This window comes from Drosophila subobscura, chromosome U, assembly GCF_008121235.1.
Source record: "Drosophila subobscura isolate 14011-0131.10 chromosome U, UCBerk_Dsub_1.0, whole genome shotgun sequence".
NCBI classification, from domain to species: domain Eukaryota; kingdom Metazoa; phylum Arthropoda; class Insecta; order Diptera; family Drosophilidae; genus Drosophila; species Drosophila subobscura.
Genome location: NC_048534.1, coordinates 12,159,179 through 12,231,267, shown reverse-complemented (window position 1 = coordinate 12,231,267; position 72,089 = coordinate 12,159,179). Strand labels below are relative to the sequence as shown.

At 44.2% G+C, this 72,089-nt stretch overlaps 1 protein-coding gene across 2 annotated transcripts; it reads left to right on the top strand.

The window, feature by feature from the left end:
- The first annotated feature begins 38,686 nt into the window (after window positions 1-38,686).
- LOC117900497 lies at window positions 38,687-67,309 on the top strand. Of its 2 annotated transcripts, none has more exons than XM_034810887.1 (2): window positions 38,687-38,723; window positions 62,463-67,309. In XM_034810887.1, exon 2 carries the CDS (start codon window positions 62,895-62,897, stop codon window positions 65,559-65,561), a length of 2,667 nt encoding a protein of 888 aa, XP_034666778.1. In that variant the 5' UTR covers window positions 38,687-38,723; window positions 62,463-62,894; the 3' UTR covers window positions 65,562-67,309. The 2 variants fall into 2 exon arrangements, with proteins under 2 accessions (XP_034666778.1, XP_034666777.1); XM_034810886.1 differs by lacking the exon at window positions 38,687-38,723 and adding an exon at window positions 44,821-44,845.
- The last annotated feature ends 4,780 nt before the right edge of the window (window positions 67,310-72,089 follow it).

The following is a 72,089-nucleotide window of genomic DNA, read 5'->3' as shown; positions in this document are numbered from 1 at the left end:
CTGTGGGTTACCAAAATATCGAGAGCATCGCCATACCCAAATGGATAGGTAAAGGGAACACGCACAAACAAAACATTTTTCCACTGAAACTTTTACCAGTTGTCCGTCTGTGTCTAGTGAAATTTCCTGTGTTGTTTTTTCATATTTTTTCCTGCCTTATTTTCATTTGACAGCCGCCAGAGCGGGGCATTGATAGCGGCGGATGGAGGGCAGAACGGTTGAGTAAGAGATATAATTCGGGCGATGGGCTAATCATTTATGCAAAAAGCTCATACATTTTCGATTGGCCAGCGTTTAATCAGATTCGGAAGCAGATTTCGCAGAATTTTTGTTATCCCATCTTGGGTCTGGGTGCGCCGTCGGGGTTGACTAAACCAACCATCAAATTGATTAAGAACATGTTGATTAAATAAAGACAGCTGCTTGCCTGCCTCACCCTTGAAAATAATGCATAAATTATGCCCCGAAGAAATGTACAATCCTTGCGCAATCCCTCCGCTTAGTCTCTCTCTCTCGGACATAACTTATCACATTTCCCCATTTAAATTTAGACAACACACAGACAGACACACACACACACACACAGATTCAGAAGCAAGGCCATATTACTCACTCGTATTTGTATTTGGAGGAAGACACATGCATGCGCAGGGCAGCTTATTTAATTAAATATAAATCGCTGCGCTGGCACACATAAATTTTAAACTAAACAAACAGCAGTTTGGGCAACTAAATGAGACAGAAGCGGAAATACTCTTCGCAAATTGCATATTGTATAAGATATTTGCTGGGCTAACAGCAGATCTAATAGCAGAAGCAGCTGCAAAATATAAACAAAATTCCACCCCATTTTATTTGATATCTTCTGCTTAATTAATGGCACTTTTATGTTGAAATCTTCTGCTAAAACTTCCATACCCTTGCTCCAACTTAGAGTGCACTGTCAGTCTGCTTGTTGTCTTGCTTCCATTTTGTGCTAAATAAATAAGAGAGGCGTTGCCTCTGACATCTCTCACACACACACACTACAATACAGCAATTAATCATTACGTTAAAGCAACTGCTGCAACTCCAGTTCCACTTCAGTTCCATCTAAATTTCAGATCCATCTCCACTCGCCCTGATTCGCCTGGCGTATAAAATGCGATTTAAAGGCGCACACAGAGAAGCGTAGCCTGTCGCCGGCACCTGAGGACCTCTTGAGAAGATCTAACCTTAGTCCCGGTTGGATAATCCTTTGCCTGTTTTATGTATCTTGTTTCGGCTTAGTTCATATTTATTCATTATTTATTGTGTAGTCCATAATCAATCAATATGCTGCTTGATTTGATTATTGCTCTGCCATGATTGTTGATGCCCTCGCCCTCGTCTCGTTCCCGTTCTCGTTCTCGGGCTGTAAGCTGTCGTCGCCCTTTTTGAATGAAGAGTAGTCCTTGGTGCCTCTGATCCTACCCCTGCCACTGCTCCATCTCCTTCTGCCACTGGTAATTCGCGTTAGTCGCTCCAGCAATTTATATCAATACAAATCCAATCGCTGGCATACCCAGTGCGTCCTTCATTTCTGCCTCCCATCCCGCTGCCTGAGCTGCTGATTTGATGTTTTTTTCCTTTTCCTTTTTTCGTTTTGTCTTTGATTGAGCTTGTTATGTGCTATCTACACACCATTCTCACTCCTAGTCCCAGTCCCAGTCCCAACCCCAATGCCAATCGGCCCCCTCATTGTATTTGTCTATCGTAACTGCAGCATTTGCCATCAGTCATGGTCGCACCACGCCCTCCATTTCGGCTGCCCCAGCCAGAGTCCCAGCCCCAGCCCCATTCCCATAATCATCATCATCGCCATCTTCATTGAAGTCACTTCAATGATTTTTCTGTATAAATTTCTGTGTGTATCGAGAAGAGCTTTACGCTTCTGATTTGTTTCGACCTCTCAGCCGATGCCACTCCGCCCTAAGAACCAGCTCCATAACCACTGGCTGTACCTCATTCATACCACATGTCTGGCAGCGTTATAAAAAATTTAAATGTCACGTGCCTTTCATCAAGCATCACGACAAGGACTCCTCACGCTAGGTGCCGATGGTGCGAGAGAGAGAGGGGGAGCGCCCTGACCTCAACATTTAGGGGGCTGTCAATATTTGCTATTGATTTTGCCATAATAACATTCCCTGAGCGTCGATAAATTTTCAAATAACGCATTTTACCTTCCGGGTAGCACAGCAAGGCCCTCTGGGACCTGCCCCGCTCCAACCAGCCCGCATGCCCCCACTGTGTACCCATAAATCGGAGTTGCTTGCCTCGAGGCAAGGCAGTGATGCAGGGGCACAGGGCGGCGAGACCCTGTTATCAAGAAGAACAGTCAACAATTGTAAGTGCACATTAGTGATATAATTATTGCACTTATTCTGATGGCTGCTTGCAAAGTTTCTGCGCAAAAGGTTGAACGGAGATGGCCGGATGGGAGACGTAGGGTGAGAAGTGGCAAGAACTTTGTGCATTTGAAAGGGTTGCAAGCTAATGGACCTAAATGGGTTTTGATTTTAAGCAAGGATTAAAGACTATTAAAGAATGAATTAAAGCGCAAAAATATAAATAAGATTCCAATCCAAATCGACAAATAAAACAGATTGAAGGCAGTTTTTGTTTAGCATGTTGACGCGGTCTGCGAAAGACCTTTAAAAGTTGTACGATTAACAAAGTTGCTGCTTGTTTTGATGGTTTGGTCAAAGAACTAGAGGAAAAACAGTTGAAAGTGTCGTGAAATTGATTGGCATCGCCTGTGGCAGGGAATTGCCAATAGAACTGCATGTTCCCCAAGTGGGTTTTGTGTGCACGAGCCGTATGTGATGCGATGCGATGCGATGTGCTGGGCTGTGCTGCGATGTGCTGGGCTGTGATGCGATGGGTTGTGACGCTGTCATGGCAACTTTTAATCGGCTCTGTGTCGCACAGTTGCTCATCGGTGGGGGTGGTGTTGGGGGGCAATCCTTGCCTGCCGTTTACGTTCCTGATGCTTGTCATCAGCACATTTGCATACGGCCATCAGTCACGGGCCCCGAGATGCAGCACATGAGGACACCGGGGTCTCCGGTCTCAGGAAGGAAGGAAGACTCGTCTGCCCTAGCACGTGTATGTCGCGGGATCCCAGGCTACGGCTGGGGCTCTGCTTCCGTGCACATTCGTCTTGTAAACATGGAGTTAAGCGCCATTAATTTACCACCCACTTTAGGCTGCCACCTTCCACCTTTTACCTCGCTCAACTCCACCTCCGCTCATCACGCATTTGCATTGCGTTAAAATCACTTTGGTCGTTGTATTAGTGCCTGCTTTTCGTGGGTTTTTCACCACCCACTCCCAAAACTCTGCCATTTTCCGTCGGCACGTTCGGTGCAAATTTTTTTTAGCGACGAAAAAGTTTTTCCTTTTGATTTCTGCTTTTTACGAGCAGCCCTGGCAGGCGAATCCTTAAGTGAATTTCAGCATGTGCAGCTTACGCATTTGCCACATCGCCAACCATCCACCCACACACGCAGCCAGAGCCCTCAGCCCACAGCCCAGGGACCAGGGCCTCTCTGGCTCTCTGCCTCTGAAAACGTGTGATTTACGCAATGCCATGGAACTTTTAATTTAATTCACTTTGATGCGATTATTTCTCGCTTTTAAAATAATTACAATACGTGGCGTATGCGTAATAACTTTGTGCTCCACCTATTAGCGAGCTCTAAAAAAAGGAGCAGCAAGGGAAAAAACTCTCCACGAAGAAAACAAGCAGCAAAGAATTCAATAAACGAGTAACCGGACCACAGCACACCCTCTGGACACGCGAATCTGTTCATAATTTAATTTGAATTCGAAATGAAATCCCACATCCGTGGGTGATCGATTGATTTGTGTAGCCTTTTCCTTGATCGAAGGAACGTCTCTGACACTGGACTCTTTCATTAAATCATGAGTTTACCCAGCATACCCAGGGTAGTGTGCGATTACCGTGTAGAATGAAACCCAAAGGTGGATAACGAGGATAAACTGAGTGGAGCTGTGTGCTGTGCACCTGTCTCAAGGGGCTGACCAATGTTGATCCCTATTAGTGGCACAAACAATTTGAAGCTCCGCCCCTCAGTCGCAGTCGCAATCCCAAGGATATGTGCAGATGTTATCTGCCTCCAAGGATGGGGATGAGGGTGTGGGACTGCAACCAGTTGCGAGACTTTTTACAGAGTGTGCGTCTGCGTGTGCGTGTGCGTCTCTGTGTATATGCTCCTGCCATTGTCCACTCGGCTTAACCGCAAATCCTTTTTAACATATAAAAAGTTACGTTTCCTTCTAGATGTTGCCCCGTCCGTCTGTCTGTCCGTCTGTCTGGGTTGGGTAGGGTCTCCTCGTCTCACACTCTCAGGGTCGGGTGTGTGTATTCCCATAGTTGTTGTCAACACCATTTTATCCATGGCATTGCGTGGCCAGGCCATGTCCTGGTTTGGATCTCGTTCCTGCTGCTGGCCCTGGCCTGGTCCTGCGTTATCCTGCGTTCAATTGAATTTGCGATATGTGAATATTTAAGCACTGCGCTGGGACCCTCAACCGGAGTGGGTCTCCCACTCTGTCTACGTCTCCGCCTTCGCTTTCAACTCCAACTCCAAGTCCAAGTCCTTTTTGCTGCTCATGTTGTTTGTTTGCTTGTATCTACATAACTATCATTGCTTTTGTGCTTCCCCTTTCCCCACACCACACACTGCAGTCTGGGAAAGTGTGTGATTGAATTTTTATTGCATGATAAAGGCGAATGCCAGGTGGAACCGAAGCCACAGCCATAGCCACAGAGCCAAAGTCCAAGCTAAAGGAAGCTTCTAGACAGCCCAGCTGGACATACATTGTTAACATTGTAAAATATTTGTATTCAAGATTTCTGCTAACCACTGGCAAAGTTTATTGATTCCGTATCCATATATAACCCGCACTTACCAAACGCTTTCTCTCTCCCCTGTCACTCTCTCTCTCTCACTCTCCATCTCCCTCCTACTGTCTCTGGTTTGTGTCTCTTAGCTGTCGGACACTTCGACTGACAACATTTGCAAAATGACACACGGAAAATGGACAGGAAACGAAGTCTACGAATGAAAATGGAGCGTCGCAAGGGCGAAGGTAGGGAAAGAGGAGGTGGAAAGATGTCAAGGCGACTGTGGTTTCAAATGCTCTGGAATTGAGTGCACGATAAATCGTTGGGGTATATCGGTTGGGAACGGTTGTATGCAAAAAAATACCTGAGAATTTAATGGGAAGTCAAATAGGTGCGTATGTCTTTAAAGCACTCAGAGGCTGTCTTACATATGAAATTGTAATTCTATCATAGATTTTCTAATTACCTTCTGATCAGTTCTGGAACGTATATTTTAGTAATCTGGCTGGAAACTGTTCTGTAACTTTTCATTCTACAAACCCTGACTCCTTGTAGTGTTTTTGGAAAACTTTCTTACAGAATTATCCTTTGATCTCCATCCAATTATTCTCTCTGGGCGAATGATACAATTCACATAATAAAATTTACTCTCTATAAATTTATTTTGCTTATTTTTCCATCACCGCAGAGCATTGCCCATTCGACTATTCCGCATTATCCCACACTTTCTATCCCTTCCCACTTGTTATTTATTATACCTAAAACTTGGCTGGCTTTCATTTGTTGTTGCCGCTGCTGCTTTTTTTGTGGCTCCTCCTGCTTCGTCTTTTGATAACAACCAAAGTCAATTTCGGCGAAAACTTTTTAGAAAATTGAACAGAATTTACAGGCTCATCGACAACCCACTGACGGGGCATTGACGAATGGAATGATTGAAGTGAAAGTGGTGTAGTGGTACAGGGAGGGGAACAGGAATAGGGGGAGGAGCATGGGAGGGGAGTGTGTCTACCCGCATGACCGAAAAAGGGACATTCGCCGAGACGCGCTTCTTGGTTTATGTTCACGTTTATGTTTATCCTCGTATGCGTGTGGAACGTCTTCATGTGTGTGTCTGTGCTACGGTTTTACTGTCTGTGATTTGATGTTTACAATAGCAAAGGATGCGACTGATATGCCCAGACGATGGCCAGGACATTTAAGCCAGAACCAGAGACAGAGCTTCAGAGAAAGAGCTAGAGCCAGAGCCAGAGCCAGTGCTAGAGCCAGAGGTTCAGGGCCATGGCCGCCTCAGAAGCGGCAGCAACACACACAGCAGCACAGCAAGTGATTTCAATAAATTTGATGGTTTTCCATTTGCAACCCAAACTCAATCGTCTATTCGCAGTAAAAAATTTCGAATTACGCATGCCAGAGGCGGGTGTGTACTCAAAGCAGTTAGTGGGCTGGAGAGGGGCACTGGGGATCGGCGATATATCCGGGATGAGTAAAAATAAGAGCGGGAGGCGCTCAAATGACTAATACAACGAAAGTTATTGACATGGCAGCGGCTTTGCCCTCGACGAGGGTAACACATCTTCGCCCCCTTCCCACTCGCTCTCTCTCTGTAGCTCTGTCTCTATCTCAGTTACCCTTCAAAGGCACATACATACATATATACACACATATATTTAGATATATATGGATATATAGTAGGAAAAGAGAGAAGCAGCAGAAGCATCGTGTGAAAGCAAGACGAGGAAAAGTTTCGGGCGGTGTGGGGGGGCTGCGTATAACTTCAAAATGACTGCTTTATGTAAATCCCACGGATAACGTTTTGCAAATTGAATTTTTAGCATTCTATTTTATTTATTTTCGCTTTTTGGAGAGAGTGAAAAGGGGGCCCGTCCCGGCCCGGCTCGGCACGACTGTCACCAGTAGGACAAGCCCGCTGTATAGTCCTTTGCCGGTCGCCGCAATTCGCATCCACATCCGCATCCGGTTCTATCGACCCGCCTTTTAACAGGGGCCTCCCAAAAACCCATAGATACTTTGCGTTCTTTACTGTAGTTGCATGACAGTTAAGCTGGCAGGATAAGCAGCAGCAGTAGCAGCCCCAGCAGTGGCAGACCGAACGAACCTCAGCCCAACACACAAATCCAAAACGAAGCCAAAACCCAAACCGAGAATTCCACCATTTGGAGAACCCAAATCGAGACCAACTGTCAGACATATTAGCATGTAGGCATAGACATGTTAGCTTTGCATCGACAGAGAGAGAGAGAGACTCGAACCGAGCACCGTATCGACTTCCCACCCCAAATCGAATGCATAGAATGGATTTCCCGACGCTGATATGTGGAGATGAGGGGCTCGTTCTGTGGGGGAATGAAGCGATTGCCTGTCTGCCCCTCATGCGTGTCAAAATGGATCAGCCTTGGACAGTCTGATACCCATCCACATTCTCAGCATCGAGACAGAACTTTGCTTTGTGACGGCGGGCGACGTCTGCTGTGATTATTGGGCCAACAAATACTTCATTTAAATATTGGATATTTATTCTTTCATCTTAATACGAGTAATGGGAGGTTTCTCTTTTCAAGTCCTACCAATGCTTTCTGCTCATTGATTTTACACATTACACAGACATCCTCACAGGCGAGCAAAATTGAAAAGCGAGTGCTTGCATGCCACTCGTAATTTGAGCAAATTATAGGCTGATTAAGTTAATTAACATTTAATTGAGCACAATTATGACATTCCTCCAATTCCAATTTTCATTCCAAAGTGTCTGACGACCTTCAACTATGTGGAATTATGCACAAAAACGCAGTTGAAAGTTTTCTTTGTAAGTCGCGGAATGAGCTATAAATGCTGATGATAGGTAGAAGACTTTGAAACATTTTGTTTACTTTATTAACAAATGGTCGGTCTCTGTCTCTCTCTCTGTGTTAATTTCTGTGTATCCTTATCTATCTCATTATCGTTTTGAAGTAGGCTTCGTGTTTTATACAACCTTGGGCGAGGTATTTACATTTCTCAGGTCAAGAGTCGGACACGAACACAAATTATTTCAAACCCTGTAAATACTTTGAAATGTTTTATGCGTTTGTCCGTCAGCTCATTCGGTTGGGGTTGAAGTAGAAAGAATAATATAAAGTAGAAAATATTATAGCACATAAATCGCCGACAAAAATCAAGTTTACCATAATTCTTATAGGGTATTTCTGGCTTCGACTACCTAATTCTCTTGTTAGTTTTTACTTTGATGTTGGTTATTGGTTTTTCTTTGTTTTTCTGCTATTTTTTATTGTTGAAATCAACCTATCAATTAGGTTTCTGTACGTTTTTCCAGATTATTTCGATTGTCATCATTTGCAATCGTTGTAATTTGTTGTTGTTCTTGATTGTTGTTGTTGATTTCGCTGTTGCTCGCATTTCGTGTCAAATCAATTTGTTGTTGATTCTTGTCGGACCATTGTCGATGTCGTTGTGTTGTCATTTGGCATTCGGCCTAATGAGTTTTGTGATTTTTCATTTATTCATTAAATTTTTTAATTAGTCCCTGCATTTGTTGCTGTTTTGTTCGCTGCTCTGTATCTGCTCGTAACTGAATGTTGGATGTTGTTCTGTGTGTGAATGCCGGAACAAATGTTGTAATTGAAAAATAAATGAGGCAATCAACTTGCTGACCTGCCCTGTCGCCGCGCGAACGCGAACGCGAATATTTTTCAGCTATTGACCCATGCTGGCGAGCAGAGTGTGTTAACACTCTACTCTGATTTTTGCCCACTCCCAACGCCTATCGACTTTTGCCCAGGCTGCACACCCTCCTGCTGGACAAACACATCAAAAATTACAATGTTATGGGCGACACTCGACGGCTCTGTGGATGCCCAGAACCTCCCCTGGGGGCCTTGGGCAAAAGGTAATTATGGCCCTGGTGGGACCCTGAACGCTGTGCACACTGGTGGACTGCTCCATTCCGGCTCCATTTTTGTGCTCAGCCATTTTTGATTGTAATTGTTGTCGATTGTCATTACAGTTGCTCGCGTTCGGCATTGGCATTTACTCTTTCGGTGGTGCATTGTGATTAGTTGTAGGCTTTTGCAATGCAGAGAAGATCTCAATCGAAGCTGAATATTCACACAACAAATTCGCATTCAAATTTGGAACCAACTCCCTGAAACTACGAACTTTATGGGTAAAGAAACGAAGTTCCGTCTAGGGTATCCGCTACTTCGGTCTCCAGAGATTACCTTGGCTCCCGGTTCGATTCTGGATTTTGGTTGCCTGATTTTAGCTCTATCCCCGACTGCTCGAAACTCTACCACTCCACCCTCCGGGCGCTCTTGCTGGCCCTCTGGCATTGTTGCGGCAGTTTTGTTGCGCGGTTTGTAGCGCGGTTTGTTTGTTGGCAGCGTCGCATTGCCGCCGCCTGTCAACACAATGGTTGTTGTTGTTGTTGTTGTTGCTGCTGCTGTTGGTCCTATTGGTGTATTCTGTTGCTGCCACATGCCACAACCGCAGCCAGGAGCTGAGCGCACAAGAGCTATATCAGAAATTTCGCGTTGCCTTTTTTTGCTGCTGTTGCTGTTGTTGTTGTTGCTGTAAAATTAACGCGAATTGAGTTGTAAGCCCGGGACAAGTTTCCATTGACCAGGTACAGATTTATACGGCCAATAGAATTTCGATCGACAAGGCTTTTGTTGTTGCGGCGTTTGTGTGGTGCTGGCCACCATACCCTAAAACCCGACCAGAGACCGCAATTGGCATTCGCTTCAATATGTTCCGCTTAATGTTCTGTATAATTTTCAATGGTTTAAATTCCTCGCTTTGATTTTCGATGGCCAATTGATGGATGGATAACAATGTGTATATGTAGGCATTCTGGTCTGCAATAATTGGACTGCTCTTCGCCTTACATGGGGAACCAATTGACTGAACTGAAGCCAGAAATATAATTTGATGAGCAAATATAAATCCTTTTACTCCTCCAACAATATGCGCGACTTTCTGATTAAATTCTTTCAATCGAATTTCAGTTAACCTGCAAGTGAAATGGATTTTCCATTGAAGTTAATTCCCGACAGATTTCTTTTGCTGCTTTTGCATGTTGCAAAGCCTTTGCCTCGCCTCTGCCTCAGGTTTTCCAGAGGATTTGAAGCCAGTTATATTTTTTTGTTCGTTTACATAAAGGAAAGCGAAGCCTTTGGCCCAATGGCAGCAGCTAACCAAGAGGCAACACACTCGCTGTGGCTGCCAAGTTTTTGGGCGTTTTTCGAAAAAGATTTTGAGAATTTTGGGCACGTTCGCGACGTTCAAAAGAGATTAAAAGCGTATAATTGTCGCCTTAGCAACGATGCGAAAGGAGGCAGGGAGAGTGTAAGAGAGGCAGCGTGTCTTGGGGAGGGTTGGTTGGGGGGAAGTTGTGCAAAGTTTTAGCTTTGGCTGCTGCTCTGGTTCGCTCTGGTTCGCTCTTGTTCTGGCTCTGGGGCTGTCGGGCATGATTTAGGCAAAGTGCTTGGAGGCCTTCACTTCACTTGTGCCTGCGGCGCCTGAGCGAGCAAATTTAATTTCCGTGACAGAAATAAGTTTTGCGCTCAAATGCACAAGGCTGACGCTGAGACGCTGAGACGCTGAAGCAGGGGCATGGGCCAGGCCAGGCCCCCAATCTACACTCTGTTTTGCCACCCATGACAGGGCGTGCGTGGCCAGTTTTTCTTGGATTTTTCTCGCTTTTCCCTGCCACTCTTTCTGCTTTTGCCTCTTGCCTCTTGCTGATGAAGAAGTTGCAGAGGAAGCCTCGGGGATTGCTGGCTTGACTTTTATTAAAAGCTCATTAAGCCTGTGCGAAAGTTTTGTGCCCCGCTTTAGTTGATCAATCTGTGCCGCCCGCTGATGGAGATAAGTTGGCCAGGCGTCATCCACAAATAAATCCAGCCAGGTCCTGCTCCTGGTCCAGACGCTCGAACCGTTGCCTTTGCTCATCATTATGCTCTGCGGCATTGAGGTGACGTTTGCTGATGGTGACATCATCATTATGGCGTTAGTAAAAGTAGTTGCCAGAGGTGTGGGTGACATCTCTCTTTGCCCCTCTCCGCTTCCCTCTCTGTGTGTGTCTTTCTCAAGGTGAAGTCCCGACATCCTGACGTGACGTGACGACGAAAACGTAGCAGCCAAAGCCAAAGCCAAAGGCAGCCAATTTTTCAAACGCAGCTGAAGCAAATCTACAGCCAGCCAAAAGGAGAAGTAAGAAAAATTGTGCGGTCCAAGCAAAATAAAAAATAAAAAAACATTAACTGGCAGCGTCATTCCAGAAGCCGAAGCTTTAGATATGCTTGGAAACTCGCGATGTGTGGAAAAGATAACGAATTTGTGATATATTCTTGTGGCTTTGGTTGCTCCGATCTAAGTCCAGATATCACAAATCTCTTAAGTTAAAGCTGCACCTTGACTCTGATAGGATTGGGAATACTGTAAGTATCCAGAAAGTAAGAGCCACATCATCTGCAAGGGTATTTGCGACATCGCAACAGAGAAAAGAGCAAAGAAAAATGCTCTCTGGCTGCGTGCTGCTGGATTTTAGAGGGGGGAAGCGAGCGGGTGCCAAGGTCCTTTGGCCTGGCCCCAGACCGGCCCTTTGTTAGTTACCTTTTTGCGTCTTTTGCTCAAATCAAAATGGCAGCTCAACGCGTTTCCTTTTGCTGGCCCCGCTCTCAAGTGATTTACTTTGAAGGCGACTCGAACGACTCGGACGCCTTGGACGACTCGGACGACAAGGACGACTCCTTTAGTCGCCTTACTTGGCATTCATGACCAGAACCGGGGACCCCTGTGCCTGTGCCTCGCCAGAGCAGCAACCTCTCTGTGTCTCCTTTCACAAATTGGATATTTCAGCGGGTCCAGTGTGGAGGTACTTCGGTAGCTTCGCTTCGCTTTGCTTCGCTCGTGCGCAAAAATTTGCAGTCCTTCTGCACAGAACCTTTACCCCACCTTCCGCTGCGGCTCCTGCTCCCACCGTTCACATGTGGCATGTGGCAAGTGGCAAGCAGCAAGTGGCGTGTGGCCACAAATTAACTTCAAAAAAATAAAAGAAGGAGCGCACGAAAAGAAATCATAATATAGACATGGTCAGCACAAAAAATGAGCCAACAGCAACAGAATAAAGTCCTCAGCTTCATCTTTATCAACGCCTTGTCGGGGTCACCGCCGAAGTGGGTGAGAAATGCCTCAAATATTTCTTACCATATTTTATTTGCTGAGCGAGGTAATTCTCCCTCTTGGAGGAGTAGAAGGAATGAAAGTTCCAGTCGGATCGGGATTTGTATTTGTATTATTGGTAGATCAATTTGATTTCCATTCTAATTGACTAAATAAAGTAAAAGGTAAATTCAAGTCGTTTCCAGAATTTCTTCATGTGATTTGCTTCATTTTTGAATTCCATTTAAAATTTTCTAAAGGCAAAACATCAATCTTGCCACTGAATGACTGACAGAAGCTCTTATATAAGGGCCTGCCTTTGGCTGGAAACTTTCCTTTGGGGCATAGGGAGTGGAGTGGCGCTATGTGGCATGGCATGACAGTGGCTTGGCCTGGCATTTCCAGCCAACTGCGTGAGAGAAAGAGAGGAAGTGTCAGGCAGTTGGTGAAACAAGATTGTGACTCATTAAATTACATTGCAAATGTCATTGTAAAGTGAGTCAAATGCGAAGTAGAAGTGGCTGTGAGAGGTAGAGCCATCAGTGGCAGGCTCGACTGGCAGGCCAGGGGATGCCTCTCTCTCTCTCTCACCCTCTCTCTCACCCTCTCTCTCTGCTGCTGCTGCTGATGTTGCCATTGCCGTTGTTGTGCGTATAAGCAACATTCATTTATTTATATATTACTCTGCCTTGCTGTTGGTCCACTCCTCTTGCAGCACTTCTCTGCTCCTGTTCCTGTTCCTGGCCTGCCACTCCTCTTCTGGCAGCAATTTAAAATGATAATTTACACAAATGCGTTTAAATAAATAAAACGCACCAAAGGCAAAGTGGGAACGAAGCTCAACTCCTGCCCATGTTCTCCTCTTTCCCCCTCCTGATCCTGCCCTTTCTTAGGTGTTCGTCGCCTACAATTGTCCTTAAATCACGCGTAATGAAGTTGTCCTTGTTGTGTTTGCCTTTAAATCATTGTTGTTGTTGTAGATCTTCCGCAGTTGTTGTTGCTGTTTTTGCTTCCACTACCGTGCAATATATTGCTCGTATTTTTGTTGGTTTCTTGCTGGTCCACTCTTATTGTTTTTGCATTTTATCGCAGCGCATTTATTTTTGCATTTCAAAGTTGCTTTTGAGGCAATTGGACCAAGCCATTAAAAGCAGCCGCAGGGCAGGCGCACTCCCGATGGCAGCAGGCGGCAAAGACAGATAGGGGAAGCAGAGGAGTTGGAGAGGCACAGGAGTGGAGGGGAGTGGAGTGGAGTGGCCTGACAGAGTGAAGGACGGACAAGGTGTCAAGTCTTTTAGCCTGGACTTGCGTTTCATTACATAAACAGACATAAACTGGCGGAATAAATTGAAGAATAGAAATTGCATTTTGCTTAATTGCCACACAATAAGTACGGGGAAATGCAGTTGAAGAACTCAACTACTTCCAACCATTTCTCGATAACAATCTAATGATGTGCTCCACTGGACAGACGCAAAGGAAAAGAATTACGTAAGGAATTGTAATTGATGTTGTTTAAGTGAAACTTTAGCAACAGTTTCAATCCGATGTGAAGGCTAAATCGAAATTGAAATTCACTTTTGCAACGACAAAATCAACTGTCTTTCTGTGTTTCAACTTTCGGTCAAAGAGAATTCCTCGACATTTGACATTCGGGTTGAACTTGCTCCCCCCGCCGCTCCCGACACTCCCACCACTCCCGCCTCTCACGCAAGTGGAAAGTTTTCCGTGCTCTTTCTTTGTCGGGGACGACTGCAGTGCAGCACTTTCAGCCCATTCCGAGTTAAACGCTTGCCATTTGTCATTTGTCCACCTGGGTGACCTCCGACTCGGGCAACCCCTAACCCTGGCCAACACAGCCCCAAGGAACCCTCCTCATCAGGCAAACAAATGTCCAAAGTTATCTCTGTCTCGTTCTGTCGCTGGTGGTGTTGGTGTTGGTGTGCCCCTAGAGTGTGCCCCAGCCACGAAGTGGCTTTGTTAACGCCCCACAGTTTTGGCCCCAAATGCGTGTGCAGTGTGCCACGCCTCCAGTGAAGGAACCTGCCCTCTGCCAGCAACCGAACTTCCCACATTCGAGGCTGGGAAAATGGGAAAAATACATGTTTACAGCGCGCAAAGCCAGCGGTAAACGTAAACAGACATTAACTTTGGTCGCATACAATATTTTTCACTCAAGGTTGTGCCCAGGGGGTGTGCCCCTGGCCACTGGGTCATGACTTGACCCATAAAAGAGAGATCCACATAGAACCAAAAGGAAGAGCTGCGTATATGCATACACTCGTAAGCAAGTAGAAGGAACACGAAGAATTTCTCCTGCACAGAAATTGGAAATCCTTTCGGTTCTTGCACTTTTATTTCCTTTATTTTTATACCCGGTACTCGAAGAGTAAATAGGGTATATTGTATTTGTGCACATAACGGTTGTATGTAACGCACAGAAGGAAACGTCTCCGACCCCATAAAGTATATATATTCTTGATCAGCATCAATAGCCGAGTCGATTGAGCCATGTCTGTCTGTCCGTCTGTCCGTCCGTCTTGTTGAGCGCCTGGATCTCAGAGACCATAAAAGCTAGAGCCACCAAATTTTGCATCCAGACTTCTGTATGCTCACACTGTTACAAGTGTATTTCAAAAATGAGCCACGCCCTCTTACGCCCCCGCAAAAGGGCGAAAACCTCCCAAATCTACAATTTTAAAGATAAAAGAAAACTAAAAACGCCATTCCGTAGGGAATGACCATATCTATCTGATCACCAAATTGGGATCCGATTGGATCATTATTATGGCCACAATGAAGAAATTAAGTTGCAGTGGCTAAACCCACCCTGTCCAGCAGCTTTTGTTGCTTTTACACATTCTCTCATTCACACTCTGCTTCGCGCAGTGGCAGAGGCCTCTTCCCCTGACACGTCTCTGACTCATCCTCTGCCACGACTCTGCCGCTGCCTCTGCCCTGACTCTGCAGTGTGTGTCTCTAGGGGAGGGTGGCGAGCTAAAGGAGCGTGTTGGCGTGAGTAGTGTTGTTGATGTAGATGACAGATGAAGAGAAAATGTAAAATTGGACAAATAACCGCTAAGTTGCAGATGTAGTACTGAGTACCGGGTATAAGAGTTGTGACGCGGCTTAAGACGCGTCTCACAACGTTCCTCCTCGTTTCTTTTATTTCTTACACATGTTTTCTCGGTAACTAAACAATAATATGCAACTGCAAGTGCCACTGCTGTTGCAACAATTTTCCATTTATTTTCACCGTCAACATGTCGCTGAAGAGCAGGGAAAGTTGGCAAGCAACCGAAGAGAAAGATACCCTTTCTGGAACTGCATACACTTTATGTACAAAATATCCAGTTAGCATTTCAACAATGAACAGAGAAGTCTAAGCAGTGACACTTACGATTCCTCATTAAGAAATCTTCAGCTTTGCATGCCAATAGTTTTACATTGGAAAATACTTCTGTTCTCTCCCTAATTATTTGGATATTGGAGGAACCTCTTAGTAAGGGTGACAAAGAAAAGAAAAGTAAGCCGAATCCCTTTTTGGTAGCTGACAAAATATGAAACATGCTGGCTGGCTTTGGTTTCGCAGCGCAATTCTTGCTGGGTGTTTCTTGCTGCGGGTTATTGCAACACAAAATGTCAACCGAGGGCCATAAATTGCGTCAGTCTGGCAAATTTTCACAGCAATATTTTCCACCAGAGTTGTCGCTGTCTTCGTTGTTGTCTCACTCCATCGTCACTGTTGACATATTTGAACAACTATCCAAAGGTGAACACTGGCAAAACTTTGATTTCCTCCCCATCCGGAAAAAAGTGAGGGAAGCAAACAACACGTGTATATAGTTTAAGTGCCCGGGATTGTCAGTTTACACCCCGGTCTCGGTCCCGTTCCCGTTCCCATTCCCGTTCCCAGTACCCATCATCCATATCCCTTTCCAGCGATCCCAGCTCGATTGCTTTTTGCGCTACGCCTGTCGCATATTTTAAATCCCCAGTTGAGTGGCAATCAAACCAGAACCATATCCAGAACCAGCGGGAGTACGACTACAAGTAGTACTACAACTGGAGTTAACCACCCACCATCAGCAGGAGAAAACCCACCACCACCAGCGCCACCACCACCACCATTTACCACCCAATGCCAATGCCACCCTTATGACCTCGACTAAAGTTCCTTCCCCCTCCCCTCGTTCGGTTATTCAGAATCATCCGCCTTTTCCTCAACTGTTTCGGTTTCTGTTGCCTTTGCTGCTGCTGCTGCTTTTGCTCATGCTTCTGGCTTAATTAAACAAGCGCAGCGTCACCTCAACAACGGGGAAAGTGAGACTGGGGAGCGAGCGGGCCACAGCCGGATGAGTTCGCCAACTTTTAAAAATGATAATAATTTGCTTTTACCCTCAGCGAGAGTTTTTCGTGACCATGGATTGAATGCACTGCGAGAAAATTAGTTCATTTATCTCATCTCAAACGAAAAGTATTATTATTAATTGAATTATTATTTCATGTTTTCCAGGAGGAACCACGCAGCACCGTCCCTGTCCTCTTCCTACAATTCGTTGCCCCCTCTGAAGTTCTCTAAGTGTACTCCATTCAGCTGAAGCTGATTTCCCTCCCAGGATCGTGATGCCGGTGACACTTGCTCTGCGGCTGTTTTGCGTTTTGCTTCGCACCTCGAATGGCCCCGACCTGGGGCTTATTGTGTGGCTCCTTGGGCCCAACAATGTCTCCATCTTGTTATGGCCATAATTATATTTGACTGTCGTTAGGACGGGGACGAGGGCATTGTGTGTAGTGTTCCCTGTCTGCATCTACGATGTCTACGATGATGGCAATGGCCACCAGACGTGGCTAATCCAGGTGGTCAGTGTCCTCTGGTTTTATTTAATTTCCATTTTCTGTCGAGAAGGGCAACCCGCCTCTTCTGGGAGTGTTGGGGAGACCTTTTCAAACGCACTTTGGCCTAAAATTGCGTTCACTCTTTGGGGCTCTCCACTCTCCTCTCTTCTCTCCAATCTCCTCTCGAGTATCGTTCGCTTTGCTCAAGTGTCAAATCACTGCCTGATTGTTTGTGTTGTTGCTGCTGTTGCAGGACTCGTTGCACGGCCAATTGCACGCCCAAGTGGCATGGCATGGCAGCGTCAAAGACCAAGGGGGAACCGACAGCCGGGAAGGTCTATGGAAATCGGGCAAATGCATGAGCCTTTTGTTGGCTGTGGAATGAAGCGTCTGTGGGATATTTAGCACGTTCAGTACAGGTACTGGAAAGTCTTTATCCCCATCATCACCATCACCTGGGCAACAACTTGGGGCGCTTGAAGCTCGCTTAACGCTGCGTGAGATGCACGGCTGATTGGGCTCGACAATCGCCTTTTCGCTTTAACACTTGCCAACGGGCGTTGCTGATATTTAAAAGGAACCTGCTGGAATGAGGCTGGAATGTAATATACAAAAGCCAGAGCAGCAGACAAAATTCCATTTCTATGCCCGAAAATATCTGTGAGCCAATAGCCAAATGACAAGCAAGAGACTCTAATGAAAATATTCCCAAAACATGCTCTAAACATAGCCCACTGTCCAAGGTCAAATTCTTTGGAATATAAAAGCTCCAAATATTTTCTAATTTCATATAAATAGAAGCATACAATAATTTTAATATCAAGACACTATTTAAAGCTGCAAAGGCTCGGGAAAATCGTGCACCTTCTTGTCGGGGAAACTGGAAATAGCGCTAGGAAAATTATTTTCACTTTAGCTAGAACAATTACTTGGCGTTTAAATTATTTCTAGTCAAGCATGGTAGCCACTTTCCCGGTTCTTCTCCGACGTGCATCTTAATCTATGTTTAGTTGAGCTTTCATTACCATCTAAGTGAAATTCCAAATGGATTCCTGAGACGCTTTCGGCTCTCGCCGTTCTCAGCGTCATCGTCCTCGTCGTCACCTCCTCGTTCGCGCTGAGGTACACGAATGTATAAATTAAAATCCGAGTGCAGGCAGCGTGAAAATTTCGTTTAAAATAGCAAAATTAAATACAGATGCACTCACATGCTAGCCAAACAATTTGCTGTGGCCAGAGAGGAGACGAACGGAGATTTCTTCTCTCTCCTTCCATTTTTATCTTCGTTTTTTTTTTGGGTATTTTTGCCTCTGCAAACAAATTTAATTTATTCGTGCAACTTTTTCATGCCGAATTTACGAGCAACTGGAGCAGGAGCAGTAGGAGCTGTTGGAGCAGTAGCGGATTCCAGCTCGACGACGGAGCCGTGCAGGCCGCTCGGTTTGCCGCGGATGATTGTGTCCTTGCACATCCTGCAATCCCAGAAACTGAACCAACTCATCCTCTTACTGTCGCCCCACCCTTTCGGGGCCACTACCCATCTCAACCGTGTAAGCGTCATAGCCACGTCAATTTATTTATTTCTGGATTTCAGTTTTTAGTTTGCCGTACGTTTTTCCACAGAATATTTCGAGAGTGGGTCGTCGAGAGAGGAGTGCTTCTGTGGACCAGAGGGTAAAGGATGCGGGAGAACAAAAAAAGGGCTTCAGTGGATGCTTTTATCGCGAGAACGAAGCGTTTTATGCTCTCCATACACAGTGTACAGATCAGAGTTATGGTGGGTCTAAGTTTTGATTGTTTCTTTGCATGTTACTGACACCAAAGAACATGGAGGATCTATAGATAATAACAAAAAAAATGTAATTTTCGCATATCTGAATATCGGTATAAATTGTACAATCAAAACACTTTGTACAGGTGCTGATGGAGGTCCATCAGATTCTAATCTGTACTACGCGCTGCATGCCTTTTGTTTGTTTAGGCGTGTAATAATCTTTCAATAGCTAAAAATACCCCCCGAAAGAGCATTAAAAAAACTGAATTTAAAAAAAAGGAGCAATCACTTGATGCGCTGAAATGGCGTTGCCAGACCAGTCCAGACCAACACAGAGCCGCAGCCAGAAGAGATCCACGCAGACCCAAACCGAGTCGAGTCGAGGCGAGGCGGGGCGGGTCTCTCGTTGCGCTGCGCGCGTTAAAATTTCGTTATTATGTTGACAGCATTTTTGCTATTTTTACTTGAAAGCTTAACCAAGCACACACACACACACATGCAAATACATTTACACACACACACACACACACAGATTCGCACTCACCCGGACAGAGGGATATACACATGGAGTCCCTTGGTGTTATTTTGGTGCTTCCCCAAGCTTGTTTTTTGGTTGGCTGGCCCCGGCTTTTTCCCCACAACCCCACATCCCATGACCCTTGCCGCCGACCTCTTCTGGCCATTTCCTGATCCGTCGTCGCTTGTCAGTGATATATGTAAAATATTTTCAGTTGCAGGAGCAGCAGCAGCAGCAGCAGCAGCAGCAGGCAGCGGTGGCTGCCACCAACTGAGCTATTTTGTGGCAATAAGCATGAAATTTAAATGAGTGCTTTCCCCAGGCGCCAGTCCCTCCCATACACCCCATCCGCTTTCACTTAATCCCCATTGGAGCGGTCTTCATTTGAGTACCATTGGGTTATTATTTCATCTCTCTGTCTCTATCTCCCTATCTTTTTTTGTGCCTCCCCATACGCACCGCTTGCAATTAGTGAGCTCGTGTGGCAGAACCCTAGATGGATGTGGCATCTGATAGATTATGGTGCACATACACTACATATGCACTACACATATAAATGTCGGGGAATTCTGGCTGGATTTCTGCTGCTATTCAATCGAATAAATGTTCAAGTGTCATCTGGAAATATGAGAACTAAATAAATTTGCGAAATAAGTGAAACTGTTGGCACATCAAGTGGTCCACAGGGATGGGCGGATATCTATATAAATCCCATAAAAGGTGAAGTTGATTTTAGCTGCGGTTGAACATAAGAGGGAGCCCACATGCAACCACAAAAATTTGTTTCTTACATTTGATTTTGCATCAAAGTTATTTTGGGAAATTTGTAATCAACCTAAACATTCTGGTTACATTTATGAGACAAATGGCAAGTATTTACAGCTACATATTTGTGTCTAAATATGCATTTAATCATGGATAGGAAATTCTATGGAGTCTGTGGCAAACAAAAATTAGTTAAAATATGTTTATGGTTTGCCCAAACTACTAAAACCTTTTTCTCCCCTTCAAAAAATATCAAATTGCAAAAGTGTTTAAGCCCCATGTAAATTGCAATGCTACATTTAGTCTGGGAACTACATGGAAAACAAAAGAGCATTTAAGCTTATTAAATGTTTTCCCCAAAATATGCTCTCAAATGTTAGTTGGTGTTGTAGTTGAGGATTGCCAAGCAACGATAAGCAATGCCCAACGGCTGACTAAAACTCACTTACAACATTTATTTGAGCTGCTCCAAGGAATAATCTATTTTTTTAGATTTTTCCTGTTTTTATTACAGCATTCGGAGAGGCTAAACAAAAGCTGTATTCATTTAGAATGTATGCATTTATACTCTAACCGACAGTGCTGTTCATTTTAATGGTAGCATGTGCACTTTTTGGTCTTCTTTTTCTCATAGCTGCTGGAATAAGAGTATCTTTGGTGCATCTGCCAACAAGACTGTTCTCTCTTCCCTATATTTATTTATATATTTATAACATTTAGAGCAAACGTTAGTTAACCGCTTTTGGGAGGGAAGGAAGCTCAGGTTCAGAGGTTTTTCGAAGCAACTGCGAATCCTGACAGCTGTGTGTGGGTCATGCCGAGTGCAAGGGAAGCGCGCTTGGGGTTGTTGTTTCACTGCCACTAACCCTAACCCCAGCACCCTGGGAAGCCCAATCCGCAGTGTGTGCCAGAGACTATGCGTTGAGAATGCGTTTACACAAATTTCTGGTATTATGTTGCACACTTTTTGGGGTAATTTATGATTTCCAAGCACACTTGCCGAACGGACAGGGCACAGTGATGGCCTGGGGGTGGTATTTCTATTTACCCCACCCACACGCTCCTGAAGGAGCAGCAGAAGGGAAACAAATGATGTTTAGTGACGTGCAAGTTTCTGTGTCCATGTGTGCTGTGCTGGAAATGGAAGCATTCGATTGTCTGCAGGGAGAATGGGATAACAGGATAAGATAAATAGAAACAAAAAGTTGAAGAAATATGATGCAAACAAGAGCTGGAAGGGGGATTGAGAGCTTACCAAATGGGTTTTCCACTGGCTTTAACCCGTGTGCTCTTCTTTTAGCTCTCTACCTCTCTCTCTCTCTCTCCCTGTCTCGTACTCATTTTTTAGGTAAGCCTAGATGCATTGAACTTTTAAGCCCAGTCAAAGTCTGAACTGAAATCCTTTTTCGGTTTCAGTTTCAATCAAAGCAAAAATCGTTGAATGTTGCGTGGGGCGAATGGCGTATGGCGAGGAGCGAACTGAGCCGAGCCGAGCCGAAGCAAGGGCTTCTCATCATTAGCTTTGAACTTGGCACTGTGAAAAAGCCGTAAGCTGGAAAGCAAAGATCAGAACAATTAATGCCACTTTTTGTGGCTTCCTCTAGGACAGACTGTGGGAAGAACAAGGAAGAATGATGTAACAAGTGTTGCGACTAGAAGTTATCCATTATTCACATTTTGGCTTACGATTTCAACACATTCGAAATGTGATAAACTGGTGCATAAACCCATAGAATAAGTGTTCTATCTTTCATCTCCTATATTGTGTGTTAGAAAGGATAAAGGATATACCCTTGCTCCTACTCGCACGCTGGGTATATAAATTGGTTAGGGGTTGGTAAGGGATTGGCATTGGCTGGGTCTGGGTCTGGGTTCTGCGTTTCGGTTTGGGTCTGAGTGAAGTTCATTAAAAAATCTCATCAAAAAGCAAAATGCCACTTGCTGGTGCTCGCTGGCTCTCGCTCTCTCTCTCGCTCTCTCTCTCTCTCTGACTCTTTGTTTCTGGTACTCCCCGAGTCCCTCCAGCCATGGTGCTTGCATATTTATGATGACTGACAAATCAAAAATGCAAATAAATTTCAATTTCTAACTCTCGGAGACGACACAAGGCTGACACACACACAACATGACAGTTACAATTACTGTTTGGAAAATGGGGACAGAAGGCAGAAGTCGGAAAATGCCACAAATCATGTTGAGACTGAGATAGAGATGCAGACACTCACTCCCAGCCTCTCTTTCACACTCACACTCTATCCATCTCTCTCTCTCTCTCTGTCTCTGTCTCTATTGCCATGTCTTATGCATATTTATGAAAAGTGCACTGAGTTCTTGTCAAGTCTTTTGGGATGAGACTGGAGGCTGCTCTGCCGCTCCATCCCATCCATCTGCAGCTAGCCTTTGTTATTAAATAATCATTTTGTTGTAATAAATTACAATTTGATTTTATGCCAAATTCTCGTAAGTGACAACTTAATTTGCAAAAGAGCAGCTCTTTGCCCAGCCCAGCCCAGCCCCTGGTCCCTGGTCCCTCCCAGCCCCCACAACCCGAGGGCACTTAAAGTTCCACATCTCCATGGAGACTCTTAAATATTTACTCGCCAAAGTGAATTAGTTTCATTTTACAAACCAACGCATAGGAAAAAACACACAGAAAAAACCAAGTGGAAAACTATTTCAGATGCGGGAGATACGAGACGAACACTCTCGTACATATTACATAACAAACCCAATGAAATTGTAATTAAGTTTGCATACAAAATGACTCGAGTGGCTCCAAATGCCAAAAAATGCACAAATTTCCGGCTGTTTAAATATTGATGCAAACATTTTTACATGCTCAGCAGCAAGTTTTTTGAAAATACTCTCGTAAAAGGGAACGGAAGGGGGGGAGTCCGGTATTTTTGTTAGGAGGGGTAAATGAATTTTAACATCTGCATTGAAATGCCCAACTAAAAGTTAAATTTTCAGCCAATTTCAACGGGAGAGAGAGGAGGAAAAAGAAGAAGGAAAATGGTAAATGGTAAATGGAAGTTCAGCGAGGAATACCAACAAGACTTGGGATGCGAATTGGCTGGAGTCAATGGCAATGGCTGGGAAATCGTGTCGGTCGTGTCTAGGCATTTGCATCAACATGCCAGGACATCCTTGCCCTTAGCAGGGATAGTCAGAGAATAGGTGCTGCAGGACTGTGATGGTGTAGGGTTTTGCAGGAGAAAAGGCCTGCAAACTGGACTCTGATTGAAATGTCCAGCCTGCTCCTAGTGACATGTTCTGCAGTCGTTCCAGCCAATAACAGGGCATGTTCTGTAGAGCAAGGAAAGTGTGAGGAAAATGCGCCTAAGGATTTACTTTTCTTTTTTCCTCTTTTGCTGTTTGTTTGCCTTTGCTGAAAATAGGAAAATCCAACAACACCTGTCCTCCTGTGGCCGTGACTGCAACACCCGTCAATAGATGAAGGCAAAAAAATCGATTTTCAACTTCAATTTTTGTCTGTTTTTGAGGGGAGGGAAACGGCAGATTTGTTTTAACCATTACCAAGGAGATGGCATATTGTAAATTATTTGTTGCAGGAAGAGTTATGACTGGAATGACAACGACTGATTGAACCACCAGCAATTGGGAAAGTGGCTATGAAGACAAAAATTCTTGTGTACGATTATGTTTCGATTTTAAGTACGATTATCTAACGGGTATTGTCGATTAACTTTTATTTGATCGCTCAAACATACTGTGCAATCAGCAGTGAAATTCAATTAAAAATCCGCACAATTTTCCTGTTTGGATAAAATCAACAAAGTCCCCCTAAAAGTATGTCGCAGAAACCTGTTGGAATCGAAAGGAAGGAGTTGGAGTGTCACATAAACGCATGGAGAGAATTTTCAATCGATTTCTAACACATTTTCCCAGCAGTTCCCAGCCCACACAAACTCAGATACAGGCTCATTTAGGATGTGTATCTTGCAGATACGCTTACATCAAAAAAATGGCCTCGTCGGGGCCTGGCATATTCCGGCATTGGATGCCATTGGAGCCTCTGTCGCATTGATCGCATTAAACAAAGTAAACACAATTATTTTTATGTGCAAAATGTGGCAAATGGCAACTGGAAAACTGGCAGAAATGGTAACGGGCGGTGGCAATTTTTTAACTGCTGCGGCAACACGTGTCGCATTTTTTCGCCCCGTTTTTTTTTTTTGGCTCACACTTCTACTCCGCTTTCGTCCATCGGGTCTCAGCCACAAAGTATGCTTCCCAAAAATGTCCTGTTATCACACTGCGAGAGATATACACAAAAAAAAACAGCAATCAGTTGTACCCATACCCGTTGGTCATAGGGTATATGGGATTATTTTACATGTAACACACAGTATGAAACATTATTGGCAGATGGATAAGACCGCTGGGTAATTTCCTAAACAAGAAATACTTGCAGCAGCCCCTACTGACTGCCGGGTATCCCATTGTCGAGACACGTTCCCTCTTGCTTTTATTATTTTCTTCTGCTGTTTGTTTGCTTTGGTGTTGAATATTTCTCGGCTTTTTTTCGGGCTCCTCGTCGCCTGTTAACGAGATGCGCAACACACCAAAAAATATATAAATAAAAAATAAAATAAATCAGTGGGAAATGCAAACGGCGAGCGTGCCAGGGGCTGCTGGACTGTTAAAAATTATGCAAATGATTGAGCAAATTATGTCAGAGAAGAATTTATGTACATATCTACACGATGAGTGGGTCTCGTCTGTGTTTCCATCTGTACGCATACATACATATATTTCGCTGCTGACCTTTGAGCCCTCCCCTACTGGCGCCCCTTAGCTCCGCCTTCCTCCTGTCGCTGTCCATGGCAGCAAATGCCGTCAATTGAAAAGTTTGTAAACAAAAACGCAAAAAAAAACAAAACAGAAAATGATTTGAAAAATAAAAGAAAAACAGTTTAGAAAAATATTTTTCTCCGCTGGCATTAATTTATTTGTGAATGAAATTGCGTTTGAAAAAATGGTGTCGCTGGAGCATTTACCTGTGCCCTGTCCACCTTTGTGCGAAGTACAATTTAAGGTTCAACTAATTGGGCAACAACTGAGGGAAAATATGCCTCAGAGTGGCATTTAATTGGTAAGCGTTTACCTTATGGATGTATTCTGAACTGTAACAGGAGCTTTTGTGTGACATTTAAGGTAAATGCCAGAGCTATCTATTGACAGTTGGCTGCAACATAAATTAGGATTGATATTCATCACCTGACAAATTTAAATATATTTAAAGCCATGGAGTTTCCATTCGTTGCAATCGCCATTGAGTTTCATTCAAAAAGTCTTAAGTTCTTCCTGGGAAGCTAAGAACTCTTTCAATCAGTATCCAAGTATAAGTCATTGAATTCAAATAATATAAATACTGAAAACGGCTTTTTGTTTGTTTATTATAGCATTCCAGAAGAACTGCATTTTCCGAATCTGTTCATTTTCCAACAATCAAATGATTTAAGTATTCCCGATGTTGTTCACAAGAACACTTTACTTCCCCCGACTGACATTTCCATAGGTGTCACAGCAATAACCCTCTCTCATTGCGCATTGCCTTTTCTCGCTTTTCATCAGTGTTTCACCTAACATGCCTCCAGTCCCCAACTAGTTGCCAAGCAATCAGCTTTCAATTTGATACTAGAACTCGCAGCTGCTCCAACCGGGAGCTGTCAGTGGTGTTGCCAGGCTCCGAAGGCGTTAATTAAGCTGTCATAAGCACGATTAGTAAAAGTGTTGCAACAATAATGTGAATTATATATGAAATTAAAGCTCATTATGGCCACCAGGAAACTAATTGAAACTGGTTGCCGCTCGCTCTCCCGATGGCCCCATTTGCGTGGGCTAAAAAAGGTTTCGTATCTCGCTTCAGCTTACATTGTCATTTCCATAATTCTGTATTAATCCTCAAATTACAGGGGAATACAATTAAAAACTCAAAAACTAAGAGCCAAAAAAATAGAGACTGCGAAAATAGATTAAAAGAGCGAAATGCGTGTTCTGCATATTTCAATTTGTGTAATGCGCTGTGCAACTTTTGTTGCAAATTAATTTGCCACGAAAGTTGACTCTGGAAAATATGGCTGATGCAGAGCAGTGGCAATGGCATTGGCAGTGGCAGAGGCAGAAGCAGTGACAGAGAAGCGGCAGAACGCACGTGTACTTCCCCTGAAAGCCGCATGCCTTCCCCCTTGGTTTGATGGCAACTCCAAACTCACCGCACCGCACCTCTCCCCGGGAGGGCAGCTCTCAACTCGCACCTCTCACTTGTAATAACCGCAACTTAGTTAACTAAACATGCTGACAGCAGGCAGAAGGCATGGCATGGCCTGGCATGGTAGCCCTGTGCCGTCTCCCCCCTCCCCCATCCCGATTTGTTGTTCTTTTCTGTACATCTCTCTTTCTGTTGGTGCCTCTCTTTCTGCACCGAAATGTGCGCTGAAGGAAATTGCAAACAAAATTGCAACTTCCTGTCAGCGACAAAAACTTTTGCTTCTGGCGCCAATGTTGCCACTTCCGCTTAGACATACACAAACACACACTACCACACACACACACACACACACACACACACAACACATTTGTATCTGTGAGTGTGCTAAGTGCAGTCGGTTATTCATATGAAAACGCCATGGTGCCGTTTTGCCATGTTTGGCAATCAAAATATTTCACTAAATTGCTCAGACCCAAAAGAGAAACCCCAAGCAGTCAGCGCCAACAAAACTAAAATATTAAACAAAATTTTCCTGTGGCCAAGAGGGAAAAAATAGACCCGGCAGGACACACAGAATATTTGACAAAACGTGACCAACTCCTAGTGGGGGTCTTCGAGTCTCAATTCCGACTTCAATCTGGACCCCCCACAACGTATGCAAATAAAACGAGTACTGGCGATGGGTGTTTCGATTTTAGGATACCCCACACTTTGATTACAGAGAAAATTCCTAACACAAATAAGTGAAACCTATTAAAAGAACACTAACTCAATAAGAGATATTGACAAATGTAAATATTCAATAAACACCTAAAACTTAAATACAGAAAGAAAGTTTATTCTGGGCTAAGTTTTCATCAATCGAAATTTATGTTTGTGGAACAAATATGTAATTTAATTTTCTCTATTTGAATATAGCATAACTGTAATTTTAATCGAAAGATATTTCCGCTAGTTTCTACATTTTCAGAGATCTAACTAGCCGGCACTTAGAGCTTCCTTCATGCTGTCACAAAAATATGTGGAAATACAATATACCTCTGTACTCCAGGAAAAGCAGGATAAAAATTGTTCTTGAACTCAGAGAGAGAGAGAGAGCCAGGAAGAGAGTGTTGAGAAAGTGTAAAATTAAATAAGAAATATAAGCAAACTGACCGCAGGGCCAGAAATTTCCTACCCTCTGCTCGTCATTCCCTTCAATATTTTCTCCCTTCTTGGACAGCAGTTTACGACTTTTTTATTTGCATGCAGCTTTTCTGTTGTTGTAAAAGTGACTTTGACTGTGCCTGCCCCAAAGTGTGCCACGTTTTGTTGGCTCTTTGATTGAGCCAAGCAGATAGCACTCGACACCAGAGCCAGCCCTCTCATAAGGTAGCATCCCAGAGGAGAGCTGCAGGCTCTGTTGCCACTTCAAAGTTTCGCCTGCTCAAACAAAAGTAGACCTCGACAAAAATTAAAAATAATTGCATAAAAAATGTTTCAGTTTACTTTTGTTGCCAGATTTTTTTCGCCGTCTGTTTGCTAGGTTTTGTATATTTTTGTTGGCTTTATTTATTATTTTTTTGGAAGTTCTCACCTCAAGTGAAGATATTTCAGGTCCAATTTCTTTTTAGAGTTTGTTTGCCTCTTTTCTTGAAGTCGAGTGTTTTCCGGCCAAGGCAGGCTGTGTGGGTCATCAAAAAATGTATGAAATGCAAGCACAGATTGGGTCTGGTCTGAAGATGCAGCAACAAAAAGAAATCTGGGAGTTCGTGTTCGATTTGCATTGGGCTACCTGAAAGTGGGATACAATAGGGAAAGTGCAAATTTATTATGTAATTCCAAATTGTATTAAACCAATTAAACCAGCTGAATCCACAAAATTAGCATAATTTATTATCAAATGCTTAACGTTCCTCTCAAAATTGGTAAGCCGCAAACATGCCTGCATTTCCTCTAAATATATTAACCTTTTCAGTCCGTTTTTTTGTGTATTAATAAATAAAGAATTAATGATAAAATATACATATGTTAAAGTGTTCAAAATTGTGCTAGAAAAAATGCTTCAAAATTACATAAAATATTTAGTTGTGAGCTCTCGGAGTTGGTCGAAGCGAGTTTCAAACCCCTGTCCATAAACAATTTTCTGTTTGCGACATCTGCCCCAATCTATGGGTGTTAATCCAAGTGACCTTTGCCTAAAATACAAAATCCATTGACCCAAAGCCATGTCCCAAGGCCATTGTGTTGTATATTTTAAATTTGATATTTTCCATGAAGCTGTAATTACATATTTTCCTGTGCCTTTAACAGCGGTTTGCTCGTGTCCCCATCTATAAACTGCCATTCATAAAAGCCAAGCTATATGCGTAAAATCTAAAGCTATTTTTACACATGTTCTATTTTCTGTGTAGATTCTGGTACGCCATTTGAGGTAACTTTTGACGTTATGGATTTCTTATCCACGCACCACACCAAAAGTGTCAGTGTATAAATAATCTTTAATTTAACGAAAGGAAATGCCTGACACACCAAAATCTTGACACCTTCAACCAGACACTGACACGTGCGACTCTTACAATATTTATCAATGACGAAAGCGGCAGGAAAATAACGATTTCAAGGGAAGGCCAGTACGAAGCACCTACCAAAAAAAGTGAATGAAAAAAAACCACGCATTAAATTTTGTTGATTAAATATTTAACAATGCGTGAGGAAAAGCATGGAGAGCCTGAAAAGGAAACACCTTCAAAATTTGGCGTACGCGTCCTGCAGAGGATATATGTATGTATGCATGTATGGCGTCCATGTGTATATGTGTGTGCATTAATGGCCAAATTATGATGAAACGTACTTGACACGGGGTCTGTGGCTGTTTAATGATGAACAAGAGGCACCCTGTAATGGCTCTCCCATCAGACATGGACATGCGTCGATTCGTGAGGCTTCTTGCCTTCGTTTCCTGTGTATACCACTCAGAGAGCAAGAGAGCGAAATGAAAGCAATACAGAGAGAAAGAGAGAGAGAGAGCGCGTGAGAGCAACGAAAGCACAGCAGAGAAAAACGACAGCGAGAGAGAGCGCCGCAGCGGCAAGAATTGCTGAATAAGGAGCGTGAGCGTGAGAGCGCAACCGGTTAGCGGTAAATGTTGCGGGGTTCTGAGTTGCAAAGCCTTCACTGGTTAATGTTGCCAGGCTCAAATCCAAAAAAAAAAATACAGAAAATAGCAACAAAAGAAAGAGCGATTGTAGCGCCTGGTTCTCCTTGGGGAATAACGATAGAGAGAGTGAGAGTGAGAGTGGGAGAGATAGCTCGATGGGGGAGTTAGGGAAATACAAATCTTTGATTAATTGTTTGCCATCTAACATGACATACCATTTACAATGGCCACGTGCTCTTTAAATATTTATATGGATATTTCAAATGCGAATCCGAACTGATTTGCCCCACTACTCCGCCCCTAGTCGCAAGTCGCAGAGGGCCGTGCAGACAGGCATAAATCATTTACTCGAAACAATCTGGGAGCATTGGGAGGCACAACAGCCAATTACAACAACATCCATAAGATTGGCCTGGATACAGTTAGTCTTGTTCATTTTCTTGTTCTTGCTCTTCTTATTTTTTTGGGGCACACTGTTCATCCTTCCTTCATCTCCTTTTCGCTTTCTTGCTGCTCTGTTCCCTTTTTTGACAGGCAAATTGTGCAGCTTCTGCTTCTGCTTTCGTTTTCGCTTTCATTTGTCTCCCACTCAGGCGGCACCGTTACCGCTCTCTTCGGAGGCGCTAGCCTGAGCGCCCTCCCTCCGCTTCTGTGCAGCTCTTTCTGGGGTTTTCTATTTCCTTGGCCTGTTGTTCTCTCCTTCGCACTGATGGAAATGCCCATTAAATTTGATTTGGTCACGTTCTCAAGCTTTGTTCCACTTATGGCTCATTTTGGTATGGCAGCAGCGGCCCCACCATCCTCAAGACCAAGACCCTCAGCGAGCGATCCATGCAATCTCGGGCAACCCACTCTGCTCTCACTCTACTCTGGGGAGGTCCCGGCTAATAGACGCATAGCCATCATAAAATAATTGACGTTGGCAATGGATGAGAGCGATATTAGGCTCCCCCTTTCCAAGAAAATCCTACGAAGTTTACCTGCAAGAGATTGCGGGAGCTTAACTTAAACGATGTCTGATGGAGCATTGTAGGTAAAGGAACCAAGAAACTTAGAGATTTGGATTGACCTTGGGGAAGAATACAAGATCGAAGACGCCTTCCTTTCCAAATCAAAGTCCCCAATCATTTCGCAAAGCCTTTAACCAACAGCCGAACCCTCAGCACATCTGTCTTGTTTTGATGGCCGAACGAAACCTTCAGCTTAAAATGAAAGATTTTAAATTGTATAAATTGATAAACAATGGCACATCCACAGCAAATCAAATTCTTCATTGTTCAGCTTCAAGCCCTTAACCCTAAGTACCTGCAATGGGTTAACACGCGGCCAGCTGCCGCTGCTGCTGCCGCTGCTGCCGGGCAGGCGACACAAAAAATAAAATGAAAACCAGTTGAGGACTGCAGCACTGCAGAGCTGGCTGCATTCCTGCATATAAATCGAAGAAGAAACAGAGCAGAGGAGGGCTAGAGCCCCAAGCGATCCACAAACGAGACAACCAAAGGATCGCTCTGATCGAAAGATTAAAGATGCTGAATTGACAGCTGCAGTCGAGGACAAAGGAATTTATAAGCAGTTCCAGTTTATCTTTTGGGATTCGGATTGAGACAATGTCTCATCGAGGAACTTGACTTAATGGCCAACGAGGGAGGAGACTGGTGGAGGGGAGAGAGATCTGTCAGTGGGCTTAATACTGTTCTGTCGGAGATTGTCAAAGGGAAGACTGTGGCTGCTTTCTGAATAGTTTCGATGACATTTTCCATCCGAGTCAAGGAAACGCCGAAGGTGCAGGCAACAGCAACCAAAACATCAACGACAAGTTTTCTCCACTCTTTGCTGCTCTTCTCTTTCTCTGCACACTATTTTTCAATTTCCGTTTTGCGCATATGAAAACAGAATTGAATTTTAATTCCTTCGGCAAGCCTGGCAACATTGCAATTGACACATGACAAGGATGCGGGACTGGATGCCAGGATGGTAGGACAGCTGACTGGCTGGGGCTGTGGAGGCATTCAAATTGAAATGCATGAAGGCAAAATCAACTATGTAACAGAAGAATACAAATTGATCAAATACAAAATAAGGCAGGCAAGCGAACCAACGAACAAACATCATCATAAAAAGTGGTTTCAGTCCAGTACCAGCCAAAAGCCCAGAAGCACTCACAACTAACACGAACAGCCAGCAGAAAAAGAGTCGGAATAAAGTCCAGGTCCCCCGAGTAGTCAACAGTCACCAGTTTGGGGAATTCCGCATATAGAAAAGGGATAGGAGATGGGAGCGAGAGCGAGGACATCTGCCGGATAGTGGACAAAAATCTGCAAATCAAATTACAAAAATCATAGCGCACAATTTTCACACGGCAAAATCACGAGGGAATTGTCACCCATCCCCAACCAAAACCACCCCAAACCCCCAACCGAAACTCAACCCAATTCCAAAACCCGAATCCAAATCCAAACCCAGACCAAGACCAAGCCCAGCCCAACCCAACCGGCCGGCAAATAGTCAGACGTCAAATGATGTAATGAAATCAAACAGAAACGGAAGCAGAAGCAGAACCAGCAGAAACAGCATCAGAGGCCCCAAAGCAGTCACTCGCATAGTTTCCACACTACATATACAATATACAATATTCTCGCATAGAGGTGGATAAACGAGTGTGTATACACATGTACACATGTACATATGTACGAGTGTGAGTATATCTATAAAGCGACATTCTCTGGCCGTGTTTGATGAACGACTAACTAGTGCACTGTCCTCTCCTGTCCTGTTCCGTTCCTCTCTCTCTTCCATCCTTTCTCCATGCTGTCCGTTCGCCTGTCGCCAGGGAACTCAACTCAACTCAACTCGGCCAATCTGCAAAAATTTGAATTTGAAATTTTTATTTATTTACTTTCAGATTGAGTGGCAATAGCGGGCAGAAAGCAGTGCTCGAAAACTATGGAAATTGTACAATTTGCTGGGTGGTTTTTTTGTTTTTGAGGGGGGGAGGGAAGAGCATTTCAATAATCCCGACAAAAAGTTGCTGCTTAAACAAATGAAGAGTGGAATTTCAAATTGTTAAAAGTGTCCGCCAGTTGTCGACCAAATCGAATGTGCATTTTTATCTCCCATCCCCCATCCCCCATGCATAAATGTATTCTATAAATGGAAAATAGCTAAAATATATACGAGGATGTGTGTGTGTCTGGCAAAATGCATTGGGTCAAATCGAATTGAGTTGGTAAATATTTGAGATAAATGTACACTAGATGCGAGAGTGCCAGGGTGTGAGCTTTAATTGTTGTTTGATTAGATTTTGTTATGGCATCGAGCGCGAATTTAATGCCCCAAATCCCCCAACGCAGCGGGGCACATACATATATTCAAAAGAGGAACAAAGTCAGCTAGAATAATATAGAATATTTCAAACAAAATGTAGATGGTTTAGCTTTGGATTATTTAAGCAAATAATTATCACAAAACAAAAGTATCTCTAGAGGCAGTTAATAAACAAATAATTTACGAACATTTTAATAGGCGAAGCATTTCTCCCGTAGTGGAATTTTCTCTTTATTTCTTTAAAAGTTGATATAATAATATTTTTCAAGTGCTATTTTCAATTTCCCGACGGATGCACATCCGTCTTATGTATTTTGCCCTCCTCTCTTGTGTTTATCTTTGACCCTTGAGCTGAATCACGTTCCTCCTTTGTACACAGTCACTTTGCATAACGAAGCTTATTGATACGCATTATTATTATTTTTCATTGAATTGCACCTGCACCTGCACCTGAACCTACCCCTGTAGCACGCAGCCCCCTTCCACGAGCGATGTGACGTCATGGCACGCAACTTACGCTAATTAAAATTCCCATTTAATTGGCATTGACTGTTGTTTGTCTTCGGCTCGATTGCAGCAGCAGAGACGGCAGCCAGAGTCGAGTCATGGAGGATATTTAATTTGTACACAACTTTCACATCAGAGGTATTCCGATTTTGACGAGATGTTTGCAACGCCCAAAAGAATAATAATCACTATCGAAATTCCTGTTTGAAATGCACGAAACAATCAGCTGAAAGAAAAATCTATGAATATGAACAACAATTATCACTTTATGGTACAACTTTCTCCACTAATGATCCAACAGCAAGGGTATGTGAGGCTGTGGTCATCGGGGCCAGACACCGTTTTCTTGTTTTTTCTTCTTTTGGAGTCGTTTCGAAATGCGAATGTTTATTCAATTAAAATACGCATGAGGCGATGCGAGGATTGCTGACAATCGGAATTCAGGACGGATGACAGAGTTGTGCCATAGGAATGGAGCTGGGAGCTCCTGAACCTGTCAGGCTCATTGACGGCACACCAAAATCAATTTCAACGTATGCATTCAACGCCTCTCGACCACAAGCGAACACATCTCCATATATAGCATTCAATATGTGTATGTATATAGCGATCTGTGTGTGTCTGTGTTTGAATATAAATGCCATCGACACCAACACGTTGACAGTTTATTAACTGACCGAGCACGAAACATTCTTGACAGCCCACACACGCCACCAGCAAGCCAGAGAGTCAGCCAGCCAGGGCCATTCAGCCAACCCAACCCAGCCAATTGAGGCGGCGAGGCCAGAGAGTGGAGTGGCGGAGATTTCTGGGTTTCCGTATTGCCCATTAACTGGGCACATTAATTAGTTGGCATTGAGTTGCGCTGGACAACGTGGAGCGGTGGGCCGAGCATCAGTTTTACCCATGGGAAAAGCCATGAAGAAAACAACGGCCAACAAGGATGACAATTGCATCGGCATCGAGCGACAGGCATCCGCCGCATCGGACGAGTCAAAGAAAACTTTTTTTTCCTCATTGAGAGTATGGGTGGCCACCCAGCGAAACAGAAGGCGCTCTTTAAACAGTGGTAATCGGCTATGGGGAACTCTGGTGGGAGCACAAAAATTCAATTAAATTTTGTTTACTCGCACTCGAAGAGGAGAAGTCGGTGGAAACCTTCGGATAAGTTTTTCCTTAATGAATATTGAATTAAGATGTGACTCGACTGGTGGCTAACTGGTTGCCTATTGATTGAATTTAAAGCTCATTTACCCTTTGTGGGTGGAGTTTCTCAAGCGACTTGATTAAATCTATTTTAATATTATAAATGTGCTTCATGGATTCAGTATGTCAAATGTGTGAGCAACAAGCACGTTGAACTCTACCTTAAAGACCATGCCTAATAATAGAATCAGCAGTTGTGTTACAGCATCCCAACTTAATCGATTCTCCCAGCTGGTGGCCCGAGTGTGTTCTGCGGTTCACCTTGTACTGGTCTTAGCGCCTGGCAGGGAACACGCGCCGCTCGCTTCGTTGATTTCGATGCCACATACAAATCGCATTTAATTTACTGGAAATCAGAGGAAGACGAGGACAGAAATTACCATATAATATACAAATAAATGAGAAATAGAATTTGGTATGAGTGGGTGGGTAAAAAGATATTTAGGAGGTCACACCTGTTGTTTTAACCAACAACAAATAACAAGTGAAAGTGGTGCAGGGAGAGTGACGACTGTGGTGATACCTGTTCTTTCTCAGCGATTTTTTGTATCAATTACAGAGACAAAGAGACAGTTGGATACACCAAGATAATTGTCTCTTAATTAGTGCAGAGTAGCTACAAAAATAGCTCTACTGAATATTACTCAAATACATTTTGAAGTGTGGATTCTGTAACTTGTTTATGGCTCGATCAGTGAAGAAGATCCCGCTTGGATCTCAAGGACATATCACATGGAAAAAACAACACAACTTTATACCCTATGATTAGCCAGGTGTAACAACCTGAGAATTGACTGCAATTGAAATAAAGCCAACGAAAACAAAAGACCGCTTCCAGGAGGGTTGGCTGGATGGCTGCATGGATAGATGGGTAGGTGGATGGGTGGATGGTTGGAACGGGGGACTGTGTAGGAGGGTAGCAAACAGGTGCTAATCGAAATATAATGTTTCTGGTGGCGGTCGCTCATAAAAAGTGATACGCCAATAAAATTTAATAATTTAAAAATGAAACAACAAAAGGCAGGAGGACTCGAAGGTGCCAAAAGGCGGGCCAGAACAAAAGGGAGGAGGTGGCAAAATGTAATAAAAAATTCATGAGCGGAAAGAAGCTCAAACAAAAACAATCCAAAAACACGAACAAAAAAAGTGCAAATAATGAATGACGAACGGACGGACGGACGGAAGGAAAGGGAAACAGGAAAATGGACAAGGGCGTGGAGGTAGGACTCCTGAGCGATGACAGCAAAATGACATAAAAATGAAGCGTTTTGCCTACTTAAAGGCGCATAACAAACCAATTTCCCCGCCTTAAAGCCATCAAGTTTGCAATGATAGGGAAAGGGACTGGGAAAGGTACCCCTATCCATGGGTTTTCGACTGCGAGTGGGATCCGGGCTTATTGATTTGCTTGGCTGGTCATACGGAACACTTAAGCCAACAGCAAATAGTGTCGCAATGATAATTACAATACGAACACTGAGAGTCAGCATGTGAGTCCGAGGAGCATTGTTTTCGCAGTATCCTCGTATACAGACTCGTGCAAGCCATATACTCGCATGTCCGGGTGTATCTGTCCGGGGTTTCATTGTATTTACACATTTTGTGTTTACCTTTGCATGACCAGTCCGTCACTTTGACAATCATAATGAGGCAACAGCAATGGCACCAGGTAAAAGCAACAGCAACAACAGCTACAACCAAATGCTAAAATGGCTGACAGCAGCAAAGCTGACTGCAGGACACTGACACCATAACCCAGTTAGAGATGTGTCCCTGTCAGGTGCGGAATCGTTCGCTTGGAGATGGAACATTAAATGGAAAAGTGCGTACATTTTTGGTATGTTTAGCAGTTTTGGGAGATCGAAACTAAGCTACAAATAGTTAGCTTGAAGATGCTAATTTGGGTTGTTAAGGAATCGCATTCAATTTTATGAACGTCTTGGATTTTCTATGATTTATGTTTATTAGTTGACCCTTGCCATGACCCACGTGACTCACGCTGTCACCTCTGCAGCTGGGGCATGGCAAAAACGTACCTTATTGTTGGCCCAGGCAAATGCCGTGTGTCTTGTCGACCGTTATAACGATGATGGCTAACATGTTGCCTCATATTGCTGTTGTAGCTGGTTGCTAGCTGGTAGTTTGAGTGCCACCTCGTATTTGTTGTTTAGTTGACCAAAAGCAGAGCAAGTAAAGCTGGCAAGCAAATCTATGTTCCTTGTTGACTTTTGCTTTTATTTAATTTTGTGGCAAGGTGACTATAAATACACATACATATACCATGGCTGTGGCTGTGGCTGTTGCTATCCTCCCAATCTCCCCCCTGTGCCGCTCCTTGCTCTCACTCTCGCACTGTCTTTGGTTGTTGGCTGTTGGCTGTGTGTCTGTGCGGTTATATGTGGGAGCAAATAAACTTTAATTGTTGCAACCACAGCGTGTCCTGGCACCTGTTCATATATGCGTGCGGACGGAGACACAGCGCCCTTCTCCCCCCTCTTTCTATTCAGGGTTTGCTGTAAATGTAATGCTTAAGTTAATGCGCTGTTATCCTTTAACTGCTTGGGCGACTCACATAGATACAGACTCGCACACACACACAATTGCAGTCATACATATTCATGTTAATGTCAGCGCATAAATCTTGCAAAGTCTTCTAACACCTGTCAGCCATTTTACAAGGTGTTTCCACTTAATACATCGACGCTTGCACACACATACGAATGCGAGCACAGGAAGGATATGAGGATATGTGTGTGCTTGTGTGTTTGTGTGTTTGTGTGTTAGTGTCGGCCTAGCCGGTCTGTCTTTGCCTTTGTACGCCATGTGTCAATGTGTCGCTCATGTGTCCAGCCCGGCGTGTGATATTGACAGTTGCACGAGCCAGGAGGCACGATTCACCTTTTGAATCATTGTCCAGGACTTCGGCAACATTGAATGCCCAGTGCCCAAATGGTTCCACTTCCCCAGCAAGAAGCTGAACACAGCTCAAAATTATGGTACGCAAATGGAGAAGAATCATTGTGGTATTGGGTAGGGGCAAAATGAAGGTGCGAGTCCACCGAATGATGGGAGGTATTGAGAGGAGAGAGAGAGTGCCAAATGAGGGAAGAGGTAAGTGAGGCAGCCAGAGGATCATCCTGGCAGGAAAAGCAGCAGGACAACAATGACGTTGACATTGATTGAACGTTGTCCACAACAAAACACAAGCACCCCCACACACACACACAGAGCCAAATGGAGGTACAGTAAGGAGCACCATGCAGTGGCATGGGTGGAACAAGGATATACGGAAAAGGTTAGCAAAGAACAGGAAATAAAAGGTTGAAATTGCCGGTTGTTAGTCACACGGTGTTGATTGTTCTACTCTAGGCAATCATCGGGGTATCATTGACGGCTGATGAAGCGATCAGTGCAGTTTAAACGTACAACCGGGAGCAGTAGAATCAGTCATTGAGTTGTTACTCTAAATCAATTAATTTTGTATAGACAGAAAGCTTATTTATAAGTCTGAGCAGTATGATCTTTGCGGCATAGACAGTCCCAAGACGAGTTCTCTGTTTGCCAGTCAAAGTGTCTTCCATATTTGGCTACACATTTAGTCAAATCAAATCATTTAATGAATTAATCCAATTAGTCAGTGGCACGTCAACATCCCAAAGCGCTCACATATTTAGGCTGCAACACAAATAGAAATTCTACTAAAATATGAAAATGGAATGCAAAAAATGATTAGCAAAGCCAGAAAATAAGTCTCTAATGAATCATTCATTTGCATGCGAATACGAATAAATTCCCACTTAACTTTGACTCAGCTTGAAAGATGCTGAACTCAAAGCAGCAATCAACAGCTGCTAAACAATGATCAACAATTGGTTTCCGCTTATTTCGGTTTGATATTTTTGTCCGAATTGTGTCCTTTCCCCACTCCGAGTTGCTTAAATGCCATCATAATCCCAGAGTAGTCCGGTTTATTTCAAAACTATGTTCGTATGTGCACGACTCTCTTCAATGTGGAAGTGGAAGTGAGTAAGCTCAGCTCTTCCATCCATTGATAGTGCATACGAATTTCGACTTTCCGGTTCGTGAATAATCCCCTGATTTTTCCCATTGTTGTTTGCGGGTGTCCTGCCAGCCCTGTGGGTGGGGTGGGGTTGGTGTTGGTTTATTTTAATTGCCTGGACTCTTTAATTGTTGAAATATTTAAATTAGTTTGTTGAGAGCTGTCCTCGTTGATTTTGAGTGAGCAGGTGACTGTGTACAGGTCCGTCCGCTTCCTCTTCGTTCTTCAGGGCTTAGCTTTCCGACTTATTGTCCGTGTCCGTGTGTGTGTGTGTGTGTGTGTGTGTGCTGGCCATCCATTAAATTACATTGAACCGCACCCAGGGATACAGAGGACATTCGGAGACACACGGACACACGGACACACACACACACACGTGAGATTTTACGTTTACGGGCTGGGCTGGGCTGTGCTGGAGGATACTTTGTAGCTAAGGCAAAAAGGACGAAGGCTTCAAGTTTTTGTATTTAAGACGAAATAAATTGGATTAGAAACCGCAAAAATCCAATTGTCTATTGTGGTGCTCCTGTGGAAAGCGTACAAGAAGCAGATGGAAATGGAAATGCCAGAGAGCAAGAGAGAGAGAGAGAGAGAGAGAGAAGGATGCTCAAAGCGAAGGTCCCCAAAATCAAAGCCAAAATACAAATTCGCTCGGTTCACATTCGGTGAAAGGTCTTAAAATATTTAGCAAGAAATTCTGCGACTGTTTCTGTGTCGCTTTCTCTGTTGGTCGCTCTCTCTCTCTCTCTCTCTCTGTACCCCGTAATCGTAGGGTACATTGGTATATTTTATTTTTAATGATGAATAAGCAGCAAGACCAAGCTACAATCTGTGCAATCTGATGGTCAATGGAAAGTTTGGTTAATTTAGAAACGAAAATGTATCAATGGATTGTACGAATTCTGTTTGTTTTCCATTCTTTCAATCACCATGGATGAGATCATAGGGTAAGCCTTCGGTTGGGTACGTCCCCTGAATCCATGCGACTTGTTTCCTTTTTTGTTGTTCTTCATGTTTGTATGCAAATCAAAGACTAATTGGATTTTTAAGCTCAAACTGTCAATGCTTGGGCCGAACTCAGATTTACATGGAGCCGGAGCGTTGCGCGCTGGATGCCGATGTCGATGTCGATGTCTCGATTCCCCTGCTGTCTGGATGGCTCTGGTGTAGTCCGTCGTCGTCTGGCTTGTTTGTATTTGTGCACCTGACTAGAAAGGGACACTGGGTGGGGGGGAATGTACATGGTACACGGTACACGGTACAGGTGGAGCAAGCAAAAAGCGTTGACAAAGGCAAACGTAACGTCATCGGAGGAGCGTTGGGCAAAAATCGTTTGTATATACTTCGGATTTATGTTTTTAGGTAAACGATTTGAGCTGCCAAAGCAAACAATTCGCCATGCAAGCAGCGTCCATTGAACCAAGGATCGTCCCCTAATGGCAAGACTGCAGATGGTTGAGTGTTCCGGATACTACTCGTGCTACGAGTGGAGACAGCAAATGCTACACTAATTTGATTCTATTTAAATCTCATTGCGGACATCAAGCGAGTTGGCTTAAACGCCCATTGATGCCTGATTTTCCCTGTGGTTCTCCCTGCTCCATCACCAAGTTGCGGTTCCTGGGCCCGCATGATGCGCACTCATCACGTAACAGTTTTCCCCACCCAACCCAACCACTCCCATGTTCGAATGAGTGCCTTGAGTATCTTTTCTATTTGCGTGAACGCAGCTGCCAGTGGTCTCCTCCCTCTCTCTCTCTCTCTCAGTCTCTCTCTCTGTCTGCTGCTCTGCAACAGTCGCCAGCAGAACAATGTCCTTGCCAAGGCAGTGCATGGCAGGCACATGGACACGGAACATGGACATGGACACGGGGACATGGGGCCAGATAACAAACACTTGAGCAGCGCCCGAGAACAGAGGCCGGCTCGCACTTCTCCTCTCCAGTCTCTCTCTCTCTCTCTCTCTGCCTCGCTCTCCGTAGATATCTGTGCAGCTGTGGGTGGAACTGATGCTGAACTACCCTGTTCTGGAAGGGTATTCCTAAAGGTGACCAAAGGTAGGCTCAAGATGTTCATTGATGTAACCACAAACGAGGTAGAACTTCGCTGATCATTGCCATTAGCCATGATCCCTTATTAGCTCCAGTTACTAGTAGTTCCACCTGTAGGGTACGACCATCTTCGACGCTTCCAGGGAACACTCTTTAGTCTCTTCTCCCATAACTGCTGTGGCGCATGTAGTGCCTATTGCCGTTCCAAAAAATCGTCAAGTGTGTGACAGTGACACACTTGGTAAGCACGAGCAGCACACACTCGCACACACACGGCAATAGGAGGACAGGAGAGGCACGGCACCCTCGTCGTGGCTATTTTCGGCTGGGGCAAAGTCAAAGCCGCACAAGGACATGTGTGACACTTCTACATGGATAGTGGTGGCATGAAGAGCAAGACACCATGGGAAGCCCATTTCAGGGGAGTCTCGCATGGGAATCGCAGGAGGGAGAGGGAGAGGGAGAACTTTAAGCGGAAGAGCCAGAGCATAGGCCAATGCAATGCAGACGTAAATAATACAATAGACACCTACAGTCCGTTCGGCTTTGGGCGCTTTACAAGGCATTCATCATATGCTTTGGGTGCCCCTTGGGGTTCTATCTGGAGAGAGTCAGTCTATTAATTACACATGTTGCGTCCAAAACTTGAAATCACTTGCCATTTATTTTTACGATTTTGCTCACATTTGTTTGAGCAGCTATTTATTTTCTCTTCGGCTGGCCATATTTTTCAATGGCAAAGCAAGGGCTTGGCGCTGGACCTTGGCCCTCGATGTTGTTGTCGAAATAAAATGCCGAAAATTCGAATCGAAGTGGCAGTGAGAAGAAGCCGTCTAATAAGTTGTGCGTCAGTTGGTCCTGAAATATGGCAGGCACCCGGACAGGCGCCAGGCGCCACATGTTCCTCAACTTTCCCGACAACTGTCGTCAGTCATACTCGACTCGACTCGACTCTTGGAGTTTTTTTTTGGTTTTTTCTTGCTGTTTGCTGGTTTATTGTTTCGATCACGTGCCAGGCGTCAGTTGTTGGTGGGTCTCCAGATTGGTAGTTATACGTACATAGGATCTTATCTCTATCCAGCTAATTGTGTGAAGAAATTTCATTCATTGTTCATACTCCTGGGGGGGAGTGGAGTGGTGGAAGATTCCCTGAAATGCAAGCCGCAAAATTAAGTTTTAGCAACCGAGCCGAAGGAGAATTCTTAACGCTCGACTGAGCCCCACACCGCAAAGGCAAAACATTTTCTGTTCCTACTCCTCTGTCGATTTTGGCAGGAAATTAAATTCGATGTATCGCCGTGGACAAGGGCCAGAAGGAGGTCGACACTGGAGTGGAGAGGAGTGGAGTGGAGTGAGTGGCATGAGGAGATCCAGCTTGACTGGGCTTTTGTTTTTTGTTTCTTGCCAACTGAAAATTCATGCGGCTTCAGTTATTTATGCACTCTGCATGATTCGGGTATGAATACTTTCCAGCAGAACTTACCAAGGAAAGAGCTGAAAGTTGACTGCATGGAAAATAGACAGAAAAGAATTGTCTGAAAAGTTTTAGAAATGTTTTTGGTGTGGAATAGTAGTCAATCTTTAAGCGTTTAGCAAAACCAAAACAAATTTAGTTCAACAATCACACCTGCAGGAATCTTGTCTCTGTTTGCCAGAGCATCCAGCCCGTCGTCTTGGCCTCAATTTGCGCCTCTTTTTTGTTTTGTTTTATAGTTGATTCCTTTGGTCTCATCTTCGCTTTCTGGTTTATTTTCTGCTAGCCAGTAAATAAACCGGAGATGACTTTGCGGTTTCCATTGTGAGTCCCGGGGTCCCTTGCCCAGTGCGAAATAGAACCAACTGAAACTGAAATGGAGACTAACTCTGAGACTCTGTCTGGGTTATGGGCTGATGGTGTTTGGGTTCTCGGGGTGTGGGGCTGGGTCTGGGCTCTGAGATGGCGATGGGATGTTCGCTGCTCTGGGTCTGCTTTGGCTTGGTTATTATAATTACTGCTCCCTGGGATACACTTAAATGGTTGCAGCGTCATGAATAAAACCGCCGCAGGATGTGCATTTCGGCATTCTCTGCAGCGTCTGACAGGAAGTACTCGAGTAACCCCCAAAAAAAAAGCCAGCATTCGCTTGGCTTTCCAGATGCAGCTGAAACTCTTCAGCTTCAGCTTCAGCTTCACCTTCAGCCTGGGGCTTCGGGCTCAATCTCGAATTCAAGTTGAGCGAAATAAATTGATTTACATCCGGGCAGGTCTGCCCCTCTCCCCATATGAGCTGAGACCAAAAGGAGTTGAGCCCACGCTCGACAAGAAAGGCCACTTTAGCCAAAGAATTGCCAATGAACTGAGATGAGCTCGAGTCTGGGTCCTGGTCCTGGCAGCTCCTACCCCCGCCCCTCGCTGTGTGCACTCTTCGGTCTGGCCTGGCACTGTTCTTCTGCTGAATAGCGACAATAAGTCATTGTCAAGGTGCTGAAAACGACAACGACAGACAGACGAGAGAGCTGCAAGAGCTTTTGCATGTGGGCAGAGTCCCAGCGTTGGAGTGGGGGCCTGCAGATCCAAGCAGGTTTACCCACCATCCAGCCAGCCAGCCAACCAATCTACCATCCAACTATCTACCTACCTGACTGTCGCTACCTCTGCCTCTGCGTGGACTGTCTTCCTGCCTGCCTCGTTGCCTGACATGGCAATCCAATGAAGTTAATTAAATAAAAATAAAGCGACAGCAAACGGAATTGCAATGAAGCAACAACGACTGCAACGTGGAGTGCAGCAAGGTGCGGCCAGGGAGCGACAACAGTCCAAAAAGTAAAATATACCCAACCAAAGAACCCAAAAAACAAGTAAGAACGGAATATGGGTAAAGTAATGTTCGCGAAAGGAATGCCTGCGGTACGCCCACACCTATAGACGAGCACTCGCACAGCGGATCCCAGGCGATGTCAGTTGCTAAAAATCTCGCCAAGTAGATCACATGAACATGGAATGCCCAGCGACGCCCACAACGAGGATGATGTGCATGATGAGTGGGCTGGAGCAAGGCTTAACAGGGACACAGATCAGGAACACCCACATAATTATGAACTTGAAGTTGCCAGAGGTTGGTAGAACACACAGCAAAACTTTTCCTAGATCTCATATGGTTTCGAAATCGCTCATCAATCATGGCAAGAGTCACCAGTAGATAATCATCTCTTAGAGATTTGTATCCAGCTGAATATAAATTGGTAATTTCTAGGAAATGGGAGAAGTTTAAAGCTAAGAATTCAGCAGAAACTTATATTAATTCTATTCATTTTTAATCAATTATTTTTCTCACATATATCCCCATTAAAAAACGCATTATATGCATTTAATATCTCCTTTAAAATGTTTGCAGTCTGAAAATTCCATAAACGTTTTCCACTTTAGCTTCAAGTAGCTTAATTTATTTATTTTTGTACTTTTTTGCATGATAAAAATCAATAATATGTTGAGTGTTTGCCAATTGCTGCCATCGTTGACACCTCCAAGTGCCCATTAATGTCAACTCAATCAATAAGAAAATTGAATACAAAAACTGCACACAAAATAAGACGATTAAAAAATTGTGTTGCTTCCCTGGAATCAGCTTTTTGTGTGGAGGGGGAAAAAAAGGTTTCGCCGAAAAAAGGTTTCGCCGCTAAACTTTTTTTTGACAACGGTGGCAATGACAGGAACAGGGTCGGAATTGGGTCGGAGACAGGGACACGGCCACGGACCGGAGAGGCAACCCTAATCAGCGCTTGGCGCACTTGTGTTCGACGTTAGACGTCAATTAGGTGGGCCATGTACCCGTACCCGTGCTCCGTATCCCTAAGCCTGCACCGCTGGCGTGGAGAAGTCACAGCCAAAAGATCAGAATAGAGAGGACTGAGTGAAATTTGCATCAATAAACGCCAAAACCATACGCAGATGCCAATGTAATAAGTGCCAAACGAGTATGCTCCATCAAGCAGACAAGTCAGGGGCTGGAGAGGAGAGCGGGCTGCAGCTCTGTCGTTGCTTTTTGAAGAACCTTTTGCATTTACATGTCAGGCACAGATGCCGACAATTAAAGCCCCCAGCAAAGAACGAGGAGACAGCAACAGCAACAGCAACAGCGATTGGGTTTGACCCCCGACCAAACCAGAACGAGACCCTAGATGAGGAGAGCCCATTGAAACAGCATTTTGACAAAGTGGCTGCTTAATTTTTCAATTGAAAGAGTCGAGGCAGTTGCAGGCCTCTGGCTCCGGCTCGGGCTATGGTAGCAGGATGAGTGTGGACCGCGTCAAGTGCCAACTGCTACCACAAAATGTTGTCACCGACCATGGATATGCGTGTGTGTGCGTGTGTGTGTGTGTCTGAGAGTGCGTGGGCGAGCGAGCGAGCCAAAAGTGTGCACTTGACTCACTCCAGAAACAAACAACAGCAGCAGCAACAGAAAAAAGCGAATGGAACACTTGATGTTGTCACAAACAGCACACGGGACTGCTCAGGGGGAGAAAAAACGACTTGGGGAATGCTCTTTAAGACTAAAGGGCAACATTTCCCGTATGCCAGTATCTACGCTTACACCTTCCAATTAATAAACTCTTCCCCCAATCCTAATTTTGATATAGGTTTTCCATTGAATTGAATAACTTTTGACCCTATTTCCCAGAGCAGAATTTCACATGGAAATCCCCGGAGATCCATAGATTACCGAAACCACATAACGCGTCCCCCCTTTTCAATGCCTAATCACCCACATTGAAGGACTTGCCCGTCCGTTATCACAAGTTCCACACCATTTCACCCTTATGCAGAGGGCACAGGAGTGTATTGTATTTTCGAAAACGTTGCCTGGCAAATAAAATAATGGAAAAGCAGGAGAAAGGAACTCAAACACTCAAACAAATTGTAGTCGAATGGCAGTAACAAGTTTATAACTGTCCGGGTGTGCAATTGTGCCCATCTCAAAGCTCATTATGGTAATCTACGCAGGGCTATATACTATAAGGGAACTTTAAGGGACAGGGAGGTGGTAAAGAAAAGGAACACTCGAGAGAGTCTGCAAAGGGGAACGGGAATTGGGGAAGCTCAACTCTCTGTCGACAATCGCCGCACGCTGATCAAATTAAGCGCATTTTAAAGTGACTTGTATATGGGTAAAAGTTTTTCGATTAGAGTTTAAGTGTCCATTTCGTTCACGAGGTGCCGACGAGCCTCCTAACACCCCCTGTCGCGTCTTCTCTGGCATGGCGTGGGGCAAGGCCTGGCGTTGAACTTGTAAAAAAGTTGATTTTTGCATTTGGCCGCACAATTAACTTGAATGACTTGGTGGGTGTCCCATAACAGCTGCCCGACTTCCCACCAAATCAACAACAACAGCAACTACCAACAGAACTGAATGAAAGAGAGAGAGAGAGAGAAAAAAAAGAACCAACTTGAAGCCCCAAAAAAACACACACAAAAAATAACTGGAACCCGAACCCGTTTGTCTTTTGACTATGTAAGGAGTGAGAGGGATATGCATGTATCGCTGGAGTATGGGTAGTATTTGTACCCGCTAATCGTGCAGGCCATTGGGTGTATTGGATTCTTGGTGATGGATGTCATAATCCAGCCAGAGATTAACTTTGAAAGGAAGTTCTGTTCGCAGCCATTATCTTACCTGTCAAAAATAATGGTGATGAAAAAATGGCAACTTATGTAGATCAGGACACTTGCCATTGTCAATTGCTACATTCCGCGTATTCCTGTCTCCTAATGGACTGCCCAAAATGATGGAACCCTACTGAAATTGGGTATATTTTAGTCGCATTATCGACTCGATGGCTCGTTCTTGTTGTTGGTTAGCGAGCTGCTGTCGTTGCTCATAGTTTTGCTTATCTTTGCATAACTTTTGCATAATAAACCAGCCAGGAACAGGAACAGGGAGCAGCCGCACCATGCCCAAACCCACCAGCAGTAAGATAGAGGGGTGTGGTGAGGGGTGTGGGATACATATCTGATGGGTAGATGAGTTTTTTCGGGGGTATGCGAGCATAGTATGAGGAGAAATGCGTTCTTTTGTCATTGTTATGCCTTCGTTGGTTGGGTTGGGTTGGTTGGTTGGTTGGTTGGTCGGTCGCTGGCGTTCCTCTTGTTGCTCGTTGTTGCTGCTGCCATGGTTTATGTATGCGCCAACACATATGCACAGTACCCGCAAATGCAAAAAGGGTGTACCGGGGCGCGGGGGATACGACGAGTATTCTATATGGTAGGGTTCTCCGGGAGACATACATTCATATGCGTTGCCGAGTCAACAGCACGAAAATTCCACAAGTGAATGCACGAAAATCCAAACAAAACATCTGAGCAACGGCAAACACAAAACAACACAAAAAAAAAAACAACAAAAAGAGTAAAGAAAAACCGCAGGGAAAAAAGACGAAAAACAAAGAATTTTAAGAGGGATATTTGTTGGTTTTATTTTTTGGCTGAGGTCTGGTTGAGGGATTTGCCTGCATGGGTTTTTGGCTTTAATTTGGCATCCTCTTTTGTCGCCAGCAGCAAGGATCTCCGGTCGGTGCTGGGAGCTGGAGTTTGCAGGGGCACACGGAGCGCAGCGGATTGGGTTGGAGTTGCAGTCTGTGGTCGCTGCTTATGTAAATTATTCAGCGCTTCGCTTGGGACAGCGCGGAGAGGAGATGCAGAAGTGCACAATGCCGGATCCAAAGTCAACAGCAGACTGATGATTTAATGCGAACCGCAGACTATTGTCGAGCTAAGCATTTAATTGTTTTGAGGAGCTAGCTTAGCCCGCAGCGGAGTGCAGCCAGGAGGAGGGCTTGTACATATATCCATGGGTTCCCTTTTGGCTTGAGCTATGGCAATTTTGTGGAGCGTTGTTCATGATTGGATTCTTATCAATTAATGGATTAATGTTCTCGTGGATCGAGCGGCGAGGCTGCTGTGTACATCATGCATGCGGTGTTGGATCTGTTTATAGTATGTTTAGATTTTAGGCTACCAATGTGGTGAAAAGTTTTTTATTTTGCATGAAAGTTTAGAGATATAAAAGGATTTTGTGATGCAAATATTCAAAATATTGTATGGTTAAATCAATTCCATAACTCTGTCTTCCCCTTTCTTAACATTTATAAACTTCATTAACGTCCCTCTGTTACAATTATTCAGTTAAATGTTACTTAAGATGCGTCTCATACACAAATATTCATAACAGCAGCTGCAGCAGAGCAACAGCACTGTTAACACCCAGGCCGTTAACAGCCTGGTACCTCTTACAGCTCACTGTTACCTCTTACAGCGCATTGTTACCGCTCACAGCGCACTGTTACCGCGCTCTCTACACATTGTTGCCCTCGAGCAGCCTTTGCTTGTAAACTAATATTAATTACTTCTCAACCAGAGGAATGGACGTGAAAATATGATATGAATTAATTCGAATATGTGTAACTCTAATTCGTGTGCTCATCGTTGGTATTCTGAAACTGCAAAAACAACCCGCCCTCCCACAAACAACAAACATTCATTCATAGTTCTCTGACACATTAACATACTTCCTTCCGATGTATTCATCATACACACACACACACACCCACACCAAACAAATAATATTTTGGGCAACTTTGTTGCCTCGTCACTTCCCACGTATTATAAATTCCCCACAAAAGCATTTGAGCAATCTCAGAAATGCCTTCCCCAAGGCATTTCCCGCAAGCCCCCCCACACTAACTAGCCTACTTTCCAAGTTAACCCTTTAGCGCGCAACCCCATTCATCAGGAGAGCTTCTGCGAGCACGACTTGCGCCCAGAGATGGAGTTTATTTTGTGCTGATCATGGGAATGGTCAAAGTAACATCAAACAAACTATTCATCATCACTTTTTGACGCGGCACAGCAAACATCAGAGAGAGAGAGAGAGAGTGGCATATGCTCTGTGTATGCATGCATGTAGGAGGGGGTCCTAGTGTTCCCTTGTCCTCCGATTTCTGCAGAGGTTGATGTGCTTTTAAGTGTGTGTGCGGGGTGTGTGGAGGGGAATTGTGGGAGTAGGTTGAAAGGTCGCCACTGTATGCAGGGAATGATGGAGGTGTTGGTAAGGCGCCTCACGCACATAGAGAAGCTGTGAGGACTAATGGAAAATTGGCATGAAAGACGAGCTGCTATGGAAATTTAATCACATTCACATCTCACACAATACATCATCATCATTGAGAGAGCGTGTGTGTGTGTAGGTTTATGTGTTTGTGTGTAGCACTTAAGACTCTCTCCAACACGCATGTCTCTCCGTCAGTGTGTTTTGCGAGTGTGAGAGTGGGTATTGTGGGGGGGTTGTGTTTCCGCAAGTTTGTTAACTGCATTAGTACGAGAGCCTTCTGTGTTTGATTATGCCTAGAGGGTAGACACATACCACACCATACCCTACTACACCCTACACCCTACACAATGTATGTATGTTTTCCTATCAATGGGATAAAGTTTTTAGGTTCTGATTGCTTGATTGTGTCTGTCAACAATGGTTGACATACAGACCTCCACACATATGTACACCCAAGTGACACTCCCACTCTTGCACAGCCGCCACCGACTGACCTAAACAGATTTGGTGTTAGTCTGTGGGCGATGGGATTTTAAAGTTTTGCCATACCCTTCTCCAGACGGAGGCTCCTGCTGTAATCGTTCCTAGAAGTTGGATATGCATACACTGTAAGACAATGTATAGTCTTGATTGAACCCATTAATGTTCATTATTCAGAGTGTGAGATCTTCCTGATTATGGATGTATTCTTTAGTGAACATACATATATGTACATACTTGAGTGTGTTAGTAGTTCTGATGAAATAATAAATACATATGTATGTACATGTCTCATGGTTCTATTATTCATACAAAATTATGGGCAATGTCCCAGATGTATGCATGGATCATTAATGAGTTGTTTAATATCTCTCCGTTTCACAATAAATATTAGAACCTCTATCGATGATTCTGTGAGTGTATTCGAGCCTTCGTCTTGACAGATCATCACTTCCTCTTTGTTTTTGTCTCGATTGCGACGGGTGTTATCAAAATGTTCAGTTTATTTGTTTGCTTTTGCTCATTTGCAACAAAAGGTCTCGGGTTCAGTTGAGTTCGGTTCGACTTTGGTTTTTCCTGGGGTTCGGCTTGGCTTGGCGCCATAATTATGTTGTATCAGTTTACGGCAATCAAAGCGACATGTTTTATGTAAGCAAAAGCCCAATGACAGCCATTTCCCAGTGAAACAGAGCAGACACGAAGATGGAGCTTGGAGCAGAGGAAGAAGAAAGCTGCCAGCAAAGGTGCAGTGTAATCACAGTTATTTCGTCAAACAGAAATCAAAACAACCAAAAAAAGAGAGAAGCAAAAATGAAGTAAAATTTCACGCTAAATTTGCCGTGTGCATTGTGCAGGAGACAATCACCGCTGCCCTGTCAACCCCTTACTGTGACGTCAAAACCCATCGCGGTTATGCTTGGCCACGAGAAATGACAACTTCTCGTTAATTCCAAGCGACTCGCCTTGAATTAAACATGTTAGATAACAACTGGAACAACTTTAACTGCAACTACGGCAACAACAACAACAACAACAACTTTAACAGCAACTTCAACTAGAACTCCAACCACAACTCTCACAACAACTATTGCATGTTGGCGTTGGCCTTCAAAGAAGCACCGAAAACAAGATGAAGTAGAACAGAAAAAAGAGACAGCGAAGCCAACAGATGGAGAACAAGAGAAATGCAAGGGAGAGCTAAAGAGGGAAAGACAATTGCAAGTTTTTTGGGTCCCAACTAAACGACCATGTAAAGCGACAATTCCACCAAGAGAAAGAGCGGGATGGCATCATGGATAAACGGAGAGGGAGAGCGGCCGATGAGGCAGACGGCACTGAGGTCGAAGAGCAAAAGAGAAGGAAAATGTAGGGCCTAGAGAAGCGAAAGCTGTGAGTGGAGGTTACAGACCGACAACCGTAAAAACGTCGCCTTTATTCTAATGCCACTTCATGCTCTAAAGAATATGAAGAATATCCACAAAAAGCACGAACGAAATACCGGCACCAATGAGACGAAGATAATAATACCCCTGAAATGATACAAAAGAACTTATCTCATTTAATTGGGTAACTATTCCCGAGAAAAGAGCTTAATTAAAGTTAGAACTAGTATCTAATGTAATAATGGTTAATGGAAATACTATAATTTATACCATGGATTGGACAAATTCGATTCTAGAATAAGAAAAGCCTTTTGTATATCTTAATAAACTTTCTTAAAATCATATTTCATATTTAAAACATTTAATAGAGCACCCCATTTCACAACAGTCTAAAAACTTGAACAACCAGACACACGTAACACCCCAAATATATGTCTCTCGTATTCAACTTTCTGGAAGGTGATCAACGAAATACATCCTTAATATGTTTGAGAAAAACTTTCATCTGCGCTCTGCTAACTTTTCGGCTAAATTATAATCCCCTGCACTAGGGTATAAAGTCTGGGACAGAGAGAGTGAGAGAGAGAGGGAGAATCCGGGAAGACAAAACTGTCCAGCCAAAAAACCGCTAAAACAGTCCTCGCTTCCTGTTGCCCCCGTCCACAGTTTGGTGTCCGCTTCCCATGTGCCGCCTGCTGTGCCCAGAGCGGGTTCGGAAGAGAGAGTGAAAGTCTGGCCCGGTCCAGTGCGACTTTGGCAATTTTTAGTGCAACTAATTCTTTCTGAAGTATCTCATTGTTGCACTGCAAAAAGCCGCAATTTTGTGCGGCGTGTGGAGCACAGAAAGTCCCACGTCCCAAGGCTACCCCAAACACTCAGTCCCAGCTCCATTTCCACATCCAGCCACTCGCCCAATCCCAATCCCAGTGCCAAACCCAAACCCAAACCCAGACCCAGACCCATTCCCAGCCCCAATCCCAACGTAGTTCAGCTCAGCTCTTGGTAGTGGAAAATTCTCGCAGTTGGAAGCCTAAGCCTACTTCATGTTCTGGTTGTTGCTGCTCGGTTTTTGCCGCAGGAAGTCAAAAGTATCGCGGCAGCTTACACAGAGAGAGGACCCGACTCGGTGCCTGACTCTGCCTCTACCTCTACCCCGTGCCGCTGCCTCTTGGCTCTCTGAACATAGTCCTCCGACGCTGTGTCCACAAAGAGGATGCAGAATGCTGGGGGATTGGGCTTGGGTGTCCTGGAAACGGGGCTCTGTGTATTGCTCTTGTTATCCTTGCCCAGCGGAGTTTATTTCCCTCCAGTTGATTGTCACAGCAAGCCAGAGAGGAGCGAGGGAGGTCCTCTGCTGTTGTGGGTGTTTCTGTTATACACTTGAGAACAAATGGCCATAATATGTTTGCCATATTGTTCGTAGTTGAAAGTCACATGGAGTTTACACCGAAAACTTGTCACAAACAGTTGGCGGCTGAGAGTGCTTTAAGATACTCGTACTTGTGCCTTGGAGTGTCACAGATCGTTCTCTTGGCATTACAAGTCAACATTAGGTGCATGGTTGCTGTGCAGGGATAACTTGTAGAACTAATTAATTACTTATTTAGTTGAAGAAACGAGAAGTTGCATTCTATAGAGGGTAAAAAAGATCCAAGCGAAGTGGAACTCAACGATGCATTCAATACAAACGATAAGCCAACCCTTACTCCGTCCATATATAGACCTTACCCATGAATCATTGTACGAATCATTCAAGGCGAACCATTGATTCATTCATCAGAAATCTACACCACAGAAACCCTTCAATTGTTCCATTGAGCAACCTCCCAAACAAAAAACGCTACGTTCCGCTCAACTTCACAGCCAGATCTTGGGTCTAGACGCTAGACCTTTCCACTTACAGCTATGAAATAATCTAACAATTTTTTTATTTCGAAGAGAAAAAAAAGGCGGACCGAAAAGTAAAAACCAAAAAATTGTTCGCAGCGAACGGAAGTGAGCAATTGGAGCGTGAAAAAGTATAATTACGACTAATTTTGCTAAGATCTGGCCGAGCGAGCAACATTTATGGAAATCCCAGAGAACAACAACAACAACAACATCCAGAAGAAGTGAATCTGAGAAATGCGGGAAATGGGTGGCGATGTTTAATTAAAACTTCTCGCAATTGTTTCTAATGAGTGTCGTTAGGGCATTAAACAGCGGTGTATAAATCACAGATCTCCCCTTCTCCCTCAGCTATAATGTGTGTGTGCATATAATATATAGTATCTATCTGGCCATTTCCGTTTGCCAAACACGTAGCCATAAACAGAGGGAAAGGCACAGAGGGAGAGAGAGACACACGCGCTGACGAAAACTTATGTGTGGAGCAGCTATCCGACTGGCAGATAAGACACCAAACTAGGGAAAAAAGGGAGAAAGAAACCTTATCAACTTTAGCTGCAAGATTTACCAGCTCGACACGTGGAAATGTGTGGCAAGTTCAGGGGACTCTTTCCCTTTCGAAGGGGAATACATTTTTTCTTCCCGTTTCTATTGCCTCTTAATGCTAATGAAAAATATTTCCAACTGTGCTGCCGGGATTAGGGAGGCTACCCGTTTATTACTCGACAAGCCTTCAAAATCTGAAGCACCACCACCCAAAAGCCACACAGTACACCGCCCTCAACAATAAGTGGCATAAAACTGAAGCCACAACCTTTTATTATGTCGGTGGGTGTGAGTGGAGGAGGCGGCGGAGTGGGAGACATCGTTTAATATTTAGTTGAAGATTTAATGCAGCCACTAAATGGCCAACAAAACAGCAGCAGCAGAAGGTGGAAACTGGAGATGGCAGCGTGACTCCAAATGTTGTCTATAAAGCTCAACAGCAACAAAATAGGAAAGTTCTTTATATGTATGTAAGAGTCAAAGTATGTTTAGCAAATGTTTGCCCCTACTGCTGAGTATTTTGATACCCGGCAGTTTGTAGTTTGCCGTTCTTACTTCGACTTCAGTTGTAGCATTTTTCAGATGAGAATCATTATTCCACTTCTTTTCTCAACTTTCCTTAAAAATATCCTGTCTTTTCTCTTTAAACATCACTTTAGCATGATTTTACAATCATCATGCCCAATCTATTGTCATTGCTTTTTACAATCATGGCACACACTCTCAAGCCTAACACGATCGCCTCACGTTCACATCTCTGACAGTTGCGAGACAACCTCTGATAAGCCTCAGAATGTGCTGCCTGAATTACATAATGAGTCCTGGGGTTTAGGGTTTCATCTTTTGCTATTCCGGTAGCCTCCTGTCGACTTCTCTTCGACGCACCAGAAATTATGTATGGCCCCACGCCCAAAAGTCCACCATGGGACCATGGGGCATGGACACGTACCGAGTGTTGAACTTGCGGCTGTACATTTTAATTAAGAGGAAAAGAAATTGCTCCACCCTGGACACATGAAAGTGAGTCTCGCTTTTGCATGGAGATTTCAATAAGTTCTATAAATAAAATTATTCCTTGAATTCCTAGACAAGCAGCAGCACTAGCAGCAGGAGGCCCGGTCTGGCCCACACCTCCGGCGTTGTCGATCCAGAGGGAGATTTATTTTTGGCAATTGAAATTTAAATGAAACTATGTCTGTGTGTGGGTGTGGGTGTGGGTGGTGTGTGCCACACAGAGCAAACATCGGAGCGGAGCTGCTGCTCCAAATGCTGCTCGAATTGCTCTCAAAAGGCAAAACCAAAATGCTAAGTGGAACAGAAAACAGTTCCCAGACGTACCCGGGCCAAAGCAGAAGTCACACAACTCATTCATGCAGAAGTCCATTGACATTTAATAGGCGACTGAGCTGAGTCCAACTCCGGACCTGGCACTGGCACTGCGACTGCGACTGCGACTGAGCCCTGTCCCGTCTGCAGAGCAGAGGAGGAGGCAGAGGCAGAGGCAGAGCTTACCCAGCTCCCAGGTGTCTCACCTCCAACTCCCCTGTGCGAGTGCGTCCTAAGGGGGGAGACCTGAGAACTGAGACCTGGACGTGGCAACTCTCCCGCTGCGTTCTTGCCTCAAGGGTCTTTTGGCGACTGTAGTGAGGTGAAGTCTAGTTAAACCTGAATTTTTGCACCCATTAGAGCAGGAAGGGTATGCTGTGTAGAGTAAACATCTTGAGCAGCTTTAGGTTAACTATAAAAATACGGAATTGGATCCAGTTCCACCGAAGTTTTATGATGAACTTTAATGAAATCTAAATTCAATCTTTTTCCTATCAAAATCAAATAATTTTCTTCTACATAAAAAATCTTAATATAGGATATCTTTTAGTCGTAATATCTAGAGTGCTTTAGTTTTATCTTCTCCGTCCATTCTGTTTCTTTTTTTGATTTTTGTTCAAGTTTATTTGTTGGTGTTTTGTGCACAGGATGTGGCCGACACAGGTGCACATGTCTCCTCAGGTTCTGCGGACAGGCAACAGGGGAAGTCACTTAAATGGACAAGCAGGTTCGGTTCGAGAGCAAATTACGCATAAATCATAGAAAATTAAAAGGCCCGAATGAATGGATGGAACGACTGAAGCGAACGGATGGAATGTAACTTCCGTTTAAGTAATTAATGACGACACATCTATGAATGAGACCGATTTTGTCTGCACACATATAAATCGTGATTGCTAAATGGGATAAGCCCATGGCATTGATTAAGGGATTTGCAACAGAATCGATTGGGATGCGGCACACAGAATGTGTGTGGAAGCTGTCAGCATAAATGTGATTCTAATTGGTTTATAACCCTTTTTAACGGATGATTGAAACTGTCAGGTGTAATCTCGACCAAAACTTGATAAAGGCTTTCGCACTGAGTCTGGACATTAATGTATTAATGGAAAATTACTTCAGCGATAAACCTATTGTGCAAATGGATTTTAAACCCTTCAAAAACATTATCACAGTATAGTGGAGAAGTGGGAGCTAAAGTGTACCAACGTTGCCAGTTTTCTTTTTGTTTCCATCAAGCAGTCCATTCTTCTGGAGATGTCGGAATATATGTATGTACTTAAATGAAGAAAAAATACAATGATTAAATTGTATAGAATAATAGAATGGTTGAAAAAGAATGCAACAAAAAGAAACATCAAGAAAATGTAACAACTTTTTATATATTTTCTTGGTCGATTCTCTTATCAAATTATGGCAAAAAGCTCTAGGAATTTATTGAAAACAGTAATTGTAATTATATGAAAAAGTATTTATGAAATGCGATTAACAGCTTGACAAAACCAGAAACGAAACAAAAACGACTAAAGCTTTTAAGCCATTTATCGTTAATTGATTAAATTTAATTTAATTAAAACAAGTCGATAAAATATGCAATGAGATCTTAACAAATATTTTCGGTATTTAAGGAACTTTTTTAATTATAAGATGAAAAGGGTTATATTTCTGGTAATTAAATTTATAATGAAAATTCTGTAAGACCTTAGCATACAGCAAAATCGCTTCAACATCAGAGCTTCAAGGCTGCACATGAACGATTCTTGATTCTTAAAGCAGTATTCCAGGTTTAGATACAACTTCTATGCATCTACGCAGCACAATAAGAGGTTGTCGCCACCGATATCTGTAACGGACATCGATTTTGACGCGTGTTCGATGACTTTTAGCCGCACAGTTCAATGGACCAAGCGGCCGCCCCTCAGGGTAGCCGCCGCCGAGGCTGTCGCCGAGGCCGCATGCAATGAACTGATTAGACAAACAATTAATTTCGCCCAATTATGGTGGCGACGCCAGCGCCCGCCCATGGGCCGAAAACTGGAAACCACTTAAACGCGATTTGATTGAAAAGCTTAAAAGCGGAGGATGGCCCACCCCAGCTCCCAGCTACCAGCTACCAGGTCCCATCTCACAGCGCCCATCTTTCAGCCCCAACGTGACCCTTCCCTCGGTGTCTCCCCGTTGCCCATTCCCACGGATTGCGTTGCGTTGTTGGCTGCGTCTCGCGCATGGCCCCAGCAATTTGACATAAATCTAAACAAAACAAGTCAAGCAGCCGGAGAGCAGCAAAGTCCGTAGTCGGAGCACGCCTGTTGAGCTGTTGTTGTTGCCCTCGGTGGTATACACTTTAAAGGGGAATGTTTACTCATAAAGGAAGTTTGGAATGCATTTAAGATACGTTTAATTGTATATTTTCATATCCAGCTTGCCCTGAATACCCGCTGCAACTTTGTTATTGTTAAAGATAAAATAAACTAATGAACATATTTTGTTACTCTAATAACTATCGCGCCAAAAAGAGAGCTTACAGCAAGACTTTTATGCCAGCAAATAGAGTATGTAAAATCTCGCTGCATTGATGGTGTGAGTGGCTATCCTTTATTGTTGGTATTGTTTTTGGGTTGCTCCGAGCGACGGCCGCAGGACGACTCCATTAATCAAGGCCGCAAACAAGCGTGGCACCCGCCCGACAGCAACGAGCGGGTCGTGGGGAAGGGATGCTCAAGTGGGGCAGGCCGATGACAATGCCACTGAAATGCAATGCAAGTTGGGGGCAGTAATAGGGGGATGGACGGTGGGTCCATAGAGCAACTGCGGGCCACACATAAACATAAATAATTAGAATGATTCTTTAAAGGGCAATTACCTAATTTGGACGCAGTGAATAATTGCCCAGGACTTAAAATCCCTGCTCCATGGAAATGCCCCCCAAAAAGCGTTGGCAGCGCAAATCTGTTTGAATAGAAACGGTCCCAGAGAGTGGGTCCTAGATGGAGCCCAGGGGCCAGAGACCAGTTCTAGGACAACGACTGCACTAAGCGGCTTAATGCCCCAAAATGAAGATAAAGTGATTTCCACTGTTGATACTGTTGTTGCCACTGCCTCTGTGTCTGCTGCTGCGGCTGCTGCAGCACGCCTGAGAGACATTTAAATCCAAACAGTTCGAAAATAATTAGAGCGTTTAGTGACCCCTCCCAGCCGAGCATTCCCATCTAACATCTACCATCTACCATCTACGTGTAAACCATCTCTCGACTTGAGCTCAGAGACGCGTTGAAATGTTGACTGCCACAGCGAAAAGCGCCGAAAAGCGAAAAGGAGGAATGGAAATCCAGACATAACCACTCCGAGGAACATGGAATACCCTTTGAAATGTGTTAATTGTGTGGAGAGAGTGGAGAGTGGGTTTCACTCATGGCTTTCTTCTTGTATGTAAATGATATATCATCTGCTTGGATTTTTGTTAGTTGGTAAGCAGAAAGTTTGTACTGCATCTGTTTAGAAACTTGTTAAACTATACAAACTATCCAGATAGAGATATTTTGGCAATGAAAGTGACTCTTTGACCCATTTATTTTCGAAAGAAAATTAAAATTTGCAATACAATAATTTACCAACCAAATTTCCACAACTCCCAAACCCTTAAAAATCCCATAAAACTGCAATTAGTTAAAGTAAACTCCCCAAAAATTAATCATGTTCCAACAATTTGGCACTTTTTCTCTGAAATCTTCCCTTAATCGTTGCTAAAATCATGACAAATTGCAAATACCTTTTGGAAATTTAAGCTGAAGTTTGTTTTTGAGTTCTAACCGATGACGTCGATGGGGATGGACGCTGGTACGGTGGGCGACGGACACTTGCTCAAATTGGAGAGGACCGGCCACGTCCCAAGTGACCCAAAAGGACACGCAGCGAACCCTTGACACTTGGAAGGAGGTTGAGCCGGAGTCTGCGGCCCAGTCTGAGCACAGCTTGAAGTTAAATAAATTAAGGGCAATTAGGAGCAGCATTACAAGCACAAAGGTTACTTGGATGCCGCATTTCCACCTCCGCGTTGCTGCTCAGGTGAGCTTTCAAATTATGAACGCAAAAATTTGTGAGGAATTTTTGCCACAGACAACTCAAAGTCATGCAACTTCAACTTTAGACTCGTCTTCAGCGTCTGCTGCTGAATTTGCTCTGCTCTGTGTGATTTTTAATTGCACACTTTACGATTTACACTGTAAAAAGTACAGTTTCGCCTCGGGCGGAAGTTGTTCGAGTCGAAGATTAGCGGCAGGCTGCTTGCCACAGCCACAGCCACAGCCCAGACAAGTGCAGAAAGCGTAACGTAAACAGCATTTTTGGCCAATTACCTGCGGCTAATTGTTGCGTACAAAGAGTACTGAAGCAGCTAAAGGAAAGAAACCCCATCCGAACCCCATACGATAAATGTGAAAGTCAACAAATTGTAACTGCAAGAAGGCGTAGCGAGGGGCGCGCGAGTGGGAGTGGGAGTGAGAGTCCACCGACACAAAGTATTAAGAAAGAAAATATCATAAATTGCAACAACAAAAGAGAAAAGAAACCGAAAAACTGTCGATCATATGCCACCAATCAGCGTTTTTCTGGACAACTTCCGCTGTAAATGTCTTATATTTGCATAGTGGCCGAGTTCTACTTTCGCTGAGCGTAGCAAAAGATCATCAAAGACGGTCAAGCGTGTCCACATACAGTGCTTGGGGGTTTGCTCACTATCCAGTATTCAGTATGGTACGAAGTAGGAAGAAGAACTCTACAGTGGAACTTCGGTAACTCGAATACTGTAATTTTAATAGTTTTTCTCTCAGATTTCTCATCATTTCTCTGATTGAACGGTTAGCTAACTGAAAATAGTTTGTATGAACCAGACTTTAGGAGCTCCTTTTCTTATTTAGAGTCTTTTTGCCTTTCCTCAGTTCTGTGCACTTAGTTCTGCCTGAAGCAATATTCATGCTCGGCTGAGTGCCTGACAATCCACCGAACAACAAAAAATCACGCAAGAAGAGATTTCACTTTTTCGGAGCTTAGAAAAATGGCAAACAACAACAAAAAAAACAAACAAACGAACGAACCAAAAAGAAAACAATACGAGCACACAATCATAACTGACCTTAATCAATGTCTATGATGTTGTGCCCCTCTCTCACTCACTCAGTCAGTCTCTCGCTCTATTCAGTCAACTATTCGTTTCGTATCTATCCACCTTCGGCCGTGTTCCTACTCGTTTTTGTGTGGGTGGGTTAAGGGAAATGGAACTGGAAATGTACATATCTCTTGGCCATGCACGAAAATGTATCTTCGAGTGTAACAAGCATATGCAATCGCGTTTTTTCACTTGAAAGAGGACAGAACAACAAAAGCAACTTTATATTTTCCATGCAATGATGCTGCTGATGGTATGCTTTTCGTCTCTCTATCCCTCGCTGTCTCTGTCTCTCTGCCGGCTGTAAACAAGTTTGCTGCGAAAACTTCTCAGGCAATCTAAATCTGGACGAGCGGCAGCTTGAAGAAGCGATGCAATTTCATTCATATGCAACAGTGGCATGGAAGCGACAAGTCGAAGGTTTAGATACCCTTGCAGGTAGATGTGTGCATGTGCGGCTTCAATTATAAGTGATCACATTTGATGGATATATAATATCTAATCTTTGTGTTTGCGCTAATTGGGAGCACACATATTTCCACAAAACCGAATGTGTCTTTGGAGTTTAGCCATAATCATAATACCGCCTCAAAGGGTACAAATAATAATGTGAGATGGAATGGGGAGAGGCGCAGAGTACAGGGGAACATTTTACACAGAGAGCATTTCCTGTCTGGCCAAAAGACATGGAGAGTATCATGTACCGTCCGACGGCGACGGCTACGCGCTGAGTGGAGTGGAGTGGAGTGGATCCAGCCAAGCAACTACCTGCCCTCGAGTGGTCCGCAGGTGAAGTAACTTATACGCTATTTCTTCTTCAACTTCTTGATGATGATGCCCCGAGGTAATTAGTTTAGTGCTCACCTTGCCCCTTTTCCCAGTCTCGGGAATCATTAAAAGCCAGTCGGTGTATCTGGTAGATAGTTTTTTCGCCACATCTAAGAAAAGTCTTTATGGTGGGACATAAACCCACAGCAACAGCAGATGAGACCATATGTGAGACGATCTTCAATGGACGAAACCAAAGCAATAAAATCATCAAATTGTGAAATTTCTGCACACGATGCAATGAATTCATTCAGATTCGGATTCTCATTCGTATTCCCATTCAGTCCGTCCGCTTTGGCTTTGCCTTTGCAGTTGCCGTTGCCGTTGACTTGAGCTTGGACTTGTGTATCTGGCGGATGTGACTCATTCGGTCAAAGCAAAAATTGCGACGCAGTCAATACAGGGGCAGAGCTGAATGGATTCTCGAAGCTCTCTGCTTTGGCCACCTCTTCGTCTGTGGCTGTGCCGTGCCGTGCCGGCTGCAAACTAAGCAATTCTCTTTCTTCTTATTTTTCCACTTTTTGGTGTTTTAATTTTTTCCTTCTTTTTGTTGTTGGTTTATCTTACTTGGTGCTGCTGGCTGCTTCATGCCTGAGTAGGTTGATCGTTGATTGTCTCGAGCTTGAGATGGAGATACCGAAAAGCAGACAGACCCAAAGAGTGGAATTGTAGAATGAAGTGTGACTTGCAAATATCTAAGATAATATTTCAATAAATGTGCATTGCTACACAAGTTGTAATTACCGTGTAAGGCTAGATAAATAAATAAATAAATGCATTCCCAATGTTTAGTTTGAAATGGTTTAATAATTCTCAAAATCTATAAACAGATTCCAGGGAGAGCTGGAAAAAGATAGCCAAACAAAATAATCTCTTCATATTGCAAGACAATTTCTCGTGAATGTAAATTTCGCACAACATGGAGGCGGAAATAATCCTCCTGTGAGATTAACTTTCATCGCATCCTCGTACTAAAATAGAAACAAATTTAAGTCAGCAAAGACGTACCCAATTAATTTAATTAGAATGATGTCATGAGATCTGCCCACGCATAAACCCACCGTAAAGTGTATTTATATCAACGTAAAGCTTTATTTAAACAATTTTGGCCCACTCTTAGTACGATTTGCCGTGGCACACATGTAGGAAACTTAATCCTTTTTCTGATTGCGGCCACATGTTGCATGCAGCATGCTGCCAGGCTCAAATGTTGCTGAGCCTGTAATGTTGAGAAGTCGAAACGGTTAAGGCAACAAAAATCTCTGAAGCAATCATGGCCAGAGTTCTTGCTCTCTCTCTGAAACCTGCTCTCTCTCCAGCGACACACACACCGAACCCCTCAGCAGCACAACCACCCCCCTTGATTACACCCAAAAACGAACAGACACAGAACCCACACGACCCACTAGCTTCCGACGGAGAGTCTCTTCGGCCTGCCGAGTGGCCATCGAAAAACGGCGAAGCGACTTTCAGCGAGCTCCAAGCTCCAGCACCAGCATTTGCTCAGTTCAAGTCGATGAACACTGCCGAGCGGTTGGTTGGGTAGTTGCGCCGCGTGTCTCGATAAAAGCCGAAACGCCGTCATACGCTCATATATGTGTGCCATCGCCACGAGGATGATGATGATGAAGATGCTGATGATGATTGAAGGCAGCCAATAATCAAGTTAAATGTGCAGTGAAAACAGTTGAATGAGAGTGAGAGCGAGCGCAATCGATGGCAATTTGAATGCTGGAAAACTCATTACGCGACCCTCGCACGCCGAAACAACCCCCAGCCCACAGCCACCCCGCTGCCGTGTAATGTCCACGCGATTAGCGGGACTCGTGTGTAAATTTGAATTTGGACCGAGGTTCGTTCTATCGTTTTTACTGTTCTGATTGCGGCCGTAACGGGACTACGCTGCCTGCTCGGTGCGGACTTCGGGACGGATGCGGACGTAACCGACGTAACGCCAGGAAAAACGCGACTCCGAATTAAAGCTTTGCGTGGCAAAAAACGCTAACCTCAGCAAAAAGAAACAACAAACGAAAACGAAACCCCAACACACATAATAAGAAGCAGAAATTTTGTGGGAAAAATCCTCAAAGCAAAAAAAATAAAGAAAAAGAAAATTGTGAAGGCAAAATATACCCACAAAAAAAAGCAAAAGCAAAAAAAAGAAAGAAGGAGAGAGAGAGCAAAAGTTGCGTAGGAGAAATAGGAAATTCAGTGGCAAAAAATACGATTATCATCCATTCACAAGGGGAGAAGTGTGTGTCGTTTTGTGTGTGAGTGTGCTTTTCGGGTCTAGCCCTATAAATAACATTGGGTCTGGGCCGGTCGGTCGGTCGGTGGTCGCTAATTACGGCAAAACATGAAAATCTACGCAAAAACTAACCCAACAACTCAGAGAGTGGCCCGGGCATGGGTAATTAATCAATTTTCCGCTTGACCACTAAGCAAGTTTCCATATCATAATTAAAAACAAAAAATAAAGCATGACAAACAGCGAAAGCATAAAGAAAAGTAAAAGTTGAAACTGAAGAGAACCAGACATATCTTGAAATATCAAAGAATCAAATAATAATCATTACAAAGAAGTTACCATAATCGCATATCGAAAGCCCCCATGATATCAGAGCTGTATATAGACTAGGCCACAGCCTAGAACCGCTCAAAGAACCAAGACTTTAACGAGGATCAAGGATCAAGAGAAGCCCCTACAATGCTTATCCGAGGATTCCTTATACTAGTGCTGCCCTCGATCATCCTAGGCAATCGCTACAATCAGCTGACTTTGTATGCAAATGGAGGAGGAGGTGGAGGAGGCAGTGGATCTCCATCCTCCACATCGGGTGGCAGTTCATCCTCGGGACACTATCGGACATCCACATCTGCACAGCAGAATGAGGTCTACTCCGTGGCGGACAGTCAGCCCATGACAGAGGATGGCTATATGCCACCCAATCAGCATTTTCCACACAACCCGCATCCCGATCTGGATACGAATCCAGCGCAGAGCACCTGCCAGACGGTGTGCGCCTGCAAGTGGAAGGGCGGCAAGCAGACGGTGGAGTGCATCGATCGGCACCTCATCCAGATACCCGAGCACATCGACACGAACACGCAGGTGCTGGACATGTCCGGCAACAAGCTGCAGACCCTCTCCAACGAGCAGTTCATTCGGGCCAACCTTCTGAATCTGCAGAAGCTTTATCTGCGCAACTGCAAGATCGGGGAGATCGAGAGGGAGACCTTCAAGGGGCTGACCAATCTGGTGGAACTCGATCTCTCACACAATCTGCTGGTGACGGTGCCCAGCCTTGCTCTGGGTTACATCTCCTCGCTCAGAGAGCTGACCCTGGCCTCCAATCACATCCACAAGATCGAGAGCCAGGCCTTTGGGAACACGCCCTCCCTCCACAAACTGGACCTCTCCCACTGCGACATACAGACCATCTCCGCCCAGGCTTTCAGCGGCCTGCAAGGACTCACCCTGCTCCGCTTGAATGGCAACAAGCTGAGCGAGCTCCTGCCCAAGACCATCGAGACATTGAGTCGCCTCCACGGCATCGAGCTGCACGACAACCCCTGGCTCTGCGACTGCCGCCTGCGGGACACCAAGCTCTGGCTGATGCAGCGGAACATTCCCTATCCAGTGGCGCCCATGTGTTCCGGTGGACCCGAGCGGATCATCGATCGGAGCTTTGCCGACCTGAATGTGGATGAGTTTGCCTGCCGCCCCGAGATGTTGCCCATCTCCCACTATGTGGAGGCGGCCATGGGTGAGAATGCATCGATCACCTGTCGCGCCAGGGCCGTGCCGGCAGCCAACATCAACTGGTACTGGAATGGGCGACTCCTGGCCAATAACAGCGCCTTCACAGCCTACCAGCGCATTCACATGCTCGAGCATCTGGAGGGAGGCGGTGGATTCGAGAAGCGGTCGCGTCTGGTGCTCACCAATGCCCAGGAGACGGACTCCAGCGAGTTCTACTGCGTTGCGGAGAACAGGGCCGGCAGTGCCGAGGCCAACTTCACGCTCCACGTGAGCATGAGAGCAGCTGGAATGGCATCCCTGGGCAGTGGACAGATCGTTGGTCTGAGTGCGGCTCTGGTGGCCCTCATTGTGTTCGCCCTGGGCGTGGTAATGTGCCTGTTGCTGCGCGTGAAGCGACAGCCGTATGTCGACAGCAAGACGCCCAACCACATGGAGGTGATCACCTCGGTGAACCACCAGAATTCCATCACGAACAAGACGCAGCCGGTGACGGGAAATGGCAGCATCGGAGGCGTTGTCATAGCCAATGGAGCTGTGGCCAACTGCATCGATGGAGGCATGAATCAGGCTGGCACTCTGGAGCGGAAGAGTAGCGGGAGAGGCTCACATGTCGCCAGTCACGAGCGCAGTGCCAATCCCGTGCAGAAGCCGCCTCGACTCACGGATCTGCCCTACTCCACGCAGGGATACGACAATGCTGGGAGTGTGCTCTCCACGGCCTCATGCTTCATCTCGCCCACTGGCTCCGGAAATGGTGGCAACAATCCCGATCTGATCAACGACACGAAGCGCTTTGGCAGCGACGAGTTTGCCGACCTCAAGATACCCATTGTGGGTGGCGTTGGAGGTGGTGGCAGTGGGGAATACAGCCGCGCCAATGGCTGCGACTCTCTGTACCCCTCGGGACTGTGGGAGCACGCTGCTCCGGTGGGCACCAGCTCAGCGGACGATCTCTTCATGAAGCGCTACACGGACAAGACGCCCATCATCGACTCCAGTCAACTGTACGATCTCCACGAGCGCTCGGCGGCCACGGACTACTTCAGCAAGACCTTCCCCAGATCCCACCTGCAGCAGGGTGGGGGTACTCCAGGTGGTACTGGAGGAGCGGGAGCTGCATCGACCACATCCACAGCCACGACAAATCTCTCGGGGGGCTCCTCCTCCGGCTATCCGAACGACTATGGCCTGCCACTGGTGCCAGGGGCGGAGCATCAGCACAATCACCAGCTGCAGATGCATCCCCTGCAGCAGCTCCAGCAGCAGTTGACCTCCACCCTGAATCACCAGCATGGAGCTGGGGGCAGCGCCGGCGGCTCCGCTGGCAGCAGTCCCCATTTCAGCAGTCGCACGCTGCCACGCCTGCACGACGGAGGAGGCAACAGTTCAAGGTCCTCCCCCATACCGGCCATGGCGGCGCCGGTGCCCGGCTCCAGTTCCTGCTCAATTCTGCCCAATGGGCAGCCCATCAATGCCAAGACGATACGGGTGTGGCAGAAGGGTGGCGTGCCGGTGCTGCCACCCGTAACGGCACTGAAGCGGGCCCTCATCAGCAGCAGTCGCAACTCCCCGGACGAGGGCTACCAGGAGGGATGCGGCACCGATGTCTAGGCCAAGATCCACAGAGGCAGAGAGGCAGAACGCTGAGCCCCCGCTGAGAGGATGGACGGAAAACCCAGAAAGAACTGACTAAACTTAACAGAATAAAAAGATATAGCTCTACAAAATACTCGTAAGAGAGATGCATAGATAGCTCTGATCCTAGGCGAAGCGATGACTTTTGTGCAAGCGAACTGTTTGTGATAGTGTCTGACAAAAAAGATAATGCGAATGAAGATAATAATTGCCGAAAGCAAAAGAGGAGTTCAACGAGAAACCGGAGGAAGGCTAAAGCGAAATCAACTGCACTACACACTAACGTATACTTTCCTAGGCGAGTGACTAAATAACTCACTAACTAACTAATATTTGTAACTGTACGAACTAAAAACCTAAGCATAACTACACTTAAGCGACAGCATGTACATACTTACCAGTTTGTCTACCCCCAAAAACGGATTGCTCTCAACTCCCCGCATATCCCTCGAAAATAAACCAAAATATATGGAATGGATTCCTTGCAGATAAATTTAAAGTAAACGAAAAAAACGAAACATAAATCAAGTAAATTGTCAAAATCCCCATTTGTAAATGTAACTAAATCTACATATATACGGAAATATGAATATAGGCGTATATGTATGTGTATATGTCTGTGTGTGTATGTGTGTAAGTCATTTCAAAGTTTTTTCAGATAGTTAAATATATAAATATGGAGATAGCCAGACTCCATCATAGAGAACCACCTCCTTTCACCCAAGAAACGTAAATCCGCAAACCCAATTTGAGCTCAACATTTGTATAATAAACACTCATACACATACTCTTATATATATGTATATGGTAAAGTATATATATAAACCATCAACTAAATGTAAATATTAGATATGCCAATAGATAAAAAAAAGAAAGCCAATTACTTGATCCAACTTGATGGTTAAAAATCTGTGTATTTCTGTTAGAAAAGATAGGCTAAAAACGAAACCCAAAAGCAGTAAATCAACTTTTTATGAAAGGGAAATTTAGGTTAAAAGTTTTCAGAATTTATGTATTTATTGGCGAGAAAGGGGAGAAGGATGAAGAATTGAAACAAATACCTAGACCTACATATCTCAGGAAGTCCTCACTCAGTTTTCTCTATCAAAAATATAGTTTTTAAACCATTAAAAAATGTCATAGAACACATTTAAAATCTCATAAAAGTTTTAGTGCAATTTATTTGCGAACTGTGCATAAAAGACCCCATGAGGCAAAGAAATAAAAATAAAATGCATTAAACGAAATATTCAACGCAGTTAAACCTTCCAATTCAAAACTTATTGTAAAGAAGTTTCCCCAACTCGTAAGCAAAGCATTCCCTTTCCCTTTTGCCTTAAATCTTGGCTAAAAAATCTGTTGGAATTCTATTTTGAAATCCACAAATTTATGTAGCACTCTCCGACACTGGCTGACAGCTTGACAGGATTCCAATTTGCTCGACCCAAGGACTAAATGAAATTTGAATGTACTTGCTGAATAGCTTGACCCCATTCTACTGCCCAGAAGAAAGTTGCCCCCTAATCAAATTAGGACGATTTAAACAGTAATTGCAAAGAGAAATTCCAGCCCAAAAGTTGATTTACTGCTGTCCCATAAACAAACAAAAAAGAAAGGAAGAAAAAGCGAAAAATAATACAAGCAGAATTTGTGTGAATTTCCCCCGTAAGCTTAGAACAATTGTAAAATCGAATCGAGCGAAATTGTAGAACAAATAAAAGCCGTACAACAAAAAGTAAACAAAAAAGCGCATCCAAGAAAAACAAAGTGGAGAGTATTCATCATCAAATTCATACGTAAATGAGCATATGTAAATTGTACTCAAAGTACACAGAACACATATCACAGGTACACCACACACACAGTCGCCCACATAGATACACACACACACACACATACATGTATAGACATATACATATAGAGGTAATGCAGTTTGTCCCTGTAACAGTTTAAAGCGTATCCACACGATATTAATTGCCCGTATGTGCTAAGACTTACAATTTAAGCGGAAACAAGAAAAACATTGAACAAAAAAAAATAATGAAAAAGAAATGATATTTTTAAGGTAAACCAAAGACTTTTTTCTTTGCATCTAAATGAGCGAAGGAGTCTTCAAAGGACTCTCCAGCAAACAGTAGAACACACACACAGATACACACACTCACACCGAGAAGTAATCTTGAACAAGAGAGCAAGAAAGAACCATAGCATTTAAGTTGAACTTATGTATTATGTATTGTATAATATATACCTACATACATATAGTATATATACATAGTCTATAGATGTGTACACTTATCAACCGAATGAACAAGAGAGATGGCACGATAACGAAGGAAAGAGAAAGGCACACCGAAAGTAAGGTGGGAGTGGGAGTGGGAGAGAGAGAGTGGAGAGCCCGCAGACAAAAGGCGAGCATTGAATGCATGAAAGCAACTGAATGAACAACAAAGCAAAAAGGAAATATATATAAACATTATATATATCTATATATAAACGAAAGAAAAAAAAACATAAACCATTGTCATTACTTTTAACCCGAAATGGTTTCCTCTTCCCACACAGATCCAAAGGTAGGTAACATTCCGATGGGGATTTTGCCCAGAAGCAGGCGCCTGACCCAATTAGTTGGCCATTCGAATGCTGTTCAACGCTGAGGCCAAAAGCTGCTGCGCTTCTCTTGTTATTCGCTGCAGCGCTTTGGCATATTAGGGCCAATCGTCTAATCGCCAATTATGCATTTGAGCCCGGACCCCGAACCCATGCTCAACCTTACCTCAGCTTGGCCCCCACACAAACAAACACACACATTGAAACGGAGGTAACCACACACGGACAGACACAAGCTGTGGCCTAAACTCGTGAATCGATACGGGTAATCGTGGGACGGGCGGAGATGTTCATTAGCACGAAGCGGATATACCCTAAGCATTTACAGGTGTCTGATCTGATTAAAGTTTGGCCCGGATTTTAGTTTTCGATTTAAACTGATTAAGTTTTGCCATTCTAGCTGTTCGTATTAATCTCTTTCAGAACAAAATTAGATGTGTGCTAAGGGGATTAGTGGTGATAACTTTTGAAGGAGGAGAAACCAAAATATGCACGAGAATAAAACAAAAATAAATATAATTATTAATATTTATTTGCTGTTGTTATTTTGATTTATGCTTTTTATATTAAAGAGTTTCGATTTGTTGCTTGCATTGCCTTAAAGCTCTCCAAATTGCAAGCTGCCGTACATCTATATTTACCCAGGAGTAGCTTCCATTCTGCTACTCATTTGCTTGAGCATATTTCATAGCAAATTGTAGATGCCGATTGCCAAAAAACTAGGTAACCTCCACCCCATCTACGTTATGGCGACGACAGAACCTCGACCTACCTTCTCAGTCCCAGTATTTATGTGTGTGTCTGTCTGTCTGTCTGTGCCTGTGTGGTGGGTTCAAAGTTCTGTTGTGTGTGGGGCGAGTGGGTGGGAGTTGTTGGGTAGCGCGTAATAAATACGGCGGGCACAGTACGAGATTATATCATGGCGTGCGGCTATGCCAAAACTGTCTGCTGAAACACTCCTCAGACCCATAGTCTCTAATTCCATAGTCTCCCAACATCTCCCCTCTGTTGTGCCCCGCCCAGCCCCGCCAAAAGCCTTATTGACGACGCGCAAAGTTTGCCAACTAAACAAGTTTTGTGCCTCAAATGAAATTTAGGTTGCAACTGAAGCCCAACAAAAGCCAAACAAAAACAGAACAGGGCAGTGGTGGGGCATATGGAGCGGAAGATAGATACTGTGCTGAGGAGCACAAAAAAGAAAAATTAGAACTTTTCTCCGCGGCGAAGGAAAGTGAATTTTATTTGTTCAACTTTATTACGGATACGTGACGTTGGGCCGCCTGTGCAAATAACCAAAAATGCAAAACGTGTACAGCTCCATCTCGCCCCCCGTCCTTCCACACATACCCACAGGTGATCTCTAATGAAGCCTCCGCCATTGTGGCCTCGTCAGGTGCCTCGTCGCACTTTTATGTTGCACACATTGCGGCGATGGTGGGCGCCCTCTCTGTTTAACGACTTTGCCCAACATATGCCTCGGGCAAGGCAGTCAAGCGCCCCACCCACTGCCAGCCATTCGGGCATGCGAAATTTATAAAAAGAAACCAAAAATAGTAGCAGAGAGAAAAGAGAGAGAGAGAGAGAAGTTTTGAATACCCTGGAATGGCCATCGTAACAATTGCTGCTCTTGTTTTTATTTCGAAAGTGCAATGAAACGGATAGATATTTTCTACAATAGTTTAATATCTGATCGGACAACAGGCGTGCCAACTCTACGATCCAGAGGAGCCCCTTCGAGGGTATCATAAAAGATAAACCACGTACCCAAAGAAGAACGAAGAAAACCACACGGACAAATATACAAAACTCTCGCTTCACTCATATATGCCTAAGCTAACAGACAACGGGCCGTAAATATTGTTGAAAACGGCAGTTTATTTTTGGGGAAGCCACCGTCGCCCCATCATCATTCAATCGGGGACCAAAGCAGGGATGGAGCACCAGGACCTTGTGCTGGGACAGGACTTATAGCGGGCCAGAGCCTGACGGACAATCGCTAACCGCTGATGGATGTGAGCAGAAGCAACAAAGAGACAGCTGCTTGAAGGTGCACGAGAGCATAATGCTGAGGGATATTTTTGTACCGTTTTGTTTGTATCTGTATGTGTGTGTGAAAGGGCCAAAAGCGGGCGCAAGTTAAATAAGAAGCCAACGAGCAGGAATATCTGCCCAAGGTATATGTCAAAGCTCACAGAGAACGACTACGAAATTCTCTAGGCGTGGGACTTCACTTGGAGTTGGGGAACGCTTAACATTAGAGAGATTTTCATATTAAAAATAGAATATAAATTAAACTTTTTGCTCATTATATACTCTAATATTTGTATGTGTGTCTGTAATTTAATATTTTTCTACAGGGAAAAGGTTTAACTTTCCTTTCAAGTAGTGGAAAATGCCCTGAAAATAAGATAATTATCAAGAACTGCCCAGCTACAGCCCCCCCAAACATTACCTTTAATCACCCACCAGGTAACCGAAAATTGTGCAACAAAAAGGAAAACCCATTTGGTGGCACACACACATGCACGACAATTGAGTGTCCTGGGCAGGCATCGCATCGGGGCCTTGAATAGAGTATAAATGAGGCACACTCAGGCACACATGTCATACATGCTCAGGAGCAACTACAACAGAGACTCAAACACACTCAAACTGAGTCTCATATATGCATGAACAGACTGGAGAGTCATAAACAGAGACTCAACAAAGAGTTGTCCTTTGACTGTCAAACACACACACATCCTGCTTGCTCTCTCTTTACGGGTGTGTGTGTGTGTGTGTGTCTCTTTAGCGTCTCCAGGATTTAATGGCCTCATTAATTTTGTATGCTCGGCCTTAAATTATTTTACTTGCCTGCCCTGCTGCTCAGCTATTCCATTAACTTGACTTTGCTATGCCCACTGCCACTGCCAGTGCCAGTGCCACTGCCACATGCCACGCCCTCACTCAAAGACTCCACACGGCAGGCGCCTCTGGCTTCTGAGTGACTCCTGACTTGACTCCCTGACTCCACAACATTAATTTACATAAGCCTAATTGTTTTATTTAATCAATAAAAATAATTAAATGCCATGTGCGTAAGTAATTAAAACAAATCGTTTTTATTGCTCCCGCCCAAAATTGAAATTGCATAAACCTAAACCAAATAGACACAGCACCGAGTGAATGACTGACTAACTGGCGCAGCACCAATAAACAAACAAAGGACCTCTCGCTGTCCACCAATACAATTTGCATGCAACATAGTGTGGCATGCCCCTTGCGTGCGTGTGTGTGTGTGTCTCTATTTAATTACTACACATCAAACATTAATCACCAGACAAAATGCAAATGTATACGTGGGTACCCCAAACGGATTGTTGGCCAAATGATAATTTTGTTGTGATCTCGGACAAAATTTGGCGCCTCAACCAAAAATATGCGTGCACGCATGGCAGCATGTCAGCATGGCAGAGTGGCTGCGTGGGGGCAGTGGCAGCTGCATATCCATAAGCCAAATTACTTTGTGCTTTCGGTTTTGGGATAAATATATACAAATATGCATATGCCGTGCATGCACTGGGAACAAAACCACAAACGAAACGAATAGTTTCGGAAAAGTAGCAGAAAATGAAGTCACATATTTAGGATTTAGAGATCCCTAATATGGGAAAATTAATAATATTAATATATCCATTAACCGCTGTAGTTCAAATGGTTCATGTTCCTTATATTTTATGGTATAATATTTTAGTTACAAATTATCCCTTGTTAATCACAAGAAAAACGCTCGTTTCTAAGCTTCGTGTCGCACATTTGCCCTTATCTAATTTATGCTTATTTCGCTCAGTGCATCTAGTTTTTTGGCAATTTTTCAGCATAATTTATGGTGCACAAAGCGTAAAAACCAGAATA

Bases quoted from the DNA above. Each gene is read 5' to 3' on its own strand.
- LOC117900497 (XM_034810887.1), top strand. From the start codon at position 62,895: ATGCTTATCCGAGGATTCCTTATACTAGTGCTGCCCTCGATCATCCTA.